This window comes from Perca flavescens, chromosome 2, assembly GCF_004354835.1.
Source record: "Perca flavescens isolate YP-PL-M2 chromosome 2, PFLA_1.0, whole genome shotgun sequence".
NCBI classification, from domain to species: Eukaryota; Metazoa; Chordata; class Actinopteri; order Perciformes; family Percidae; genus Perca; species Perca flavescens.
Window position 1 is genome coordinate 7,657,274 of NC_041332.1, and position 54,500 is coordinate 7,711,773.

Genomic DNA, 54,500 nt, shown 5'->3' on the forward strand with positions numbered 1-54,500 from the left:
TGTTACTTCCCTTCAAAATTAAACTTTTCTGGTAAACAGTTTGTGGCAGGTTGTAGGCAGAAGTCTTCTCAGCATTTTTACTTAAAAGTGCTCATATTATGCTCATTTATTTGGTTCATAATTGTATTTAGAGGTTATATCAGAATAGGTTTACATGGTTTCATTTTCAAAAAACACCATATTTTTGTTGTACTGCACATTGCTGCAGCTGCTCTTTTCACCCTTTGTGTTGGGCTCTCTGTTTTAGCTACAGAGTGCTGGGAGTCACACATGCGCAATAACTAGGTAAGGACTACTAGCCAGTCAGAAGCAGAGTATGAGGGCGTGTCCTGACAGTACCTAGGTAAGGACTACTAGCCAGTCAGAAGCAGAGTATGAGGGCGTGCCATGCTAGCAGCTAGGCGAGCATTATAACGTGTGTTACAAAGTGACCACGTTGGTCTCTGAAGTAAAGTCTGGACTACAGTAGAGCTGTTTGGAGCAGTTTGTGAACAGTGTTTTCTGCTGGAGATGGTAAGTCCCTTTGGGGTGGACCTTGGGCTTTTTCACTTTGTAAACCTATAACATGCACAAAAAAGATATAACACAATAAAGGAAAGGGGGAAAGCCAAAAAGCATAATATGAGCACTTTAATTCTTATTTTCACTTCAAAAACAAAGAAAGTAGACCCCTAGAGGCTGCAACATTCATTCCAGACTGAAATATCTCAATCATCGGATGGATTGCAGTGAAGTTTTGCGTGAATATGAATGGTCCCCAGAGGATGAATCCTGATGACTTTGGATATCCTCTGACTTTTCATCCAATGACAATATGAGCTTTACATTTTTTGTGTACAACTGTGTTTAGTGCTAGTTAGAAAATGTTAAACTAAAGCTGGTAAACGAGTAAATTTCAACATACTCACCATGGCATTGCCTTATCAGTAGTGGGGCAAACATGTACTGTTTTCCCCCCCTGAGGCAGTTGCTAGAGGAAAGACCAAAATCAAAAGTGTTCACCCTCTGGAGAGTCAGAGAGAGCAACTGAACCATTTGAAAATATCTCGTTTACATGTGAAACCATATTTGGTCTGATGGTGGCTGATAGGTAAAGGTAAGAGGAATCACCAAAACCATTAGGGTTCATCCTCAGGGGATCATGAACAGGGTGCAAAATTCACTTTTTGTCCACCGGATGGCTGGTAGGATGGTGCTGTTTTTATTTTCACAAAATGTCCCCAGGGGGATGAATTAAGTATATTTCCATCTAAAGACCTGGCCAGTAATCGGATATTTTTCTCTGGACATCCTGCTAGTGGAAATGAAAGTCAGTAATAAAAAGAGAAGAACGGAATAAGTCATATCAAAAGACAAACATGTTAGAGCAAAACAAATGTATGTTCACTCAGGTAATGAAAGACGTGTGTAAATTATATACTAGTTTATAATTCTAAGTGGACGCTGTCCATGAAGTGTTATATACTGCATATACTACTACGGTTATATACAGTACACAGTGGGGGGAAATCACATTCATCATCCTCTGTGGGGTTTCAGGCTGTGTTCCTCTGGAGTGGTCCACCTGTAAAACATGGCACTTCATGAGGTAAACAGCATGTGGGGGGGGCGCTAACGACATGCCACGCGGCTATTCTAAATTATGATTTATGTGGTTTATATTAAACCTTCAAAGTAATGCGATGTGCGTTATCGCCTATATTTGTGTGACCTGCAGGCGGAGCGTCACCGATGGAGAGATTAGAAACTCGTCCCACATTTTGACACCGAAAACAAACCATTTATCAAACCAAGGATGGCAGGGAAGCGTGTTGGGTCAACTCTCTTCTTCTGTCTTTTTGAGCTAAACATACACACACACATATATATTCTCCGGGGTAATTGTTCGGAGGGATGTGCAGAAGGTGTGTTGGGTTTCTGTCACCTCATTTGTCTCTTTGTATTTCGTCTACACACACACGCCTCACGTTGACCTTGGCTCTGACCAGACCTGCTGCCATGCGCCCTCCAGACGAGGGCCTGACCTCACTTGCCAAGAACCTTCCTGTCCGACTAAAAGGGATCGCCTTACGTTTCAGAGCTGAAAAAAGAACAACATTAGGGAGGGGAGGTAAAGTTAGACGAGAAACAAGATGAAAGACAACATTTTTAGCTTGTAGGCCGCGGGGAACGACAACAAACACGGGGCCTCGAGTGAAACAGGATCTGCAGCGGAGGGAAGGCAGAGGCTGGTCTGCTTCGGTCTCTCTGTGGACGCCTGCCCGTCAGCTTTCAACCAGGAAGCACGGGAGCTTACCCTCTACACAGAACCGCTATAGTTTAGCTACGGAAGGCCTGAGAGGACACTAAATCATTTTGTTATCTCAACCAAAAGCTGTTGTTGTTGTAACCCAACCAGTGGTGGAATCTAATGTATTGCAATGGGTACTGTACAGTGTGTGTGTGTGTGTGTGTATACACACACACGGGCCAGAATGGTACATTGGGGGGGGGGGATATCATATTGGGCGGTCTGGTTGCCCTCCACCAGGGAAATTTTGAGCATCAAAGACTTCATTTCCTGCTTCTGATAAACTTTTATGAACCAATTTACGGTGGCAATACCTTTATTGAGCCTATGCAAAGATAAAAGAAATATAAAAGAAATATATATATATATATATATATATATATACATATATATATATATATATATATATATATATATATATATATATATATATATATATATATATATATATATATATATATATATATATATATATATATATATATATATATATATATATATATATATATATATATATATATATATATATACATATATATATATATATATATATATACATATATATATATACATACATATATATATATATATATATATATATATACATACATATATATATATATATACATACATACATACATACATATATATATATACATATACATATATATATATATATATATATATATATATATATATATATATATATATATATATATATATATATATATATATATATATATATATATATATATATATATATATATATATATATATATATATATATATATATATATATATATATATATATATATATATATATATATATATATATATATATATATATATATATATATATATATATATATATATATATATATATATATATATATATATATATATATATATATATACACACACACACACAGTACAGGCCAAAAGTTTGGACACACCTTCTCATTCAATGCATTCTTTATTTTCATGACTGTTTACATTGTAGATTCTCACTGAAGGCATCAAAACTGTGAATGAACAAATATGGAATTATGTACTTAACAAAAAAGTGTGAAATAACTGAAAACATGTCTTATATTTTAGATTCTTCAAAGTAGCCACCTTTTGCTTATTTTGATAACTCTGCAAACCCTTGGTGTTCTCTCAATGAGCTTCATGAGGTAGTCACCTGAAATGGTTTTCACGTCACAGGTGTGCTTTGTCAGGGTTAATTACTGGAATTTTTTCCCTTATTAATAAAAAAACCAAAAGGTGGCTACTTTGAAGAATCTAAAATATAAGACATGTTTTCAGTTATTTCACACTTTTTTGTTAAGTACATAATTCCATATGTGTTCAATCATAGTTTTGATGCCTTCAGGGAGAATCTACAATGTAAATAGTCATGAAAATAAAAAGGAAACGCATTGAATGAGAAAGTGTGTCCAAACCTTTGGCCTGTACTGTAGATCTCAAAAATACAATGGAAAGTATGTCGTTTGCGTGTCATTGAGCATTTTTAACCCTTGTATCGTCTTCCCGTTGACCATTCAACTTTTTGTTGATTTTTTTTCAACACTTGTCGCTTTTCCCGACATTTTTTTTTTGCAATTATTCTCATTTTATTATTGTTAACCCAATACCCAAATTTCTAATATAGAAACTAGGAAAATGGTTCAAGTTGACCCAAGGTCAACATAAGGGTTAAGTGGGTATATGGAAATCCTGGAGCTTTCTTAGTGGGTATACTGCGTCTACTACACCTGTGACCCCAACTGAGCAACCACTCTGCAAGTGTTAAACTCCTCATTACAGTTTTTGTTCATGAATTTTACACAATACGAGATCATGAAAGTAATAATGATACTTTGTGATTAGGGCTGCGACGAACAATTATTTTCATTGTCGATTATTTTCCCGATTAATCAATAAGCTGTTTGGTCTATGAAATGGTTAAAAATGTGGATCCGTTTGCCAAAAAGCCCAAGATGACATCCTCAAACGTCTTGTTTTGTCCCCAACTCAAAGATATTCAGTTTAGTGTCACAGAGGAGAGAAGAAACTAGAACAATGTTCACATTTAACAAGCTGGAATCAGAGAATTTTTTCTGTTTTTCATAAAAATGACTCAAACCGATTATCAAAATAGTTGCTGATTAATGTAATAGTTGACAACTAATAGGTAAGTTGTTGCAGCTCTATTTGTGATAATAAAAAAAGTCCCGTTGAGACCTCATTTTCAAGGACGTGGAGTGCAAAAACGTTTTTTGTTGTAGGGACAAAACCAATTATTGATTATTTCCATTATTGAGATAGATAGATAGATAGATAGATAGATAGATAGATAGATATAAAAAACACCGTGAAGAAGGCAGTCTGTGTCGCTACACGTGGGTTGCTTCTCCCCATGTCCTTGAAATGTTTGATTATGAAATAGCCAGTACAATAAAGACTTTTTAAATAATTTTGAAGAGGAGTGCCTTGGATTTCCCTTTTTTTTTTCTACACTTAAATTTAATTCCCGACCCCAAAGAGCACCTTCAGACATTTAACTGAACTTCCTGAGAACCCTGGACTTTTTTGACTTGCCAAAACAATTGTATTCATCCAGTAACTTATTAATTTGGTCTAAAAACTAAAAGTTGAAATCCTTCATCCCACAGGTTCAGAGCCCGAGGTGACATCTCAGACTTGCTTGGTTTTCAGTCCACAAGATATTCAGTTTAAAATGATATAAAACAGGGACTCCTCCCATTTTAAGAACTGGAACCAGCAAGTCATGAAAGTTTTTTTTTTTTTTTTTTTTTATTAAAAATTGTCAACTTTCTGCCAATTGATAAATCAAGGTATTGTTTTAGCATTACATGTCAACATCTGCATTTTCTGTTGACATGTAATACTGCATTGACTAAAAGTTAATACTGCCAATGGCATCGGCTACTGTAAATCATCATGAATTAATTTTTAATAATCTGGGTCTTATCTTTATAGAGTTGGCCATCATTCTTCTAGTTATCATAACAGTGCTGACATCTGTGCATACCAACCAACAGATCTGGCAGCGAGGGTCGTCCCAGTATCAGCGACACCTGCTGGCTGATTGTTAGACCTACATTAAAGTTGCACGGTTCAATATGTGGAAAGGGAGCAAGGAGAAAAGTAAGACAAGTAGACAAAAGTTCTGTCAGCGCTTGATGAGCCAGCACCAAGAGAAGACCCTGCTTCTGCGAGGAGCTGCCTTAGCCAGTTTATTTACAATTCACAAAATACAGGGGCCGCTCTCAGACAGACAGCGTTCAAGCTTTTCACATTAGTGTCGAACCAAACGTTCCCCTGCTGTCTATCTCTATCGCTCTCTGTCTTTGGTGTCCCAATCCTGAAACTTGGCTCCACATGAGCAACACAATCATTTATTTTAAATAGTCTTTAACTTTTTCTCCATACTCGTATGTCTGAATTTAAAATAATCCAGGCTTTCCTTTGTTGCTACCTGCCAGGGGAGGATCTGTAGACTTTCAACAAAAAATAAAATAAAAACACTCGACTTTTTACAGCGCAGTCTTGATAAAATCTTCCGTTTCATATATTTGTATAATTCAAAATACAGGTTAGCTTCAAAACTTAGCTGGTTAGGAGAGTTTGGGTATATTATCTAGATTTGTCCATATTTATATATAATATATAATATGTACAATAGGATCTTCTTTATAGGCTTCAAAACACAAAAGGACATCTCTAGCCGAGGGTCTCTTTGTAGTAGTTGTGCGTTGGATGTATAGCGGCTAACCGAAGGCATGTGTACAAGTATTGTTACTTTGTTCTGTGTACTTGTTAGTTAGTTAAGTTATGAGTTATACTTATTGTTATTTTTTGGTCCTAACAATGATAACTGCTATTAAGTGCGTTTAAAAAAAAAAAATAATAAAAAGGTAACAAAGTGACTGTCTAAGGTGAATACTCGTGCCATTTTTGTTCCGTCTGTAATTCTTGTTCTAAAACTCTACATGTGAATTTAATTTAAAAAAATCCTCAGATTAGAAACACTTTGTAGAAGTGTTTACATTTTGTTAACAGAGGGTTAACATTTTCTTAAAAAGATGTAGCATTATTTTTTCTTGCTGCACTGAATCTTTCAGCTGCAGTATCTTCCATATGACCGATAGTTTTAGAACAAAAATGGGATTTAAGAAACGTACCAGCGTGAGTCTACGAGCCTGTGAGCGAAGTGTGCGCGGCTCCACCCAGAGACAATCCCTCACGTGTGCGCTAATTTGAAAGCACCCGCAAAGATACCCAAGTGACGACATGAAACCGTTAATGCAATAACCCCCTTTCATATTGTCCTTCAAAAGAAATTGCACTGTGGTCAGAACACTAACCAGAAAGAAAAAGCTAAATATTTTTGACCCACCTTTTGCGGCGTTTTTCCTTTGAAGGACAACACAAAGTGGATAGCTCAGCCGTGCGGACACCCGAGCTCTATCAAACTGATCCAGTCCACTTGCGCTCATCCAGTCACTGTAACTCACGCACGCAAACACACACTCACATCATCCGTTCCACTCAAGTGTTGAATACTGGAATTATTTTTAATCCAGAAATAATTAGACCTTCAAAAAACAGAATTCCAGGCGGTGCAATACTCAAAAAAGTATTCAAACTAATTTGATATGGCCGATTCTGTAAAACCTCCAGTTAGGTCTCCATTGCCAGTCCATTGTGCTTGGTCTGGCTACCACCAGACCAAGCACAATCTTTTAAGATTGAACATTAGTCTGGGGGAGTCTGCTCTGTATTTTCTACTGCGTGATCAACGGGCATAGTTCAAATGCCTCTGGGAGCAATTGGACAGTCCTTCAACCAATCAGAGCAACGAGCCGGGTGACGTAGCAGCGACAGCGGCACCAATGGGTGGCTGCGCTTTGGGTGGCCGGCTCGTTGAATGTAAACAAGAAGCTGCTGGGTCGCTTCTCTATCGTCAATCGCGTTAAACCCGCCAATAGCGCGAGCCAGTTTGTGATTGGTTCCCGCAAATTTGTTAACGGAAGCAGGAGAGATAAACGTACAGGTTACCAGCCTGAGCTGCAGGGCGAATTCAAATCTCCTGCCGATCAGGCTGGGTTTACACTAGAGCTGGGCAATATATCGATATTGTGATATGAGACTAGATATCGTCTTAGATTTGGGATATCTTAATATTGTTATATGGCGTAAGTGGTGTCTTTTCCTGGTTTTAAAGGTTACATTAAAGTAAAGTGATGTCATTTTCTGAACTCACCAGACTGTTGTAACTGTTCTATTATTTGCCTTTACCCACTTAGTGATTATATCCACATTACTGGTGATTATTTATCAAAAATCTCATTGTGTAAATATTTTGTGAAAGCACCAATAGTCAACACTACAATATCGTTGTGGTATCGATATTGAGGTATTTGGTAAAAAAATAGTGATATTTGATTTTCTCCATATCGCCCAGCCCTAGTTTACCCAGTCTACGGTACGCCACCACGTGGTCAGAATTTTTTATGGTGATAATACCTTGAAGTGAGAAGTGCAGCGTGAGCATTTCAGAGAGGGGTGTAACTCAGCTCATGGCGCAGTTCTTTGAACTTGGATTGTGATGAATTTTCGTCTTGGCTCTGTACTCAAAACGCACCGGATTTGTAACTATGAGGTTAAAGTGCGGACTTTGCCACCGATGTAGGATTGCTAGCTTTATCCTTTTGGCAGGTATGTATGACAAAAATGCTATCATTTCTACACAGTTCATTGGAAGTGAATGTAAACGCCCTCAAATTAAAGCTCAAAGTCAGCACTTTAACTTCAGAGTCGGTCTTTTTTGTCGGTGGTGGAGGGGAAGAGAGCATTTCTTTGATCAAATGGCCAAATGCAACTTTGCTTTTACGTTGCCTTGCCCTCCACGAATAAGAAGCTTTTTGAAAGCCAATAGAGGGAGTTTGTCAAGTTGAACACTAAAATGAAAAATAGTTAAAAGCATCATAATTTAGTGGGGTGAGTTCAGGAAAACGAGAACTCCCCGTCAACCCCTTCGAGGCTCTTCTCTTACCGATGGGTATTGAAGGACATTTCTTCAACGTCTACAAATCAAGACTATTTGCCTCCTAGGTGTACGTGTCCTTGCCTGCCGTGAACTAGAGCAGACCGCGCTCAACAGATCTCAGGAAAAAAAGTTTGCTCAAAGAATCTAAAGTTCAGGATCTTTGTTTTTTTTTTTTTTTTTTTTTTTTTTAAACCTTTAGATGTTTAAGTGATCAATACCGATAGAACCGTGATCGATTGCAATAAACCCTTTCGTTGCCGACACCCAATCTTACGGCGTGGCGTTTATTTGTCGCCGTCGCGATCCCCGCGCAGCCGCCTCTCGTGCTGGCGCTTGGTGATGATGTATTTGAAGAACTCGTAGACGGACCAGCTGATGGCCGTGGAGGGCATCTGGTAGATGACGCGCGCCTGGACGCCTTTGAAGAAGGCCGGCATGCCTCCCGTTCTGTACACCGTCCGAAAGGCGTCGCAGAGGCCAGAGATGTGGCGGCTGCCGGCGGCGGCCGTGGCCGCCCCGACCGCCCCGGATGCCGTTGCGGCCTCGGCCTGGATCACGTGGATGGCCTGGGCCTCCTGCGTGTTGAGGAGGGTCTTGCAGACGTCGAGGGGCGTGGTGGCGGCGGCGGCCAGGGCGCCGGCCAGCGCGCCCGACACCACGTGGGAGGAAGGGTTGTACTGTCTGTGGGGGTTGAGGAGCTCCTGGAGGTACTCGTAGGTGATGAAGTGGAGCGCCTGGAAGGGCACGTTCATGGTCAGCTGGGTGGTGTAGCTGCGGTAGAAGGCGGCCGGGCCGTCGTGCCGCCATAAAGACCCCATGCAGTCCAGCACGCCACGGTAAGGAGAGTTGAACATCTGCATTCGCTGTTTCACAACTGGGGGGGAGGGGGACGAGGGGAAGGAGAGGAAATTAGCAGGGAAAACCCCAAAGTATACATTTCACATGATTACACAATCAAACAGGACAGTGAAAAGAGGAAGTGAGAGGAAGGCAGGAACACTAGAAAGGAAAGAAAGATGTTTAACCAAACTTTGTCTTAAAAAACAAAAACAACCTTGTTTTCTTAATACAATTCATGGCAAAAACGGGTGGCATATGTGGGACTAAAGTTACATAAATAAACTGAATCAAGTGAACAATAAATTAAAACAATTATTAAAAAGGCCTAATGCTTGACTATCGAGGACTATTGTTGCAGATGGATTAGCATTTTTTATAAGCTTTAAAAATCATAAAACTCTTAGCAGAAATATAAAGTCTAACATCAAATAGGATTGTTGAGAAGACATCTGTGGTCAAGAAAATCTATGTTACCGTGTTGGAAAAACAATATTACAATATTATGATGATGCTGCTGGAACGCTGATAAATACATATTTCAAAGTAATTATGTAACTCTTCAACTGGTTTATTGCAGTAACATTTTGGTAAACAGCTCTCCTGTAACACATCTGAGTCTGGAGCTCCACCAAGTGTCCTGATGGCAGAATAACACCGTCAGAGACTTTCTACAAGGGTCTTTGAAGGAGGGTGACAACTTCTATACACCAGTCCTACCAGAAAAATGTGTGAGTTTTTTTGTGATCGTTGCGGGGCAAAAATCCTTGATTATGGGGCACGTTTTCTTAAAAAATGCGATGGAATATGCGGGATATTCATGCAATTTTATGCGATGAAATTTCGGGAACTTGCAAAAACTGTGTGATTGCCCAACACCCTGCTTTTTGATGATGTTCACGTCGCGTAATTACGTCACTTCACAACGTTCCCATGGTAACAGGGGAAAATGGCTGCTCTCGTGTGAAGTAAACGCAATATTTCTCAACTTTCTGCTAAGATATATGTGACTTTTTTGTAACAAAAATGCGTGGATTATGAAATCATGCAAGCCCCGCATATTTTGCGCAGAAATCAGCAATTTATCCGGCGAAAGTGCGGCGTATTTGAAAAAATGCGGCCTCCCCCCGCATAAATATGCGAACTTTGGCTGATTATGCATTGAATTATGCAATCGCATAATCGTTTTTTTCTGGTGGGACTGATACATAGACCGACAGTGAGTCTTCACTGTGCAGAATATACTGTGTGTGTGTGTGTGTGTGTGTGTGTGTGTGTGTGTGTGTGTGTGTGTGTGTGTGTGTGTGTGTGTGTTTAGGCAAAGAAGAGGAGGTATTACCTTCGGCCGGGTTCATGGCGGCGTCGTGCAGCACCGTGGCCATGCAGCCCGCCACTCCTGCACAACAGAGGAAACAGTGAGGCGGATGTTAAAGCCCCAACCATGACAACCTCCTCCCAACGGGTCACTTGGTAGGAAAATGTAACGGCAACTTCACGGCCGCATAATGGAAAATCCGTACGGCTTTTAAGGGCGAGAAGAAGAAATATTTACTAAGTACTCAAATTTACTTTTATTATAATAGTACTCACATATTTAATACACAATAGCTATGCGAGGTGTGACGTAACCCTACCTGTACAGTCGTATAAACATCCAAGTCACACCAAATAGTCAACTGTAACATTACACACAAAACATTTTTTTTATGACTCAAGGTCTAAAAATGTAAGACCTTTGTAAACGAAATTCAATACTTTTAAAAGGTCCAGTGTGTAACGGGTTCAGTTGTTCATTATCAAAATCTGTGTTGCCCGTTCACAAACTCGTCCTTTTTCATGAATATTTACCTCCACCATTAATTCCAAGTATTCCTTTTGGCTTGAAATTTTACATTTGCGCTTGCATGAACTGGAGTAGACGCTCCATATTCATGCGCCATCTAGAAATACGGTAGCCGGTAAGGGACATACAGGATATACTGCTGCGCCTTTCACGTTTTCGACTCACAGCTGCTGCTAATGGGTATCGTCGCTTCCCGCCCCCCGGCAAGTTTGAAGAAGGAAACATGGAGGACCACACGGATTCAAAATCCAAATTTCAGGAACAGGAGTCTTCTTCTTCGCCCAGAAAAATAAAACAGAGATTGAAAAGAGCGAGAGACCGGCGTCATCAGAAAAAAAAAAAAAAAAAAAAAAAGAGTGAACATTGGAGCAAATCCCAACTAGTTAATTATCCTCCGGACCACTGCAGTCTCCTTTTTTCTTTCTCTGTCTTTTCCATCGGGTGGCGCGCGCATGCCCGCTCGTGGTGTGAAGTGCGCGCCGGCGCCCTCTCTGACACGCCGTCCAACAACGACGGCTAATTGACTGCCTTTTGTACACCTTCGCTTTTTGAACCGTGAAGGCTACCGTAGCGGCAATACGTACTGTGAACTGCGTGGCGAGAGAGAGAGTTGATTGCGATATATGATCTCAACGCTAGATGGGAGAAATTCATACACAACGTAGCTAGGGGTGGGAGATATTGACAAAAATGAATATCTCGATATTTTTTTCAATATCTCGATATCGATATTCAGATGATATTTTTGAAATCCTTCTAGAAGTTAAAAGAAGCCCTGCTCGGAGGCTATTTCAGTGGTTCTCTTGGGAAAATGTACAAGCAAGATGAAATCATAACAATAAACAAAGGGCTCTGTTCTGTAACATATTGCACACAACCATGTCCTTATTGGAAGCAGTCCTGGAGCTGGGACAGGGCCGGGTCAGACCAGGTTCTGATAGTCCTACTTGGCTGTATAGTCCTTCTGACCGGGACTTAAGCTGGGATCAGGAGTTGGATGTGATCTGACTGGCCCAGGTGAGGGAGAGGTGCAGTTGTGTATCTTTCTTGATGTTAGAGTAACATGGTCTAGTGTGTTCTTCCCTCTAGTAACACAATCTACATGCTGGGAGAAAGCTGGAGGGGAACAGACTTTAAGGACGCCTTGTTAAAGTCCCCTGTATCCCGTATCCAGGTGATCGCGCTGCAGTTTGTTCACTATGGTTAGCAGTGAACCAAACTTTTGCTAATGTTAGCATCGGGGGCTATGTAGACGGCAGTGTGCTGTTTTCGTAGTAAATAAAATGGTCAGTATATTACAGACAGGGCTCCAGGTCAGGTGAGCCGTGCTGGGTAACGATCCTGCAGTTGGTACTCCATTCATTGTGCACAAAAATGCAGTCCTCCACCTCTGGTCGGGCCGGAGTTATTTTCTCATTCTGCCGGTAGATAGCTAGCTTGGCGTGCTAGCGCCAACAACAACCTGGAGGGCTCTATCAGGCTATGTCCACCGGGATGTTATGAGCCGCCTGGAAGGCTCTCGTAACGGCTGTGTTGTATCGTGGTCCTGTATTGATTAGTTCAGTGTGTCGTATCGTGGTCCTGTATTGATTAGTTCAGTGTGTCGTATCGTGGTCCTGTATTGATTAGTTCAGTGTGTTGTATCGTGGTCCTGTATTGATTAGTTCAGTGTGTCGTATCGTGGTCCTGTATTGATTAGTTCAGTGTGTCGTATCGTGGTCCTGTATTGATTAGTTCAGTGTGTTGTATCGTGGTCCTGTATTGATTAGTTCAGTGTGGCTGTACGTACTTGTATAAATATACACCGAGAGGAGAGTCGCTGCACAATCGCGCGCCGCCATCTTTGTTGACATGAGTGAACGTCATAACACACAGGTAAGAACTAGTAGCAGCTTACTCTCGTGCAGGACGATCGTGATTTTGTACAAAAATATACAGTCAAACAAACCCCTACAGTATTAAAATCGCTACATATAATTGTTTACAAGGTTATAGTGTGCGCTATTTGTTTTCTCTTTAACTTCCTTCAGCTCTTTTCATGTTTGGGGGGTCGGATTGTACAAATTATGAAATATTCGATATCCCAAATTTGCACATCGTCCAGACAACAATTTGGATATTATCGTCTTAACGATATATCGCCCACCTCTAAACGTAGCTTTAAGGCCTTAGTTTGAAAATGCAATGCTTTTTTTTTTTTTTTTTTTTTTTTTTTTTAATAATACTAGGAATACTAATATAATAGTTACGTAAAAACCTTGTATTATCACCAAACCTGCCTTAAAATGAGTTGTTAAATTGTTTAAAAAAAAATAAAAAAAAGCTATGTTTGAGCATCGTGAATGAAAAGTAACATTTCATTGAGGTCTGTGTGTCTGTGTGTGTGTGTGTGTGTGTGTGTGTGTGTGTGTGTGTCTGTGTCTGTGTCTGTGTGTGTGTGTGTGTGTGTGTGTGTGTCTGTGTCTGTGTCTGTGTGTGTGTGTTGGAAGACGTCTTACCATTTGCAAAGTGGCTGTTTACTCCGGGGTGAATGGCGTCACTGAGCGAGAACTTGATCTTCTCGTAGCAGGCAAAGTAGAGAGCATGGGCCGGCCCCGCCCCCACCGCCAGCACATTCACACCTCTGATTGGCCGCCACACCCCCTCCGTCCGCACAATCTGCCGAAGGGCGTCCATCACGTTCCTGTAGCGCGCTCCCGGCTCGGGGTGCAGGCTTTGCATGCGAGTCTGGCGTGAGAGGAACAAACGCAGACACCAAAATAAAAAATTACATATTTATCCAAATTGTTTTCATAGAAAGTGTGCAGAGTTTTATAACTCCTGACTTCACAGAGCTGGTGAATTATGTTTTTTAGATTAGATTGGTAGCGGATGTTATTACAAAGAAGAACAATGAGCTCTTCCACCATCAGTTGCTCCAGCTGTCCCGGTAATTCTTAAAAACAACCACATGATTGATTATAAAAGTGAGACTGTGCCTCGACATCAAACTTAGAGAGAATCGACTGCAGACAAAGTCGCCGACCACAAACCACCAATGGGGACTTCAGAGTGCTGAACGCAACCAGGAAGTGGTGCAAAAACAAAACACTAGTATTGCTCAGATAAGCAGTATCACAACATCAGTGAATCTGTGCACGTGAATTTATTTTGTTCTAGTCTTAACGACTACTCGAAGCGCATTTACACAGTACAGGAACCATTCACACACCGTGGCCGAGGCTGCCACACAAGGAGCCACCTGCTCATCAGATAAACATTCACACACATTTACACTCCGATGGCGCAGCATCGGGAGCAACTCTGGGTTCAGGGTCTTGCCCAAGGACACTTCGACATGCGAGTACAGGGCCAGGGATCGGACCGCCGACCTTCTGATTGGTAGACGACCGCTCTACCGCCTGAGCCACAGCCGCCCACGCGCGGGTATAAATAAAGCGGCCGAATACGGGACCGATGAATGAAATGCCACAGCTACAGAACAAGATGGCGCAATATTCAAACTGTTCGTGACATGCAATAAGGGAATTGCCCGTGCCTCCACCCTCCCCCCGCTGATTATTTACAGCGGCTGGGTCCTGGAGGCTTACATGCACATTCCTGCTCCCTGCTTCTGGGAAATGATAACTCAAATGGAATTTGCCCAGTCATCCACAATATGAGCAGTGTATTCAAGGCTGGTGGAGTTTTTTTGTGCGTGTCTTTTTTTGGAGCACCAAACAGAAAGATTGCTCAGCCCAAGACTGACAAAGAGCCAGATGGCTAGACCAAAAAGCAGAATCAGATGTCAGTGAACGAAAAAACAATACTAAAGGGCTTTGTGTGTATGTCACTTTTTCCACATACATAAGTGATTATCTTGACATGTACCTTATTAAGGACAAATATTAAGACTCAAGTACAACAGCTGAAGCTTGCCAAACAAGACTACTTATGCCATTGTAAAGCTTTATTTGCAAAGATTACAAATAGGCATGAGGACCTCAGTCATGCAAACCGCTGAAAGGCAGTCAAGATGCAGTCATTGACTCACTTATGTAACATATAGGGTTATGTAATTGCTAACAAGAAGTGGAGGAGGGCGTGTTAAATGTATGTAGTACTTGACATTGAAATGAACAACACATAAAGCTGTATAGTGGTTTATGTGCCTTCAAAATAAACTATACATTGTCAACTTGTCATCTTGTCGTACACTAAATAATATTTCACTTTTGGTCCGATTGCATGTTGGATGTTCTCGGTGTCTCTTGTTAGGTTTGCTGTTGGCCTGTAAGATGACAGACACTAACCTCTGGGACTAAAACCTTGATCTCTGAGGGACTCGTCTCCAACCTGGCAGCTACAGCTGACTCTCCTCTTGCTTGGAAACAAAAGGCCCTTGATTGGATGACAAAAGGAGTAATATACCGGTAACATCTACTACCCACACAGCCGGGAGAAATGTCTCTCTGCTGTCAAGTTGTTATAGCTGATCTAGTCAGCGAGATAACTCTGGGGTCATTTGCACTACAAGGACACAACGAATGTTATTTTTTTATGTTTGTGCCATGTCTTGTTCAGCCTTCTCGTCAACATTATTCCTGTTGGGGCCAGTCACTGGGAATTTTTGTTCTCCCTTTAGTTACGAGACAACATGGTGACTAGGGATGTAACGATATGAAAGTTTAACCTCACGGTTATAGTGACTAAAATGATCACGGTTTTCGGTATTATCGCGGTATTTTTTAAAGTGTGTTCACTATGTTCAGAAAGCAGTGATAGGCGTACACAAGCTGAAATAGTCTCAAAAAGTGTAACAGTGTTGATTATATTATAAAAATATGGGTAATACCTCATCAAAAGTGCAACTTTTAACATCAAAAGGAACAAGGGTTCGGCATGTAAACAGCTTATTTGTCAGGAACATTTCCAGTAGTGCAGGTTTAAAATTATACAAATCCAAACATTCAAGCTAAGACACAAAGAACAATATGGAAACAAATCAAAGAAACACCACTAATTATATACTAGTTTTCTTCATCATCAAAATTAAAATGTAGGGCACCCGGATGGCTCAGTTGGTAGAGTGGGCGCCCATATATAGAGGTTTACTCCTCGACGCAGCGGGCCCTGGTTCAACTCTGACTCCGACCTGCGGCCCTTTGCTGCATGTCATTCCCCCCCTCTCTCTCCCCTTTCATCTCTTCAGCTGTCCTGTCAATAAAAGGCCTAAAAATGCCCCAAAAAATAATCTTAAAAATTAAATGTAAAACTGTACCCATGAACACTTTAAAGTAAACCGTAAATAAATAAGACAAAGTGCATTATGCATTTAAAATAAATAGCCACTATAAACAAATTACAAAAATAACTACAATCATGTGTAATCAAAGACTCGGATTAAACACACTCTTTCCACACCGTGGTAATCCACCGTGATAATAATAATAATATTTTCAAATGAAACAAAAACGGTAATGGTTATCGTCAGCGTTTTTTATCGTGGTTTACCGTTACACCGGTAATAGTTAAATCCCTGATGGTGCCCTTTATTTTGTGCAGTGTGAGAAAATAACTTCCTCACAGCGAGACATTTAATCACAATATACAAAGTTTAATACAACAGCCACATTGCTAACTTTCAATCAGACGGTTACAGGAAGCGACAGACATTTCTACAAGGAAATACATCTGACATTTAGGTGTCTTTGCAGACATTCTTGTCTAAATACCCTGGTGTACTGGAATACCTTGATACCGGCCTAGCCCAGTAGGAATGTAGCAACTTAACACCAGCTGAAAATCCTTTCGCTATCATAAAGTGGTTGGAAATATCACTGTAGTGATCTAGAGACGTGTACTCAGGGTAGGGCTGGGCGATATATCGATATTAAAAATATATCGATATATTTTTAAATGAGATATGGAATTAGACCATATCGCATATATCGATATAGTTCAAATGTGATCCTTGCTCCCATAGATATATACACAGATGTCGCCTTGAGGTTCTAAACATACGTCAAAACCGCCGCCATCTTGGAACAGGGGTGCGAAGCATTCAGATCAACGCTAAAGATGCCGGACTTTTGCACTGCTTAATTATGTTTGATAGAGGAAATGAAAAGAACAAACAGCAATGAATAACATTTAACAGGTGACAATGTGTTTTATGATTATGTATGCCGCCTTCGACCAGCAACCTGAGCTCCGGCGGCAGCGGGAGGCGGAGAGCTCCGTGGCCGGCCGCAGCGTCTCTTCCCGGGAAAAACACAGCTTTGCCTCGCTGCTGCGCTGGGTCCCCGCTGATCCAAATCGGACCAGCCAAAGACAGAGTGGTGATCGGTAGGATCTTACACGTAGTCCAGGACGACCTGTATGTCGATATCGGCGGAAAGTTCCAATAAGTTTGCCGGCGGCAGGCGGACGGAGAGAAGCTACAGCGGGGCAGCAGAGACCGTCTGCAGCTGCAGGATCTGGAGCTCAGTGCCCGTTAAAATGACATGTAACGCATAAATACATACAGAAATAAATAGTGGAGGAATGAGCCTGGACATTTCAGTCTGTTTTAAACTTCACCTTGAAGCAGAAACTCTTAGTTCAGAAGGGTGAAGTTTCCGTTTGGACTCAGATCTGTGAACCGATCATAATAAATATTCTTTGTATTAACACATTAATTAGTTTCTTTGTTTTGTAGTCGATAGTTCATCTTTTAGTTTACTTAAGTGGAAGCAGTATCAAGTGGAAGAATGGGACTATAAACCTAGGCTTACAGGCATGAGGCATTACATTTTGAACAAAGTAGATTATATTAATATCAAAAGCTTAATTGACCTTTGGAACGAATCACAAATATGGAGCTTTGATTTCAAAAAAGGTACTCCTGTTATACAGTATTTAGGTTTACATTTTATTGTTATTTGAACAGCTGAGCATTTAATCATGAACCAGGTGAAGAAACCGGTTTATTATTTATTTGATTTTGCAACTGTCTCTATGAAACTACTTGTGACATGTCATATTTGATTTTGGCTTTGACTGAACATTTGCTCTCACTTTGCGGAAAAAAATATCGGGATATATATCGTATATCGATATTCAGCCAAAATATATCGGGATATGACTTTTGGTCCATATCGCCCAGCCCTAACTCAGGGTGCGGTCGGTATACTTTGAGATTACAGTTGGGTTTGGTCAGAGGTGCAGCAGAATTTTAAGTTACAACCAGAAGAGATCAGGGAAACAATGCTCTAATCCTGGCTTCAGGTTACGAGCTGCGAGCAATGAGGAAACTGAGTCGGAAATTAGTGGAAAGAACGAACTAGTAGATATCAAAAGATGTTGGCCAACCTGCTGTGCAGGAACACGGAACCAAGATTGTGAAAATAGAGAAATCTTGGGAAAGAGGAAGTTGAGAACACAACATTACTGTAATCAAAAACCAAACTGGCTTCCTCGAGCCAAAAGATTTTTGGCCACAACTTTGTAATGCACTTCCTCCTCCTCCTTCGCCTTTGTGGCTGAAACAGGCAGCCACTGTCTGTACCGAAGGGGGGAACAGAGAGTTAAGGGAAGAATGACCATTAAAAATCGTTCTTGTCTTCAAATTGCCTTGTTGCGGATATGTGTTTTAGAAATAAAGATGTCTTGCCGTTGATCACATTTCTTAATACTTGTACTAATCAAATCCAGGTTCACGGGGCCCATTTACAAGCCAAACAAAAATAAAAAATAGTTGTTGGACAAAAGGAGTACAAAACCTGAGATTTTGCCAGGGTGTGTCTTGAGCTTGTCAACTTTTAATTGTGCCTTGTTTCTTTTTATTAAGAAAAAGGCAAGCCGTTTAAACATAAATTACTTTTCTTAAATATCCACAATAGAAATGTAAAGATATACTGATGTATTTTGACAAGTTCTAACCACAGGGTGACCATTTAAAATGGCATTATATGCGTATCACAATGTGATAAGTAACATAAATTCAATTTATCATACAAACATTTGGACACACCTTCTCATTCAATGAGTTTCCTTTTTATTTTCATGACTATTTACATTGTAGATTCTCACTGAAGGCATCACAACTATGAATGAACACATATGGAATTATGTACTTAAAACAAAAGTGTGAAATAACTGAAAACATGTCTTATATTTTAGATTCTTCAAAGTAGCCACCCTTTGCTTTTTTATTAATAAAGGGAACAAATTCCACTAATTAACCCTGACAAAGCACACCTGTGAAGGGAAAACCATTTCAGGTGACTACCTCATGAAGCTCATTGAGAGAACACCAAAGGTTTGCAGAGTTATCAAAAAAAGCAAAGGGTGGCTACTTTGAAGAATTTAAAATATAAGACATGTTTTCAGTTATTTCACACTTTTTTGTTAAGTACATAATTCCATATGTGTTCATTCATAGTTCTGATGCCTTCAGTGAGAATCTACAATGTAAATAGTCATGAAAATAAAGAAACACATTGAATGAGAAGGTGTGTCCAAACTTTTGGCCTGTACTGTATACATTAAAAAAGTATGTTTTACTATTACTTTTTCAAAATTCGGAATAACTATAATTCTGTCCGGTGATAATCGTTTCAGACATCTGAGAATCTTTACAAGACCTTTTCCCCGATTTGCAATGCTATTGTAAACAAGGGGTGATCCTGTTTTAGGTTGTCGTGCCAAAAAAACGTGCCAACTGGAAGAGCTAATTACCAAGGAATTTGTAGTGAACAGGAGCTCTGTTTGAACTCAACAACAGTCTGGATAAAGAGAACCAAGGTCTTAAGAACAGCCAGTTGTAGACAGCAAGACGAATATGCATTTGGTCTTGATGTAAACAACTGACTTTTGACTATTCATCATTTTGAAGAGTCATTCCTAATTCTTAATAATGGGTCTTTTGGTAAAAAGGAGGTTGCGGCGTCAGTCCAACATCTTTGAGCGTTGAGGTATGCAGCGAGTGGATAGTTTGTCGGCTCGGTTCAGGCCCAATAAACGGTTCCTCATTTGCCATGTTGCAATTCAAAACAAATACTGCTCAGTCTGTGCTATTTATGCTTATCTTCACAGTAAAATGTTTTTGCAATAGGTGCACAGGAAATGTACTGTACGTTCTTTTCCCTTCTCTCAGGAAATAACAAAACGTCAACCAATAAACATAAGCAAATGTTTCTCCCTCAGATTGTTTTTTCTGAGGATTCTTGTCCACTATTGGTTTTGATTTCTTCCACTTGTACGCAGCTCTTCATTTTCTGTTGTGCACTGCATTGAGGGGGAAATAAAATGTCGATTATCAACACATTCTAAATGAGGTGCATTTAGTGTGCTCAACTAAATCTTTGAATGCACTTAAAGTTGTCTCTCTTCCAGTGTAAGCATGCTTCATACTCTTCATTAGAAGAGCAACTCAAACACAGTGAGAAACGCATGAGCACAGAGAGGTAAAGGTCACATTTCAGAGATCTGTTTGAGAGGGACCCCACAAGCACACGTGTTACACTATGTAACAATTCTCTTCACGAAAATTGCAGTTTTGCAGTAAAACGCCTAAGTACTACTCTTGATGCAGCAGGCACATTAACAGGATAAATCATGAATCAAGGGCTGCAACAATGAATTGATAAAATCGATAAAATTCGATTACCAAAAAAGTTGGCAACGAATCGATTAGTTGTGTCGCGCAACTATTACGCCACCTAGTCGCGGAGATAAAAAAAAAAGAGCAGAGCGGGGGTAGAGGAAATACGGAGAGAGACCGGAGAGACCCGTAACGTTGTTCTGAAACACTCGGCGGAGGCAGAGAAATCAGTACGACCCAAGTCATCCAAGGTGTGGGAGCATTTCACACTAAATAAATCTAAAACGTGTTAATTGCAAGATAAGCAAAAGCGACACGGCATGGCACGGGCGCACCACGGTGATGAGTCAGCACCTAAAACGTAAACATGTTGGAGTCCTTGATGAGGAGGAAGGGAGTTCAACAGCAGGGTAAAGTCACTACACTATCCTACTTCTGTTCCGGTCTGAAGTGAGGAACGTACCGTCCCTCCAGGAGCTCTTCTGGTGCTGCTGTTTACTCGTTATCCAGCTGACTAGCATGACAAGCTAGCGTTAGCTCGGTAATAACCGTAGTAAAGCAGGGGTGGTATACTTTACAAGACTAAATACACGGTTTTATTCACTCGCCTTTTTTGGCCCATTAATTTTTCAATCTGTTGTCATGTATACATTATGTGCTTTGTCCCATATCAGTTATTGTTGACAAATATATTAGTGTGTGGTGTATAAACGAACTTAACTTGCACTTACTACAATGATGGTAATAATTTAATGTGTGTGTGTGTGTGTGTGTGTGTGTGTGTGTGTGTGTGTGTGTGTGTGTGTGTGTGTGTGTGTGTGTGTGTGTGTGTGTGTGTGTGTGTGTGTGTGTGTGTGTGTGTGTGTGTGTGTCTTGTCTGTATCTGCCATTTGGGTTACTTACCTTTACACAACTATTAACGAAAACAACAAGTATGTATGTATTGAGTTGATGTAAATCAATGCTTTTGTTTTTTTTATCCGATTCATCGATTAATCGAAAAAATAATTGACAGATTTATCGATTATTAAAATAATCGTTAGTTGCAGCCCTACATGAATCTGTGTCCTCCCTCTGTTGGTTAGGTTTTACCTTAACATTAATTGATACCTTAACATTGTTTGATATTGTCGGGTAATCCTAAAACTATCCAGTTATCTCATCTATATTGGTTTACAGTAAACAAACACATTCAAACAAGAGCGATTGGTAAGACAACTGTGTACACTATCACAAGCCAAGGTGTGTTTCATTTCTCTGTAATTAGCCATCTATACTGTCGACCATTGATCTGGTGACTATGACCCATCCGTGTTAATAATTTACCACTACTTTTTCTTCACAAATGGACTTTCCACATGATGGCCTTGGACCGTTTTCCCCTCATTAAATTCTCAGTATTGTCTTTACAATCACAAACAGACCACCGACTAACAGCACCATATACGCAGGGTTCAAAATTACCAACACCCAGCCAACAGCCAAATACTGGTAAAATATGCACGTGGCAGGTAGATTTGTTTCAAAAGCCAAAAAAACACAACAAATTAGCCATTTGCCTGGTGAACGAAAAGTACATTTGGACCCTGCATGTACATCTACTACAATTACACCTTTGTTTAGATTAGCTATGCTAATTTGTTTGGTATGTTGAACCTATTCTTCCGTTGACAGACACATACCTGCATCTACCCATGAAATATTAAATGTAGCCTACACTTTCCCGGCATTATTAAAACATATCAGATTCATAGATGATTTCAACTAGCTGGAGGCAGAGACTGGCCTGGGAAAACCCTGACGAGCTTCCAGCAAATTTGAGATTTGCTCTGCAAGTCAGTCTGGCCAAAAGGCCATTCATGCCCATTTCTAATTTTTCTAAATCGAGGCACCAATCACAACCGTTGAGGCGGGATTTACACGATGACGATAGCGCAGCGACGGCGAGGAGCTTTTTGTTTACATTCAACATGACAGCCACCGAAGCACAGCAACCCGTTGATGGCGCTGTCGCTGCTACGTCACCCGGATCGTTGGTCTGATTGGTTGAAGGACTATCCAATTGCACCCAAAGGCATTTGAGCGGCGTCCGTTGGTGACGCCCCTTTGGAAATGGGCTGTGAATGAACCTTCCCCAGACCCACTCTCAGTTACAGCTGAGAGTGGGTCTGGTGTCAACCAGGCTAGGGAGAGACGGAACACGAAGAAAAAAAAATGAAGAAACTATGTGATATTTAACAAAACATTGTCACGTATCAATGCATATTAGAGCTACTGTTCCAGGCATGGAAAATTAGATTTTGAAATTCCATGACTTTTTCCAGGTTTTCCATGACCGTGGGAACCCCGTGTATGTAGCGTGCTAGCTAAGCGAGACGATGAAAATAATGGACTTAGCAGCAGTGATGTCACCCACTGGTTGTGGACCACCGTTTTGAAGCCTCAAGTTTAGAAATTTGGCCGTAGCAATCTTGGTTTTTTGAAACCGAACGGGACTATTTTTGGACGCGAGGGTGGAGTTGGGGAGAAGGACGTGGTCAAGCCAGTGTCGTCTACGGTTTTAAAAACGCTGCGCTAAGCCAAATGCTAAAGATGGAAAATTGCCAGAGTTTTACCGCTAGCTAGCTTAGTTTGGCAAGGTGCCACCGAACGCTGAACTAGACATTTTTAGGTGACTGATACGTTCCAATTAACTTTGAGGAAGTGAAAGTTAAGGGTCAAAGTTTAGGGTGCAAACTGGACAGTGCCTAATAAAAGTTCTTGGCTATTTAAATGCAAACAGTGCCATGGTTAGCATTGCTAAGCCTTTACCGTTGACAGTCCGGTATGTAGCCAGCCCTGTTTTATTGTCTATTTTAAATAGGAACATCATTTATAAAATGAACAGCACGCTGTATTGAAGAAGACTTGAAACTAGCAATTAAGCCAATAAAGTCATTAGGAAAATGTTTAAGGAGGTAATAAAGCAAGTGAGAAGTAGGGCCATTTACTCCGACTTATTTTTGCTATCAGTGGAGTCGCCCCCTGTTGGAAATTAGATTGAATGCAGGTTTAAGGCACTTGCGCACTGGCTTCACTTTTCAGAGCCGGAAGCTCCGTCCATTATTTGTACAGTCTATGGAGGAGACGCATCTGTCAGTTTGTTATTAAACAAATATCGACCAAAATGAAAGCTTAACTGCGCCAAACATACATACTCGTATATGGATATTACTTCAACCACCTTGTGTTGCGTTATTTCCCGTTTAGGTAATGCTAGTTTGTTAACTGACCTCTGTTAGCAAGGTTACCCCATCTGCTTGTAGCCTGCTTACGGTAATCAAGCTCAGGCTTGTGTTCAGGCCTAGCTACGTTAAACAACCAGTGGCTGCGTTCCGTGTGACATAAACTGGGCCTGGAGAAATAAGCGTTGTGCTGTGTATAGCTTTGCTTGAATACCTTAACACAGTCGATGGGGTACATAAGGCAGTGCTCCATGATGCCAGCCACGGCTCCTGCCAACATGTGTGTGGTGGTGGCTGCTCCCTGCGGTAGCCCTTCATAGTCTATTTCTGGCTCGACGGAGGTCGAGGTTTCGGGACTTGCACGATGCAACACCGGAGCAAAGCCCTGTTCCCCGGCCATTCTCGGTGATAGAGACCCGACAAATCCTCCCGTGGTGTCCAGAAGCCTTCCGCCCATCCATCGAAACCCTGCACCGGCTGCAGCGCCAGTAACCCGGCTGTCGACGCCCGGTGTTTCCACGGACGTTCGGCGGGACACGAAACCGTCCGCTTCCATTCAAGTGAAAAGTCCGTCTAGTCTGTTATAATCGACGACTCTAGCGACCCGCGTGTTGGTGTAGTCTTCCTGGCAACTTAATTTGTATCCCAACCTGCCCGAAGAGACTTGGCGGGTCGCTGCTTCTGCGAGACAGCAGCTGCGCAGAAAGTCCGGGAAACGGCAGTCCAAGCGGGTGGGACTTTTGTGGGTTTACCACTTAGTCGCACTAGAAGCTGAATTCTGATTCGACAGGCTGACTGTCAATCACTGATAGTCCCTTCAATTGGCCAATTCTGTCTAAAGTGGGCTGAGCTACAGCATCAGTGGGTGTTGACGATTTTGTAACATTTTAGGTCACATGAATGTACGGGAAGTTTTATACAGGACGTCCCAAATTGGAATTGTACGTATTACCGTGGGTTATTTTATTTTATTTTTTTTATTGTGGTGTTGTATACAGAATATTTGTAGTAGTAAGAAGAGAACTATTTTCTGATGCTGACCTGAATTATTTATTGGCCTATATGATTCAAACACATTTCAAATTATTTTTGACAGAAAGCCAATATATATATATATATATATATATATATATATATATATATATATATATATATATATATATATATATATATATATATATTTCCACTGTTGTGGTCGTGCTGAATAAAGGGACTAGTGACAATCATAAACTAATCTACATCATGTTCTCATGTGTCCATGTGGTGGCGTATGTTGTTATGTATGATCTATCTATCTATCTATCTATCTATCTATCTATCTACTGTATATGTAGTACATTTTACCTGGATAAAGAAATAATTCTACAAAACATTATCCATCCATTTACCAAAACATGTGTCGTACCATTATGACACAAATGCCTCCGATATGCAATAATAAAATGCATAATCTCTCAAAATTTTCAACTTTTCCAAAATTACATTTGAAAGTCTCAAATTGTCACATTTGTCTTTACAGTGACTTTCTTTTCTTTATTTTCCTTACTCAAACCCAAATACAATAATGCATCATAGAATACAAATGGAATAATGTTCATATTATTTGTTTATAACATATAATATTTTGTATACAGATGAGTTGGTAATCATTGGCCCAATATAGGGCTGGGTTACAACAACTTTTGAAGGTTTGTTCCCAGTATGATGGGGATTTCTATATCAAATATAAGTCAAATAAGAGCAATATTATGATTGTTAGAAGTAAAGAAGACATGAAATGAGTATTTCCTGATTTCTTTTTATCTGGTACTGCCCTTAAAGTGTGTGATGATTAAATATCTTGACCATCATATCGTTGATTATGATTTATCAGATGATAAGGACATCAACAGACTCAGTATGCTCAGGCTAATGTGCTTGCACGTAAATTTGGCATGTGTTGTGCTAATGTTAAGGTAGCTTTATTCAAAGCATTCTGTACACCACCATATACTGCCCACTTGTGGCGGTCTTACAGAAAAAAAGAACATGCAGAGACTGAATGTAGCGTCTCATGATGGCATGAGACTGCTTTTAAAACAACCAAGATGGTGTAGTGCTAGTGTTTGTTAGTGTTATTGTGCCTTCCTAGTTCTGCCTTAATAAGAAACCTTATTTATCGATACATGTGTAGAATGTCTGTCTCACTAAACAGAATTATACAAGCTTTAACCCACAGTGATTTTTTAGCTCTGTCAGGTATGCATCTAGACAGTGGAGACATTGGCGCTCCTGTTTGTATATTACAGGTGAAGGTTGTTGACCTTTTATTAATTTATATGAATTGTACTGTATAAGTATTGCTATGTTTGTAAATATTTTCATTTTGTATGTACTATGGACCTTCCATTTGTGTCGTGAATGAAGTTATTATATTATATTATGATAAATGTCCAGTCAGTGAATATATTTTATAAACAAACAAGGAGTGTTTTTAAATGCCCCCTTCATATTCCTACAGCACTTGAATGCAGCAGACGTTCAGCTCCGCGAATCCCACTATGGCCACGCCAAGACCCGCCCTTCAAAAGCATTTATTGGCCAGTCGTCCATGAGGTCCTATCCCCTGACCAATCGGCTATCCTAACCTTAACCACTCGAGGTGAAATGCCTAACCCCAACCAATCGAGCTGCTTCGTAGGGCGGGTCTTGGCGTGGCCATAGTGGGATTCGTAATTTTGCTTCAGCTCCAGATACGTATATGATGACGTAGCACCCGCGCCGACAGGAAGTCTGTTGGATGGTTTCGATCACTTCCTCTTCTTCGTCTCCTGTCTTCTGTTTTAAAACGATCTCCGTAAAAAGCAGAGCGAGAGAAGAACATACTCCATCACCGTTTCGGATCGAATGAGCCACAACCTTCAGTGTCACTGACGGACTGTGCTGTCATGGCGGAGGTCAGGCATATTTAGGTAAGTTTATATCGAACAGTGATAGCATTGGGATACACTGTAACCAGTTAACGTTAGCAGCAGTTCACGGAAACCTACCGTAACTGAACCGTTGCTAACTTACACATTCATACATTAGGTTTCAAAAGCAACCACAGGTGTAGCTAGCTATTAAGTTGGAAAACAAATGAACTGGTGTGCTGTTTGTTATGTGAAACTGTTGTGTTTTTATGCAACACTTGTGTCTTATGTAACTGGGAAATAACGTTAAGCCTCCTTCTACTGGCCTGTATTTAAAAAACAACGGGGGGAATACTGCATACAGACTGCGTTTTACATGAATGTCACACAAATATTATAGGAGAATTTAAAAATAACATACCATCAGCCACTGTTCGATATCGGCGCTACAGCATTATTTAGCTAGTATGTACCTCTATATCGATTTATTTTGTTATTTATGTCTCTTTTATACAATTTTATACCAATATTATACCGCACCGTCAACACACTCACACTTTAACCACACAGCTGTTCCTTTACCTGTCATTTTTGTCTCCATGTTTATAATATATAGTTCTATTTTATAAACCTCTATATGTATTGCTGTCCTTGTGCTGCTGTAACAACAAATAGTCCACGCTGGGGCTCAATAAAGGCTAATCTTATCGTATCTGTACGCCAAAAGAAGATAGAGGAATACTACAAAGTGCATGGTGGCCATTGTATGTGGAAATTAGAGTTTAAATAATGATTTTATTTATTGAATTGATATAAATACACAGCAATGTCACATCAATCACAAAACAACTTTTTTTTTTAAAAGCTACAAATAAACAATAACTAGAATGAAGTAAAAACTGAGAATAGACACAACTTAAACAAGGACTATTCTTAAATATACACTGATACAACGTACAGTATACAGTGTACAATGGCAGTTAGGACAGCAACTCATGATTAATCTGCCTATGGATTTCTTGAGTACCGGTAATCTGTTCATTGTTACGGTGTAGCACTGTTACTGTAAACAGTATCCTCTCCCTCCTCTCGCTTTCAGGCAGAAGGAAAAAAGTCCCAACTCTGGACAGGATCCTAATCAAACGACAGGCACCATGAGGTGACGACGGTGACCTCTTGTATTTTTGCCGACCGGGACACATGGCAAGGTAATACACTGATAACACCATCTATGAGAGGGCCCTGTTGTTTGGTGCTTCATGATGTGCACTGTCGCTTTTGTATCTAACAGTATTTGGCCTGATTTTACTCCGCTGAACTCCACAGTGTATTGTAGGGATGTAACGATACACTTTAATATTTAATATGATTCACGATCTCAGGTTCACAAAACAAATTTTTTTTTTTTTTTTTTTTTTTTTAATGGAATGAGCTGCAGACAAATGACTAAGAGTATTTCCCTTATTATATAAACTGCAAAACAACAGTGCAACTGAAATTATATTTTATCTTAAAGTGCTCATATTATGCTTTTTGGCTTTTTCCCTTTCCTTTATTGTGTTATATATCTTTTTTGTGCTCGTTATAGGTTTATATATACGTACATAAATATCTTAATTCCTGTCGGGCTTGGTCCGGGTTCAGACAGAAAAATGCAAACTGATCCGCACTCTATTGCCTAGCTGCTAGCATGACACGCCCTCATACTTCTGACTGGCTAGTAGTCCTTACCTAGGTACTGTCAGGGCACGCCCTCATACTCTGCTTCTGACTGGCTAGTAGTCCTTAAGTCAAGATCAAACAAGCGTACCCATATCACCCCTTTACTCTGCTCACTTCACTGGCTTCCTGTAACTTACAGGATCCAATTCAAAATTGTGACCATAACCTACAGGGCTCTGCATGGTCAGGCCCCTGACTATCTTGCCAACATAATTCATTTACACACTCCATCCCGGTCTCTCAGGTCTGTTAATCAAAATCTGCTAGTCATGCCACGCACTCGTCTGAAAACATGTGGGGACAGAGCCTTTGAGGCTATGGCGCCCAGACTCTGGAATGCCTTACCAACTAGCATTAGGTTTGCTGAGAATATGGATTGTTTTAAGGGACAAGTGAAGACTCACTTGTTCAGGCTAGCTTTTGGGTTGCCTATGTCTTTTATTTATTTGAAAATTGATTCTGTTGTACTTGTATCTTATTCTATTGACTATTTTTACCATGTTTTATTGTCTATGCACATTGTAAAGCACTTTGTGACCTTGTCTGTGAAAAGCGCTGTATAAATAAAATGTACTTACTTACTTACTTACTTACCTAGGTACTGTCAGGGCACGCCCTCATACTCTGCTTCTGACTGGCTAATAGTCCTTACCTAGGTACTGAGCATGTGCGACTCCCAACAAAGATGGAACAGAAGTGAGACGCCTCACTCTGTAGCTAAAACGGAGAGCTCAACACACAGGGTGAAAAGAGGAGCTGCAGCAATGTGCAGTACGACAAAAATATGGTGTTTTTTGAAAATTAAACCTATTCTGGTACAACCTCTAAATACAAGTATGAACCTAAAAATTTGCATAATATGAGCACTTTCAATAAAAACGTATATTAAAAATTCACAATTTGATTTTTAAAAAAAAAAAATCTTGCATACAAATAACAAAATGGAAAAGAATCCCTTCAAATAAATAAACTAAGAACACCTTGTGACGTCTTACCCTAAGCCGTTGTGATTACATTTTTTCTTTTATATCAACCGGTTTTAATCTTTACACATTTATTCAGATTTTTACCCGATTTTATGATGCATCGTTTCATCCCTAGTTTATTGTCGGTTTTGCTTGTGTTCTTCCTCCACAGGATCACCTTTTCCTGCCTGCCGGCCTCCTGGTACTGCAGCGTGTCCCTGCTGTCTCTGGGCTGTGCCCCCCGGCAGAGACTGCTGCTGCTGCTCTTCATCACCTGTGCCCTCCTCCTCATGGGAACCTACCAGAGGCAGCTGTGGGGCCCACAGCGACAGCCCGGGTCCCGAGTCAACAAGTGAGTAATAATAATAATAATAATAATAATAATAATAATAATAATAATAATACATTTTATTTATGGGTACCTTTTTTCGATACTCAAGGACACCTTGCATGAACAAATAGCAAAAGATGAAAACAGTTGCACAACAAAGACCACACCGAATTACAAAGCAATTAACAACAACACACACATACTATAAAATTACACTGAGTATGCCTATATTTGAAAAGGTAGTTTTTTTTATATTTGTTCTTGTGTTCTACCCTATTTATTATTTCTTGTTTATTCTGTATGTGTGCGGTGTGTCTGATATTTTGCTGTTGTAGCACTGCCATTTATCAAGACAGGATTTGAATGTGGGGAGAAAGTCAGTGTAGACACATTCACTAATAATCGGAGATGGAAAAATGTCAGAATGAGCTTGAGCGTTTTCCAAAGAATGGGACAGAGAGGCAGTCTGGCTCTGGTTTTGAACAAACCATTTCTGTAATAAACAAACATATTTTTGGTATCCCTAGTAGACTCGCACCATCAACTAGGATCAACAGTTGGTCCACAGCTGGTCGATTTGAAGAACAAAACAGGTTTTTAAACCGATATTTAGCCTTCAAGTTTAAATTGGCAAGATTTTGAAAACAAAGGCTATCTCTCTTAGAACAGTAGTTTACACAGGAGCATGAGGACAGTTAATGTTCTATCTAACCACATTGTTACTGTTTTTTTTTTTTTTTTATACGAGAGGATTAAAAGAAAATCTCAGTGCATTTCATAATCGACAGCGAAAGCCTTGATGGGAAGAACTGAAACAAAGGAGGCGCTGGAATGCCACAAATAAAATATTGCTTCAACAATAACACAACTTACAAGTTTAATTATTCAAGAAATATTCCTTGCTAATGAAATAAAAAATCGATATATAGTTTGCGCATGTCGTCCTAAGCTGTTTTAACTCTTTCCCTCTTTCGTGTGAACGTGGAAACATTTGTAGCTCGTCTGGGAAATTCTTGGTAAACAGAGCCAGCTGATTGCCAGCTCTGTGAGAACACTTATCTAATCGGTTTGTTGAAGCCAGACGGCTCAAAGTGACTGTGTGAGACTGACTGCAGGTGTTTTCTTTAGTAACCAAGGACAGCTAGAGATGCATAGATGACCTGTATGTATGAGTTAAAGGCACTGTATAGTTTGTGTCTTGGTATGTGTTTTTATACATTTAGTTTAGACATGCACAGTAGCGGAGTGGCAATCAGGAGAGATGGGACTTTTCCCGGTAGGCCAGTAGTGTTTTCGAGGCTGCGAGGGCCGGTCTGATAATAGTTATACATCGCAAGTTCTTAGCAACACCATCCGGCGGTCTGGCGTGCACATTTTCTCATTTACAATATCTCTTACTAAAAGGCAACGTGTACGGTGGGCCGCAGCAGCCTCTTATTTCAATACAAACACAGGCTAATCAGAAAGCATGGAAGGAAGTGCAGGTCACAACCATGTCTAGGATTTTCAGAAATATAGGCGCCTCCCCAAATGGCATAGCCCTGGTCGGCCTATGATGTTAAACCATCGAACACCTATTTTTTAAAAATAAAATAAAAGTCCTGTGTAGGGCTGTGCTCGATTGAATACATTTTTAGTCGACTAACACTCATTCAATTGTATCGACGTATCGATTAGTTGATTTAATCGAGAGATCTGTAAATCTGAGTTTCTCCGCAAAGAGTCATGCAAAAGCACCACTTTAATTCTTGTGTTTACCAGAGATGTGCTCGTACCGTCATTCAGCATTAAAAAAAAAAGCATCAAACATGACTAATGGACTAAATAAATCTAAATTGACTAAGACCAAAACCACCGATTAATCGACTAAGAGGGAACAGCCCTAATCCTGTGAAACTGCCGTTTCGGTACTCCATTCAAAATTCCAAAATAAAAAGACGTATTAACAGGAAGTGGAAGGCAGGACTTAGGTTGTTTTGTTTTGGTTAAATCCGTAGCTGTGTGTAGCCTACTGTCTTAAGCAACCAAAGCTAGAAGTACACGTTGGGTTATAAAAAACATTACACCTAATCAGTTTAAAAGTCGGACCCTCCACTCACCTTGTCTGGAACCTGTAAGGTAGGTCAGTGGCTTTCCTTTTCTCAGTTTGGCCAGCTGTGGCGTAAGTTAGCTTGTGCTACTTGCGTTGGGCTAGTGTGGATCGTGTTGCTGTGCTGTGTGTTGATCATTCATTCATTCACCCGGCCCCCCCTCCACACAGGAGTGTATTCTTCATATCTTAATGTTTCTGTGTTTGTTCTCCTTCAGGTACCTCTCCAGTGCAGAGTCCATGGAGGCCACCGATGTCCTCAACCCTGCTCTGAATTATGGGATCGTGGTGGACTGTGGCAGCAGTGGTTCTCGGGTCTTTGTGTACTACTGGCCCCCACACAACGGGAACCCTCACACCCTGCTGGACGTCCGACAGATGAGGGGCCACGACCGCAAGCCAGTCGTCAAGAAGATCAAACCTGGTGAGGAAGCAGATGTAGTCTGTCACAGCAGTTTTTTTTGTTGTTGTTGGTCTTATGTCAGCATGCCTTTCTTCTTACCTGTGCTCTGTATGCAACAAGCAAGAAGGCCGATATTGATACAAATATTTGGCGATTTAAAATCATATAATATATATATATATATATATATATATATATATATATATATATATATATATATATATATATATATATATATATATATATAAAAAAATCCAGAAACGCGTAACAAAACATAAACAGATTTCCCTAACATTAGTTATTTGTAGTTATTTATGAGTCCTCACTAAAGTAATAATATAATGCTGTTTAAAAATAAACTTGTTTGTTAACTTAATATATGAAACTTAAAGGGTTAAAAATGAGTGTTACCAACAGGGACGTTGTCGACAAACTATGCAACACTCTTATCGTGGTTGAAGGGTGTTTCGTCCGTTTTTAATTTAATATTTTAAATATTCATTTATCGGCCATTATAAATACCAATAGTTTGGAAAATGCCTAATATCGGCCAATAATATCGGTCGGGCTCTACACACAAGTAAACCAGTACCAGGCAGACAAAGCTTGGCTTGGACTGGAATCTGAGTATTCATGCGTGAATGTTTCCACAGTCCTCCATGGGCAACTGTAGTTCCTTTGTGCCTTCCACACTCATTCTTTCCAGGGCATTCTGGGAAAGAAAATGGAACCGGTTTTGACCAAGAATCAGCTGAGCCAAAAGCAGCAACCTCTCAGTTGCTCTATATTTTCCATGTCAGTAATTTTATTCGTTGCGCCAAGAAGATTGTCAGGATTAGTGTTTCTGGTGACGCTACCTTGTGAAGTAATTAGTCACTCCAGCTGAAAGGACCTTTCAGGCCCCGTGACTTAGTTTTTATCTCAGTCCCAGCAGACAGATAAGATACAGTGGGTTTGTTCCAGGAGCAGTTAAAAGGCTACGTGGCACGTTGAACCCTGGGACAGAATGTAACAACCGCGTAACTGACCACGTGGCCTGCTCAATTATTTGCTGAAAAAAGTATTGAAAGAATTCTGGTAGGCAATGGATGGAGATAGGCAAAATGCATCCAACCTATTCTTAAAAGAATGAATTGAAGGGTAGCGCCCAACTTCTTCTGGAAGCTCGTCCCATGATTTTACTGCTTGGATAAAATATAAGATATTATTATATAATATATCAGTCAGATATTGTAATCAGGATCATTCGTTTCGGGAAATTGAAGAATCTACATTTTTTGTGATTATTTATTCATACATTTGTCATTTTATTTGAACTAGAAGCCAACAGATACATTTGGCCTGGCTGAGCTTATAGTATTGGCCAATATACATTTAATAACAGATGTTTGTGAGTCGACATATATGTCATTAACAAAAGAAATTACGTGTGGGGAATTGTAATTAGTAAGGCTGCAACTAACATTTATTTTTGTTATTGTCGATCAATCTGTCGAGTATTTTCTCAATTATTTGATTAGTTGTTTGGTCTATAAAAATAAAAATATGGATCAGTGTTTCCCAAAGTCCAAGATGATGTCCTCAAATGTCTCGTTTTGTCCACAACTCAAAGATATTCAGTTTACTGTCGCAGAGGAGAGAAGAAAATAGAACATATTTTAAAAATATTTACATCTTAAAAGCTGGAATCAGAGAATTTATGGTATTTTTTTCATAAAACATGCCTCAAAACAATTTTAATTAGCAAAATAGTTGGTGTTTAATTCAATAGTTGACCATTATTAATAAATCTTTGCAGCTATGATAATTAGTATTCTAAATGTGTCTGCATAATTAGTAGGGTTGGGCGATATGGAGAAAATCAAATATCACAATATTTTTTGACCAAATACCTCGATATCGATACCGCAACGATATTGTAGTGTTGACTATTGGTGCTTTCACAAAATATTTACACAGTGAGATTTTTGATAAATAATCATCAGTAATGTGGATATAATGGCAAATAGCTAGAACAGTCTGGTAAGTTCAGGAAATGACATCACTTTACAGCCTTTAAAACCAGGAAAAGACAACACTTATGCCATATAACAGTATCACAATATCCAAAATCGAAGACTATATCTAGTCTCTTATCAGGATATCGATATATTGCCCAACTCTAATAATTAGCTGTCTTGTGAAAACAAATGTGCATTTAGTTTAGTTTTGTACCTGCTTGTGCTAAAATGTGTGTGTCTTTTTTTTTCCTGTCTCTCTCAGGTATCTCCACCCTGGCGAACACGCCCACGCAGGCCAGCGACTACCTCCACCCTCTCCTCAGCTTCGCCGCGGCTCACGTCCCGAAGACCAAACACAAAGAGACGCCGCTCTACATCCTCTGTACTGCTGGCATGCGGCTGCTGCCGGAGAGGTAGACACGACAGCATCATTACTCTCTGGTCACACTTGAAATTCCAATGTGATTTTTTTTTTTTCAATATATACTTTATACTAGGGATGCACCAAATCCAGATTTTTGGGGTTTGGCTGAATACCGAATCCACTGGTTAGGATTCTGCCGAATCTGAAACCGAATACCGAATCCTACTCCCAGTTTTTAGCTGTGATTGTCCTTCCTTTGCCGTACCTGAAGTTGCCGCATTCTGGCTGCTGTCTGTAGATTCCTTCATGCACAGCTCGTATTCTTTCGGATGTTTCATACGCAAATTCCTTAACAGCAGCGATGTTGTGTATAGTTTAGGGTCCTCGCCACCACGAGACAAATCGGCGTTGCAAATTAAACATGTAGCTGGACTTGAACGGCCTTCTTTTGACTGAAAGTTCTGCCAAACAACACGTTTTCTGCTCACCAGTTCCTTTTTCACTTTCTCACAGCCTACTGCGTTGAACGCTCCACCTACGTAAACACCTTCCTGTAATCAACGGCGCCGTCATTACGTCGACCAGCGAAGCGTGCGTAGTGCAAGCGTAAGGTTCTGGTTCAGTGGAAAAAAATTATAAGGTTCAGCAGAAACCGAACTCCGTCAAAAAGCCCAATATGTGTCCGAAGCCGAATCCTGGATCCGGTGCATCCCTACTTTGTATACTGTATACTCAGATGCCAGTTTTTATCATACACCTAGCAAAAAATAATGCAGTCTAAATATGATTTATGCTTCTGCAGAGCTTTGGCCGTAGCCTACGCGAGTGGCCTGAAGTTTATACTTGGCGTTGGTGTGTGCGTTGATCTCTTTAAGAGAATAGCAGGGCCGGCATGTGTGTGTGGCAGAGCGAGTGAGAGAGAGACATCGATTAGCTTCGGAGTGAGTAGCGCCTCTAGAGTCATAGTGAGAGAGACAAATTGTCTCCCCTGTGCTTTCTGACCACGGTGGGAAATATGTAGCAGGAAAAGTTTACCTTCTCCTTGATTTCATGTTGTTCATGGAGAAGAAGAACCAGGAAATGAGTCGGGGGGTGGGGGATAAATGCAACGTTGCCAACCCACGACGCAACGTGTAGTGAAATGTTTTGAGAGGTGCACGTGGGGTCCGTGTCTCCACGTACCTAAATACGTACGTAGCCACGGCGTAGATTTAACGCAGCAGCATAAATCACGCTTAATGCAGCAGTCCTGCCGTAAATCCTCCCTTCATGAAGGTTATAATATTCAGGTTATGTTGAAACCTGCTACAGGAAAAACAACATTTTATAATCACACTACAAATGATTTGCTATATCACATTACATATCCATAGTTGAGAAAAACAAACATCTTATGTTACCGGCCCCATTTCTCAAAGGATCCAACAAACGGAAGTAGAAAGACTGTCTGTCAGTAACAATCCATTTTACAGAGAAAAGAGGGAGAGAGAGAGAAGACCAAAAAATTAATTATATTATTATATTAAAAATAAAATTATTTATTTAAAATAACAATTATATTAATAATAATAATAATAATAATAATAATAATAATAAAAGAAATACATTTATCTGTCATTTTCATGTTGTCTAATTTTCTTTTCCTTATATATTTCTTACACTGAAATGAGATAAGAAAAGATATTGATATTACCCTTCAAATCATTATCCAAGGAGGTCCACAGTTTGACACCACATACTGAAATACACATTTGATTGAAAGTTGTCCATGCCTACCTGAAATGTCCTTCTGTGATTCTCATTTGCCGAACGTTTTAGACGTGTATCTATGTCATGTGTCTTGTTTCTCTTGTATGTAGCCAGCAGGCGGACATCTTGGAGGACCTGGTCGCGGATGTCCCTCTGGAGTTTGACTTCCTGTTTTCCCGATCCCATGCCGAGGTCATCTCTGGGAAACAAGAAGGTGTGATGCTTGCTTACTATGATGCTCTAACCTGCTGGCGCTGGTTTGAGTATATATTAACTGAATTGAGAGGATGTAACACTCGCCACTGGCAGGAATTACCCATAAGGCCTCCTACACACTGCCTGCGTGGCGTTTCTATTGCGTGGCAGCTGCGTGGTGTTTCCTATGTCTTTACACACCAGAAACGTGTCTGACGCGGCGCTGCTGCCGCTAGCCTTGTCTGTACACATGTATGTTTCCCATAAACATAAATATATACTGATTTGATTACAGCAAAGACAACGTCGGCAGTATTGACGGCAAAATAGGCTACAGAATATTTTGTTCTGTATTGACCGATGCAATATTAGAATTTTTTTAAATTACGTTTATATCTGAATTTATATCAAAACTTAGAGACTTTTAAACATCAAAATGTCATTTATTAAATGTATTTGTGTCAAAATTACATACAGTACAGGCCAAAGGTTTGGACACACCTTCTCATTCAACATGTTTCTTTATTTTCATGAATATTTACATTGTAGATTCTCACTGAAGGCATCAAAACTATGAATGAACACATATGGAATTATGTACTTAACAAAAAAGTGTGAAATAACTGAAAACATGTCTTGACAAAGCTACCCTTTGCTTTTTTGATAACTCTGCAACCCCTTGGTGTTCTCTCAATGAGCTTCATGAGGTAGTCACCTGAAATGGTTTTCACTTCACAGGTGTGCTTTGTCAGGGTTAATTAGTGGAATTTGTTCCCTTATTAATAAAAAAGCAAAGGGGGGCTACTTTGAAGAATCTAAAATATAAGACATGTTTTCAGTTATTTCACACTTTTTCGTTAAGTACATAATTCCATATGTGTTCATTCATAGTTTTGATGCCTTCAGTGAGAATCTACAATGTAAATAGTCATGAAAATAAAAAGGAAACGCATTCAATGAGAAGGTGTGTCCAAACTTTTGGCCTGTACTGTATAAACATCTTTTCTATTTTTCATGGAAATGCTTCCAATAAGCTTGCGTGTCGCGTAGGAAGTGTGCAGGAGCCCTTACTACTGTCATTTCTAACTGCTTCCTGCCTGTGTTTTTGTGTTTCCGCCTCATCATGTTTGTGGTGACGTGTTCCTGCCGCCTCTCAACCCTGAAGGAGTGTACGCGTGGATTGGCATTAATTTTGTGTTGGGCCGCTTTGAGCACGCCGATGACGGTGAGTGTGAAGGTGTAAACCGGACGTATCTCAAACTGACCCTAATTACTCTTTTACGAGAAACAAAGAACATGATAACATCCGAGTTCTTTCACAATTCTCAGAGGAGGCCACAGTGGAGGTGACAACGGGGTCTCAGAACCAGCAGCCAATCAGCAGGCGGCGCACAGTGGGCATCATGGATATGGGCGGAGCTTCGCTGCAGATCGCCTATGAGGTGCCCAGCGCCATCACCTTCAGTTCACCACAACAAGTAAGGAAGTGACGTGAGACCATGTGTTTCTGGAGAAGGAACGGTGTGAACTGTTATTGACAATACGTTTATTTTCATTCTCGACTCATCTGATGATTTATTTTCTCGATTAATCATTTAGTCTATGGGGGGAGGGGGGGTGTTAATGGCCATCTCAATATCCCAAAGTTGTTTTTGTGGTACAAACCATCCAAACCCCCAAAATATTCAGTTTACACTGTACATTTTACAGTCGTGTAAGCATCAAAGTCTCACATTGGAGTGCCTTGGAGTTGGAATAGGGCTGCTCCATTATAGAAAAAAATCATTATCACAATTATTTTAGTCAATATTGAAATCATCATTATTTAACACGGTTACTCATTGACTTTTGGAAAGATGTTACATTTATTGAACTTAAAAGAACAGTGAAACTGTTAAAAAAATAAAAAATAAATCGACCGCAAAAACAAGTTGAACTGTAAGAATTTCCCTTAATACTTTTCCAGTTGAACTTTTTAAATTTCCCTACAGAACACAAGCAAAAATAAGAGTTTACTTGCAAAACGTAATGTGCAAAATAATTGTTTTTTCACAATTGCATTGTTTTTGTGATCGTTCAAAAATCCCAATTAAAATTTGATTCATTACACAGCCCTATCTTGGAACCTTCAAATATTCAGCATTTTTTCGCTTGAAAGATTACTTAAATGATGAATCAGCCCTCAAAATAGTTGCAAATGAATGGACTAATTGCACCAACTCTGTCAGAGACATGTATTATCCTTGTTTGCGTTGAGCCCTTGTCTTGGTGGAGACAGGTCTGCAGCCATGTCATCTCTCTCTCTCTCTCTCTCTCTCTCTCTCTCTTTCAGGAGGAGGCCAGTAAGAGTGTTCTCGCGGAGTTTAACCTGGGCTGCGATGTCGAGCACACACAGCACGTTTACCGAGTCTACGTCACCACGTTCCTCGGCTTCGGAGGAAACATGGCCAGGCAGCGCTACGAGGATCGCCTCGTCAACGACACGCTGGCCAAGAACAGGTTCAGAGTAACACCGAACACACAACTCGCTGCATGTTAGAACCGACTCCAAGTAGGAATCGGTTCTCGATGCCCGATCCTAGCTGTAGTATTAGTGTTACTCAAAATCAAAACCTCATTTTATTCCTCACAACCTGTCAGGCTTTGATGAAACGTGTACAAATGTTTAGATTTTTCCATCGACACCTGTCAAAACTGAAACTTGAAGCCAAAAAGCACAATGCATATTTTCTGTAAGAATCCACCAGGTGGTACATGATGTAAAATATACAAGCCGGTCAGTACTGGCAGTCTGTTGTTTATGGTAATTATTCAAAAACCCTCTAATTTAATATGGGAAATGACTCTTGTAAAGATGCTATTACTAATGAAGTCTATAGAAGTTATTTCTATTGCCATCTCTTTTGATGGTTATTATCTAAAATGAGGCCACAGATTGAACCATAGTGATCTTCCTTACTAGTGTTTTCTTTTTTTTTTTTTTCCATGTTCCTGTTTGTCCAGGTTTCTAACCACTCAGACGGGCCTGAGTGAGGACAAACCGTACCTGGACCCCTGTCTGCCGGTCAGCCTGTCCGAGACGGTTTCCAGGGACAACCACACGCTGTACCTGCGAGGTCAGGGCGACTGGACTCAGTGTCAAGAGGCCGTGCGACCCTTCCTGGGACTCCACAACGGCACCATGTCACCAGGGGGCATCTACCAGGTACCAACCTCCATGAGTGGTCCCCTAATACTGTATCTGAAGTCTCTTTTATATAGGCCTTAGTGGTCCCCTAATACTGTATCTGAAGTCTCTTTTATATAGACCTTAGTGGTCCCCTAATACTGTATCTGAAGTCTCTTTTATATAGGCCTTAGTGGTCCCCTAATACTGTATCTGAAGTCTCTTTTATATAGACCTTAGTGGTCCCCTAATACTGTATCTGAAGTCTCTTTTATATAGGCCTTAGTGGTCCCCTAATACTGTATCTGAAGTCTCTTTTATATAGACCTTAGTGGTCCCCTAATACTGTATCTGAAGTCTCTTTTATATAGACCTTAGTGGTCCCCTAATACTGTATCTGAAGTCTCTTTTATATAGACCTTAGTGGTCCCCTAATACTGTATCTGAAGTCTCTTTTATATTACCCTTGGTGGTCCCCTAATACTGTATCTGAAGTCTCTTTCCCGAAATTCAGCCTTGGTGCAGAATTACAGCCACTAGAGCCAGTCCCACAATGAGCTTTCCTTAGGATGTGCCATTTCCGTGTCTGTAGCTTGAAATGCTATTGAGCAGGAGAGGGGGGGGGGCAAGGTGGAGGGTGGGGGTGTGGCCTTGACCAATTGCCGTGCTTCGCTTGTTTTCAAGCCATGATGTCTCTCTCTCTCTCTCATGGGTGGGCCAAATTCTCTGGGTGGGTAAATCGGAGAAAGGGGAGGTAACCTTGCTCCTTATGACCTCGTAAAAGGTGCATTAAAGCATATTTGGATATGCTTTAATGCACCAATTTACGGTGGAAGTACCTTTTTTATTTTGCCTATGCGAAGAAAAAGAACACAGATGACAATTCAAAATATATCAAAAATAATAATGTAAAGTATGTTGTTGCGTGTCATTGGGCATTTTTAAGTGGGCATATGGAAATCCAGGAGCTTTCTTAGTGGGTATACTGTGTATACCTGCGTATCACGAGTCTTCACTAAGCACAAATGGCAAAAAAAATGACTTTTAATTCCATGTTGTTTTTCCAGGCTCCCATCAACTTCAGCAACAGCGAGTTCTACGGCTTCTCCGAGTTTTTTTACTGCACGGAGGACGTGCTGAGGCTGGGAGGACAGTACGACAGTCAGAAGTACTCCAGGGCTGCCATGGTAACCAGACACAGAACACCACAGCGACTTTTCACAACTAACTCAGCTGAAGAATAGGATTTTCCTCTTATGTTGTTGTTGTTTTGTAGAAGTTTACTGGCTGTTTGTTTGGGGTTCTCTGCAGGACTACTGCGCCACCAAGTGGCCGATACTGAAACAGCGCCTGGACAACAAGCTGTTCTCTCAGCAGGCCGACATCAGCAGACTCAAGTAGGTTCACCTCTCTTCTCCAGCCGTCTTCATCCTGATCCAGAGCCGCAGTCGTCATTCGTACGATGACGTATGAATCCAGCACACCTTCCTTTTGTGTTTTCTGTTTGACTTCCTGTTCTTTTCTCTCTCTGTTCTGCCGTGGTGGTTGTCGCCTGTCATGCTAGATACCGAGTTCCTCAACTGTTTATTTCCCAGCAAAACTAAAGAAATTCTTAGTCGACTAACACTCGTACAATTTTGTACACTAAATGATTAGTCGATTCAATCGACACATCTGTAAAACTGAGTCTCTCCACAAAGAATCGTGCGAAAGCACCGCTTTAAATCTCGTGTTTACCAGAGATGTGCTGATAAGTTTCTTGAAAGTAAATTATTCAGCATGAAAAAAAGCCTAAAACGTGACCAATCGACTAAAGAAATCTTAGTGGACCAAGGCCAAAATGACCGATTAGTTGACTAATCCAGTGCTACAAAACACACACACACACACACACACACACACACAAACATGCACTTGTATAATTTTCTAATCGCATAACCATAGAGCCACTTGGGGGCAAAGCAAATAAGCTGTAAACACAACATCGGAATATTATGCCCTTGCAGTTGTATAGAAGTTGTTGTGACAAACGTTTAAGCGAACCGGTAAGTATTTACAGATGCAGCAGACACAGAGCAACATCAGTATTCATCTGGAGTGATGCTTCCAGCCACCGGATGAATCAAAGTTCAACATTTATCACTTTTTTTTTTTTTTTTTCCCATGAAAGAGCTACCAGATACTATATAGAACAAAATGTACAGGCTTTCATTAACTTGATATAGAATAGGTTTAAGTATTGTTCTGTTCTGTCATATTATATTAGTGCTAAACAGTTGCAAGGAGGAAAACGGTGCACATTTTCTTTTTTGAAAAGCCCTGCGAGGGTTAGAATATATTCCCATTATCTTTCAATGGTTGCAGCAATTTACAGATTTTTTTATTTATTTTATTTTTAGGTGTAAAGCATGTAAATTAGTCCCAAACGTACCCATTCATATTTAGCAGGCTGCAGATTGTCCACAAGGAGGTGCTGTTAGTTCTACACCTGCTCCACCAACAGGAAAGAAGAGCTTTGGACCTGCACATGTGGACATGTCAACATTACATGACTCAAAGAAAGCTTTTTATTTATTTTTTCAATATAGCTGCTGTTCTTGTGATGAGCTAAAAAATACAGGTACTAAAAATTCCCTCAAACCTCCGGTGGATGTGAAATAGTCCTGTAGCAGTTCATTTTAGCTAACGGCTGAAAAACACCAAAGGGATTTGATGATTTTTGTGAAGGAATTAGTCATTTATTTCTCAAATACAAGCCGGGGCTCAACAGTCAGCTTTGGCAGGGACTTTGATATATATTTTTTTTTGAACAGTTAACACTTTTGAGGCTTGACAACTGAGCCTCAGTGTTAATTCTCTGGAGAAATCGTCACAGCCAACTGTTCTACCAACACACACCAGACATGTAGATGTAACATATCAGTAACACCCAGCTTTATAGCTCAAATATTTAGCGCCAAAGACAGAACGGAGTCAACCTGCATGAATCGTTGGCTTTGAACTTCCCTGTTCAGAGTAACCAGGTCATGTTTCACACCTAGCAGAGCAAACGCTGCACCGTTCCCAGTACTCCTCAGAAATGTGCTCCAGTTGATTTTTTTTTTTTTTTCAGGTTTAAAATGCCAAACACAAAGCCAGCAAAAACACCCAAAAAGTACAAATTTGCAGCTATTAACACTCAGGGTGTTTTCACACCTGCCTTGTTTAGTTCAGGTCGAAGTGAGCAAAGTCTCAGCGAGCGGAGCAGACGTAGTAACGATGTCTGGAAGAAAAAAAAAAAAACATTTTAATGAATACTTTGAGCACTAGTCCAGAACACGGGACCTTCTTCCTGTATTTAGTTTCTTGCTCCCTGCCCCAGACACATCTGACCAAAATGGTTGTACTTAGTGCCTTCATTAATCATAGGTGTGTTTTGGGTGTAACATGCAATAAACCAATCCGTGTCATCTCCCATTCCCTTTTAAAAGCTGGGCGCGTTTGGACCTCGGCACATCGCTATTATGATGGTGGTTTAGCTCCGGAATATTTTTATTTGTAATCTTTTGCGTTTGTGTGCTGCTGCGCTTCTCTGTGTGTGTGTGTGTGTGTGTGTGTGTGTGTGTAACAAGCATAGTGTGTGCGCGCTGTGCACGAGCCTAGGCGCATTTTACAAATTTGCTGTTAAAATAACAATGAAATGCTGCGTCATTGACTTTAGACCAGGTTTTTGTTGGTCAATGGCGCGATCACTTCCCACTGCCTCAAGACGGCAATACATCCAGAATGCACCTGAACGCACCTCCCTGTAAGACCAGCACGCCCAGAATGCACCTGAACACACCTCCCTGTAAGACCAGCACGCCCAGAATGCACCTGAACACACCTCCCTGTAAGACCAGCACGCCCATGGGCGCACAGATGGGCGCAGGTGCATTTGCTATTTAAACGACACGGGTGCTGGATGGGAAAACCTAGCAAAGACACTTGTGTCGCGCTTAGCGCTGCGCCAGGTGCCAGATAGGGCCCAAAAGTTGCAGAAGCTGTGTCGCAGGTTGGACCGTAACTGCAGGTGTGAAACTGCTGAGGTGTGGACCGCCGGCTGATATTCACTGTCCCTTTGCAGACCTCTACAGCATAAACACCTGTTAATTTCCACCTCCTCCTCCTCCTCCCCCCTCTGGCACACCCTCTTTCTCTTGTTAACCCAGGTATCAGTGCTTCAAGTCGGCCTGGATGTACGAGGTGTTGCACTCCGGCTTCCGTTTCCCCACCGAGTACCTGAGTCTGAAAACAGCCCAGCTGGTTTACGACAAGGAGGTCCAGTGGACTCTGGGAGCCATCCTGTTCAAAACCCGCTTCCTGCCTCTCAGGTACCTCCATCATCACAACACACAAAGACATACGTATCAGTAACCCCCTCCCCCCTACCCCCCCAAATATAATGATTTCATTTCAACACCCCTACTACTTACAGTACTTTAAATAATGCTAGCCACTAACAGTCAAATGGAGAGCAGGACTTTCCTGAACAGGATCATTAAAGTAGCTTCATTATCTCTGACGTAGATTTCTAAACAGCGCTAACGAACTTCAACCCATGCAGGTTGGTGGAGGCTAACGTTTAGCTATTTAACAGCACAGTAAATACATCCATATATCCAAATATGTGGAAGATTTAGTTTTTTTTTTTTAAAGGGCCTCTGACATGCTGCTTTTTGGATGCTTTTATATAGACCTTAGTGGTCCCCTAATACTGTATCTGAAGTCTCTTTTATATAGACCTTAGTGGTCCCCTAATACTGTATCTGAAGTCTCTTTTATATAGACCTTAGTGGTCCCCTAATACTGTATCTGAAGTCTCTTTTATATAGATCTTAGTGGTCCCCTAATACTGTATCTGAAGTCTCTTTTATATAGACCTTAGTGGTCCCCTAATACTGTATCTGAAGTCTCGTTTATATAGACCTTAGTGGTCCCCTAATACTGTATCTGAAGTCTCTTTTATATAGACCTTAGTGGTCCCCTAATACTGTATCTGAAGTCTCTTTTATATAGACCTTAGTGGTCCCCTAATACTGTATCTGAAGTCTCTTTTATATAGACCTTAGTGGTCCCCTAATACTGTATCTGAAGTCTCTTTTATATAGACCTTAGTGGTCCCCTAATACTGTATCTGAAGTCTCTTTTATATAGACCTTAGTGGTCCCCTAATACTGTATCTGAAGTCTCTTTTATATAGACCTTAGTGGTCCCCTAATACTGTATCTGAAGTCTCTTTTATATAGACCTTAGTGGTCCCCTAATACTGTATCTGAAGTCTCTTTTATATAGACCTTAGTGGTCCCCTAATATTGTATCTGAAGTCTCTTTTATATAGGCCTTAGTGGTCCCCTAATACTGTATCTGAAGTCTCTTTCCTGAAATTCAGCCTTGGTGCAGAATTACAGCCACTAGAGCCAGTCCCACAATGAGCTTTCCTTAGGATGTACCATTTCTGTGTCTGTAGCTAATGAGGAGGAGAGAGGGGGGGGGCAAGGTGGAGGGTGGGGGTGTGGCCTTGACCAACTGCCACTTTGCTCGTTTGAAAGCCATGATGTCTCTCTCTCATGGGTGGGCCAAATTCTCTGGGCGAGCAAAGCAGAGAAAGGGGAGGTAACCTTGCTCCTTAAGACCTCCATAAGGAGAAGATTCCTGATTGGTCCATCTGAGCTTTCATTTTCTCAAAGGCAGAGCAGGATACCCAGGGCTCGGTTTACACCTATCGCCATTTCTAGCCACTGGGGGGCCATAGGCAGGCTGGGGGAACTCATATTAATGTTATAAAACCTCATAAAGTGATATTTTCATGCCATGGGACCTTTTTTAAATTACACCTACATCCTACTGTTGTGTTCATCGGTGGTGTTGTGCTAATGTGTTTCTGTTCATACCGTCCCCCCACTGTCGTCCCCAGGGACCTGCAGCAGGAAACGCTGCGGCAGAGCCACCCCAGCTGGCTGCGCTCCTCCTTTGTCTACAACCACCACCTGTTCTCGCTCTGCATCCTGGTGGTGGTGCTGGCCATCCTGCTCTACATCCTGCGCCTGCGGAGGATCCACCAGCGCGAGCAGCGCCAGGCCGAGACCCTCAACCTCCTCTGGGCCGAAGAGGGAGAGGCCCTCCTCCCCTGAGAACCCCCACCCCCACCCCACCCCACCCCCCGTCTGGCATCGGAGGCTCCAGACTTGCCTGGCCATGCTGTGGCTCCACGTGTCCTCCACGACCACGATACTAAAAACGCTACAGAACGGGAGTACGGGGAGGACAGGAAAAGAAAACCTGGGACGTTACCCAAACAGCCAAGGGTGGGACTCGGCTGATGAGGATATACGGGCCAAAGATGTGACTGTACAGAGACCGTTGAATGAGCCCGGGAAATCAAACTCCCCTCCGTATATTCTTTGATGACACAACTTTAAACACCGAGCCCATCTCCGACTGGGAAGATGTCTCTCCGTGTTCACTTTCATCTCTGGGAGAAAAGAACCAACTTGGCATAACAGGAATTGAACAACCAATCACTCGTTTGCTCCCTATTTCTCCCCCAAGATCCGAAAGCCATGTTGTCTGTGTACGTGCTCAGCTTAGTTGGATGGCAGCCTAATGGCAGTTAACCTGGATTCAGTGGCTTGATGAATGTCTTAACTGCTGAGCGAGAAGTACAGAGGCGCTAGTGTCCCCGGGCAGAGCCACTATATCCTAGGAATATGGATTTGTTGAGGACTTTGAAGACCATTCAACATCCATTTGGCCCTCCTAGTTTTTTTTTTTGAGGCTAGTTGCCTGCCAAAGTTTGTATGATTTACTAAACATATTGCATCTTCACATTTCTCGGCACTAGGGCCCCGGGACGACATGCGATTCTTTCACGATACACGTCTGCCGATTTGGATTTTTCATTTATTGCGATTCTAGGAGTATCGCGATTCGACAGTATTGGGTATTGCGACTTTTCCTTCTCTAACAAATGCAAGAGTAGAATAATACACTTTTAGAGACAATGTATCATGAGACGTTTCTAAAAAAAAAAAAAAAAAAAAAAAAAAAAACTTATTTTCTAAGAAGAATGCACAGACATGTATTTCATTTGTAAAGAAGAGCAGAACATGGATTTTGTGCTTTTTCAGCTTTTGCTCTGCTTTGCTGTAAACCGATATGATGGCGGCACCGCACGCAAAGGAAATATTTAGGTGAATTATGGTTAAAATAATAAATATCGATTCTGAGGAAAAGAATCAATCTAAAAACAATCGTCGCAACAAAACAAATCATGATACACACGCAAATCGATTTTTTTTTTACCCCCACCCCTAGTGTGCACATATGATCTCGGAGTATGTTCAGGTGACAAATTGGAACGTGACCTTCAAATCACAGTCGCAAACGAGAGCGAGTAAAAGGCGAAGAAGCTTTCACTCAGCTGTGAAGTGATTTTTTTTTTTTTTTTTTTTTTTTTCGTTTCACCTTAAATCTCAGTTATCAAAATCCCTCCTTTTGCCACCATCTGGCAGTTGAAACGTTCACACACACCCCCCCAAAAAAGTGATTTTTGCATAGCACTTGAGCGCGAGGCGATATCATCGTGTGTGCAGCAGTTTCCGCCATCAAAGATAGTGTTTCATCTACACCTCCGTCCCCGAACGGGATGATTTTCCTCAGAAGCCGGCCGGCCGCAGAGCTCGGCTCTCTCTGATTGCGCTTTGATACTTGAACGCCACTGTTGTCCCGCCAAGACCTCCGTCCAGCACCGATGTTTATCAGAGGAACGACAGAGCCAAGATGCATTTCAGCTGAAGTAAGCGGAGAGAGCTGCCCAGTGTTTGGATAAAGCAGATGAAGGCCCTGGAGGTCTGATATAAACGGATGCCGTCAGATTTCTGAATGCAATAACTCCACGAAAAAGAAGAAGAAGCAGGTCTTATGCCATTGGTCAAAATAGAGGCTGGGACATGGCAAAAAAAAAAGTACGGACAGGATCTCATTATTTGTTAAATAGGGCTGCATCTAACTGTTCATTTCATTGTCGATTCATCTGTTGATCATTTTCTCGATTAGTCGTTTGGTCTCTAAAATGGCGGAAAATGTCAATCAGCGTTTTCCCAAAAAGCCCAAGATGACAGTCCTCAAATGTCTTGTTTTGTCCACAACTCAAAGATATTCAGTTTTAAGAAGCTGGAATCAGAGAAATGACTCAAAAGGCTTAATCGATTATCAAAATAGTTGACCATTTAGTCGACAACTGTGTGACAACCGTGTTAAAGGCCCAGTGTGTAACGTGTTTAGTTGTTCACTATCAAAATCTGTGTTGCCCGTTCACCAACTTGTCCTTTTTCATGAATATTTACCACCACCATCAATTCCAAGTATTCCTATTGGCTTGAACTTTTCCGTTTGCGTTCGCATGAACTGGGGTAGACACTCCATATTCATGCTCCATCTTGAAATACATTAGCCTGTAAGGGACATACAGGACGTACTGCTCCGCCTTTTAATGTTTTCTCTGTCACACGATAAACTCACAGGTGCTGCTAACGCTGCTAACGGGTATCGTAGCTTCCCGGCCCCCGGCAACTTTGAAGAAGGAAACATGGAGGACCACACGGATTCAAAATCCAAATTTCAGGAACAGGAGTCTTCTTCTTTTTGAAGTGTGAAGGCTACCGTAGCTGTAATACGTACCTTGAACTGCGTGGCGCCAGAGAGATGATTTCTCATCTCAACGCTAGATGGGAGAAATTCCCAAACATTGGACCTTTAAAACATCTGATATGGTTTAGGGTTAGGGTTTTCAAAATGAACTTCTTTAAAGCCATTTTGAGGGAAAAAAAAGCCTGAAAACTCTGAAAAGAGAAGGCCGATTTTACTCATTGTTTTTACATTTACTGTATTTCATAGCTGTAACTGAAGCCACTGTTTTGATGTTTTTCTATTAGTCAGCCTTGGCATTGCGTTTTGTGCTGACTGCTGTGCGACAGACCATGACGATGCAAATATGGGTCTGAGAAGCAGCTGGTGAAACCTCCTGAGAAGTTAAAACGTGTTGATCCCACGGTGGGATTTTTTTTTTTTTTTTTTTTTCTTGTCAACAATTCTGATTTGTAATTAATTGTTGCCGATTTAAGTAAGAGGTGTGGAGCACGACTCGTCAAAAAAAGAAAAGCGCTGTTTTTTTTTATAAGCTAAAATGTGATTCACACATTTTTTTTTTTCCTCCCCCTTATTTTTCTGTTCGTCTTGACACAGATGAGTTGTGACACGTCCCCGTCAAGCTGTCGGTGCGTGTTTGTAACCTCCGTCTCCTCGTCTCTACTTCAAAACCACTTTTCCACTCGTGAGTCCTGCACCGGTTAACGGGAGTTTACAGCAGCCAACGGAGTGACATGTAAACGCTGACAGAGTCCTTTCTCTTCTGTTTTTATTCCCCTCACACGGCGAGGTAACTGTGGATCTCGTTCCCATTCATCCTGATGTGGTTTCCAGGATTTTCTTTTGTTGTTGTTGCTGCTCCTCTGATGTTTTTGACTCGTGAATAAAGGGACCAATGGTTAACAGTGTCTTTCCGGAGCTTGGGCATTGTGCAATGTTGAACAGTAATTCACTGAAGGGGGACACTTGACTTTGATGTTTTTAATTACTGTACCTTTTAACATCAATGTGAATAGGAACAATCCCAAATCGAATAAAGGATTCTTTAGTAATAAAATCTTGAGTCTTGGCTGTTGTGTGTGTGTGCTCTGCCATAACCCTTGTGTGGTCCTTCGGGTCCTTGTGACCCAATGGACAAAACAAGGGTTAATACAGCACCTTAGTGCTTGTTTGTACAACATTTTGGCCAGCTTAAACTGTGTTTAAATGTGCTCTAGAAACAAACTTTCTTACTTACTTTACAAGAGACAGGGTTTAGAGAGCAATTCTCAACAAAATAAACGGAAGTACATAACCCTTGTGTTGACCTTTTGGGTCCCGGTGACCTGAAGGACAACACAAGGGTGGGTGTAGGATTGTGGGGCGCTATAAGCCTCACAGACACTCCACCTTTATGCCGCCAACAACCAAAATTGGTTCTCTTTGGATATAAAGTCAGAAACCATAGGGCAGGGATGCTCAACTTGCTTTGCCAGTGGGCCAGTTAATAAACATAATATTTATCAGATAAAAACCTTGCATACAACAATTGTCGTTTGGCAAATTAAACAAAGTGGTTTAGGATTGGTATGAGGTGGCAAAATAAAGGCAAATTCATCCGTCCATTTTCTTTTATTGAATTGCCTTTTTTTCCAACCCTTTAACCTTTGCCGTCCTCTCTCATCTTTGCCAAGCGCTAAGTCATGTCGCAGTAGCTCCACACAGGTCAGCTATACGCAGGGGTTGTTCTAGGATTTAGGGGAAACTTAGGCGGTGTCCTCATCTAGGATTGGGGGGGGGGGGGTAGAAGCTCTTCCTGAGTCTCTCGGTGCAGGCCTGGTGTATCCGGCCCGTTCTTCCGGACCTCACCAGGGAGGAAACGCTGTTACCCGTGTGGTTTAAATCTTAATGATCCTCTTAGCCTTTTTCTTGCAGCGTCCATCGAAACACTCTGCAGCTCTCTACCTTTAAAGGTCCCATATTGTAAAACGTTAGAGATTTAAGTGTCTTTTTTTATTTATTTATTAGAAATCCGAGTCAAGGTGCTACATAAATACTGTGAAAGTATCAAAATGCTCAACCCACAGTATTTCCGTATTCAGAAACTGTGCCTTTAAACAAGTTGCAGGGAACGTGATGTCAGATATACTCTACACAGGTAGAAAATGCCGCTACAATGCTGTTACAGTCATTACCCGGCTGCAATGACGGCGGAGAGACGCAAATGGCGCAGATGCAGAAGACCCGGAAACGCTGACCAATCAGAGCACACTTTTTTTCGGGCGGTGGCCTTAAAGAGAAGCGTGCTAAAACGGAGCGTTTCAGACAGAGGGTGAATACAGGTATATTTAGAGGGAAGAATGCGTTTCTTTAACATTAAAGCATGTAAACATGCTCTAGTAGAAACCCAGAATACAAGGATGAACCTGAAAACTGGCCTGATATGGGACCTTTAAAAGTACTTGGACAAAAATTTGAAACATCTACAACTCACGGACAGCTGGGCAACCGTAAGCAATGATGCCAGAGACGGATATTTTAGAACTTGTGCAAATGAAACAAAAACTATCAAGTGAAATTTTGAATTTTTTTAACAAATTGGGTTTAATGCAGGGTAAAGCTCTGGGATTAGACATATGTCCTCACACAACCTGGGATTAAGTAGAACAGTTGCTCCTATGTAAGACAACACTGAGGGCTAAAATTCCCCATAAACTGAAGGAGACTGATCGGCAGTTGGCGCTTTTCTCCACAAAACTGGTATGAGTTGGATCCTGCGTGGGTGAATCGTTGCCCAGCCTGTCAAGCAATCATTGCCAGTGCACGCCAAAACGTACAAAGGGCTCTATCTTTGCTTTCATTCCTTCAGGAAGAAGTTAAAAAATAAAAAAGAAGCTACTTTCAGGACAGATGCAGTAACTGTGTGTGACCTGCTGGCGGTGCTGTGCAGCATTTATGAACATCCTGAGATGTAAATGAGCAGAAAACACAAGCAGCAACACCTTAAATTGGTCTGACTGCCTCACACAACACCTGACAACTTGCAATTAGCGAGTCAAAGTCAGCAAAGTGCTCTAAGGCGGATTTGTGAAATAAAATAATCACTTTTGCCGTCATTACAGGAAAATGTCACCACATGCTGCAGCGAGCACTTCATCTTCTCTGAACTAACATTAAAAGGAAACACAGACCCATTTTTTTTATTTTAAAAATATACTTTTAATACAACAGCTGCATATAAATATTAAAATATACATTATACAGGTGTACAGTACACTCACACAAAACAAAAAATATTAGGCTTCTATTTGTACGGCACTTCTTGTATTTTTTTTTTTTCTTTTTTCTTTTTCTTTATTTTCTTAAAGGTTACATACTGACGAAGGAATTGTACATAAAAATGTGTTAATGCGTTAAAAGGTCCGAAGTATTACTGTAGTATTGTGGTTACGGAAAAAGACGGACAGAAAAAGGAAGAAGAGAAGTAAAGGTTGCTGTACATTATATGACATGGGTATTATTGTGGAATGTTTGCTAGTCTCTCGGTTTTCCTTTCCTGTTTTCAGATGGATTGAAGACCCAGCGGGGATGTGATTACTCCGTCTTTATTCTCAACACGGGAAGCCTTCGCTTAATACCGACAAGGTATATCATTTCATTTCTAACGAGACGCCTCACGTCCGCAGCCGGCCTCTGATCCCGACAGAAACGACTGACTTGGTTTTGGTTAAAGCCGCGAGGTGCGTCTCAGCTGCCTCGCACGTGTCGTCGTTCCATTTGAGATCCAGAGCCGAGCACCTGTGTTTTTCTCTCTGTACAGCTTCTACCACCCACTGTTCATGTAGAACACACCGCCAAATCAACATGGAATATGTGTGTCCGTAGATTAGGGTTAGACCAGGGCCGTAACTTTGGGTTTAACATGGGGGGGGATCTCCATCTATCTAGGGAGGTCCCGGGACATGTATGCATGCATTGTAAGTGACCAAAAACATCAGAAAACTTAAAACTCGACAAATCTGGAAAAGGCGGCAAAAAGTCTGAAAAAGGCAACAAAAATGTTACAAAAACTGTCGGAAAGAAATGACAAAAACATTCCAAAAAAGCCACAAAAACCTTGGAAAAAGAACAGTTTTGATCATTTTTGTTGTTGAAAAAACCATCCACCCCAGTGAATTATGCCTATGGATTAGTCGCTCATGAGTTTGGTATTTCACGAATTTAACCAGATGTAACATTTGAATTAACTCTCTTATCTTTGGACAGAGCCAGGCTAGCCGTTTCCCCCCTTGTTTCCACTGTTTTATGCTAAGCTAAGCCAACCATCTGCTGGCAGTGGCTTCATGTTTAACACACAGCTATGAGATAGCATTTTTTTTTTTTTTTTTTTTTTTTTTTTTCGGATTTCCCAAAATTTCAAACTATTCCTTTAAACATTAAAACTGTGCCGTCTGGCTGCCTGAATTCAAAGCAGTCAAGCAGACCAACGATGTCATACATCTTTCAAAAACTTTGAGGGGACAAATTTACTGCAAGCGGTCTAATAATCATGAATTCATTAAGTGTAATATAGACCAACCATTTCCCAAAACAGGGAAGGTATTTGAAGGTAATCGTCAATAACTGTTGATTTGGATCCAAACAACGTTCTGTCCACTGCAGAATAAAACTGATTTTTTTTGTTTTGTTCCAGGCATAAACATAATTTGAAAAAGTTGTATTATTAGTTCTGTTTATTAATGCTATTTATCTGGGGATAAACCAATCCAACAAGGCACAAATATAGAAATCTCCGGTGTAAACTACCCAAAACTGTCCTGCAATGGCAGTTGTAATATTGGGCCTGGACCCCCCCACCCCCGTCCCCTCCTTTTTGTAAAGTTCTAGTGAAGATATTGTTATGATATGAAACTAGATGACCTTATCCATCCATGTCATGCTAAAATGTCAAAAAGGGGCTAAATAATGCTAATCTGGCAAGGGAAAAACTCGCATGGGCATTTACAAAAGGGGGTCCCTTGACCTCTCACCTCAAGATATCTGAGTGAAAACGGATTACGTGGGTACCCACAATGCCCACTTCATGGTAAGCCCATGCTGTTTTGGGCATATATGGTATCCCTTAAACTCGCATGTACCCATTAAAATGGTCTAGAACCGCCACTGAGTAAAGTGGCGGTTCCCATAAAGAAACCAGGTTTTTCCGGGTCTTTAAATGACCTTCTGGGTTGTTGAAAGATCGTCAGAGATTTTAGACATTTCATAAAAACAGATGCTCAGCTGTGTGACTCGAATGTAGTGACCAAACATGAGAGGCTAAAAAAAAACTGGAGCCTAGCTTCAGCCAGTTCCACAAAACCTTCGGCTTCACGTGGACCAGCGGGTCTAAACCGACACCTATCCCCCCCCCCCCCAATCAGGCTTCTTCCCAGATGGAGGCTTCCAGGGTCAGAGACAAAAAGAGATGCGGGACATCCAGACGCAGGCTGCAGCAGCAAGCGGCAGCGATAGCTCCTCATCGTCCTCTGCAGCTGTCAGAACGGGACAGGGGAGGAGGGGGTGGGTGAGGGGCGGGAGGGGATTAAGAGGTTTGGGATAAACTATCCCGAGGCCGTGGCTAAGTGGCGTTTCCCTCTGCCCGGAGGCCCGCGGCCTTTGAAACCGGAGAAGCCCACAGTGTCTCCGACAATGTGAGCGCTGAGGCAGAGTGAGGACAGGCTACCGGGGGGGGGGGTCAGCAGCGTCCCACCAGTGTAGGCTTACTGATGGGTCCATTCAGCCCGCCGGGCAACAACCACACCGCGCTCACATGAAAGGTTGGTGAAGGGAGGGAGGGAGAGAGGGAGGCCGACAGCTCCTCCCGGTCCAAGTCACCCCGACGCTAACGTCTCCGTGCGTCTTAATCGACTCAACTTGAAGAGTTTTCCCAGGCAGGGACTATTTTTCAAACTGTCGATATCTTAAACACGAGTATATATCAGCACCGGCACAAAGTGAAAGGGAAATGCCTCTTTGCAAGTTAGGAAGCTGGAAAAAAAAAAAAAAAAAAAATGTCAAAGCTATCTAGCCAATTAGGGTGCAGCCAACAATCAATGCATCTTTGTTATTGTTCAGTCTGTAAAATATCAGAAAATTGTGAAAAATCACAAGTTCCAAGAGCCC

The 54,500-nt window shown here is 41.0% G+C and overlaps 2 protein-coding genes across 2 annotated transcripts; one reads left to right on the forward strand and one right to left on the reverse strand.

Annotated features, from left to right (window-relative positions):
• Positions 1-8,522: 8,522 nt before the first annotated feature.
• On the reverse strand, positions 8,523-24,533 carry LOC114569593 (mitoferrin-2). The gene is made up of 4 exons (XM_028599534.1): positions 24,032-24,533; positions 13,527-13,755; positions 10,525-10,581; positions 8,523-9,222 (listed from the first exon to the last, which is right to left on the reverse strand). The coding sequence occupies exons 1-4, from the start codon at positions 24,371-24,373 to the stop codon at positions 8,633-8,635; spliced, it is 1,218 nt and encodes a 405-aa protein (XP_028455335.1). The 5' UTR covers positions 24,374-24,533; the 3' UTR covers positions 8,523-8,632.
• Positions 24,534-26,604: 2,071 nt separating this feature from the next.
• LOC114568949 (ectonucleoside triphosphate diphosphohydrolase 7) lies at positions 26,605-45,859 on the forward strand. Its single transcript, XM_028598642.1, has 14 exons — positions 26,605-26,768; positions 27,808-27,916; positions 29,568-29,747; positions 32,034-32,239; positions 34,481-34,631; positions 36,442-36,545; positions 37,692-37,751; positions 37,856-38,004; positions 38,859-39,025; positions 39,530-39,731; positions 40,760-40,879; positions 41,004-41,089; positions 43,883-44,044; positions 45,628-45,859. Exons 2-14 carry the CDS (start codon positions 27,909-27,911, stop codon positions 45,842-45,844), a joined length of 1,812 nt encoding a protein of 603 aa, XP_028454443.1. The 5' UTR covers positions 26,605-26,768; positions 27,808-27,908; the 3' UTR covers positions 45,845-45,859.
• Positions 45,860-54,500: the final 8,641 nt, after the last annotated feature.

What these genes read in the sequence shown, in the direction of transcription:
- LOC114569593 (XM_028599534.1), bottom strand. Translation starts at nt 24,373, where the DNA reads ATGGAAGCGGACGGTTTCGTGTCCCGCCGAACGTCCGTGGAAACACCG. An exon ending in ACCCCATCGACTGTGTTAAG is followed by an intron (nt 13,756 to 24,031) that starts GTATTCAAGCAA and finishes CTCTCACGCCAG; the next exon opens with ACTCGCATGCAAAGCCTGCA. An exon ending in CGCCATGAACCCGGCCGAAG is followed by an intron (nt 9,223 to 10,524) that starts GTAATACCTCCT and finishes CCTCCCCCCCAG; the next exon opens with TTGTGAAACAGCGAATGCAG.
- LOC114568949 (XM_028598642.1), top strand. An exon ending in CGTCAAGAAGATCAAACCTG is followed by an intron (nt 32,240 to 34,480) that starts GTGAGGAAGCAG and finishes TGTCTCTCTCAG; the next exon opens with GTATCTCCACCCTGGCGAAC. An exon ending in ATGCGGCTGCTGCCGGAGAG is followed by an intron (nt 34,632 to 36,441) that starts GTAGACACGACA and finishes TCTTGTATGTAG; the next exon opens with CCAGCAGGCGGACATCTTGG.